Genomic DNA, 71,579 nt, shown 5'->3' with positions numbered 1-71,579 from the left:
TTCTCCGAGTGGGGAGACAGGCCACAGATAAATAAGTGATTGCACGTCACCAAAGTGCTGGGAAGGAAAAGCCTGCCTGATGAGCTGGTGTCCCAGAAGCCTCACGGAACAGCTTTCTAGCCATGTTTTTTCATACCACCCCCCCCCCCCCGGAGGTTCTTTTTCACCTGTATGCACCTGTCTCCATGTGTGCCAGGACTGAGCAAGGTGCCTGACATACAGCAGGTGGTCAGGAAGTGATCGGATGACAGTGGCAATGTCAGGTGGCCATGGGAAGACCATTGCAGGAGCAGGAACAGCCACTGCAGGGGCCTGGGGAAGGGCCACTGGAATTCTTCGGTCACCCCCAACCCTCACCATAACCCCCGCTTCTGAGACATGCACCCCTCCCCCACCCCGTGGTCCCTTTCATCCAGGTCTTCATCCTCCATCTCCGATTTCTCACTCCTCTTGGGTGAGTGTCTGAACCTCCCTGTGCCTCAGTTTTCTCAGCCTCAAGCCGGAGAAATTGATGTCACCTATCATCGTTGTGAGAGCAGAGAGAAACACACATGCTTCTCAGGATGGTGCCAGGCACGTGGCACTTGGTTCTCAGAGGCTACGATTGTTGTTGACATCAATCTGTCCCCCAGTCAGCTTCCAGGGCATCTCTGTGGAAAGCAAACTGATTAAATGCAATGTGGTATCCTGGAATGGATCCGGGAAAAGAAAAAGGACACTTGTGGAAACACTGGTGACATCCACAATCAGTCTGGAGTTTACAATGATAATGTTCCAATGTTGCCACCGTAGTTGTGTAAAATGATAACATGGGGAAAACTGGGTAAGAAGTAGAAGAAACCCTCTAGACCACTTGTGTAACTGCTCTGTAAGTCTAAAATGGTTGCAAGATTGAGAGTTTATTTTAAAATAATACATTTTATTTTTTGTTTTAAACATTTTATTTATTTTTAAGGCTTCCTGACTGTTGGAATAGTCAGATTGAAAGCAGGAGAAGATGAGATGGTTGGATGGCATCACCAACTCGATAGCCATGAGTCTGAGCAAGTTCCAGGAGTTGGCGATGGATAGGGAAGCCTGGCGTGCTGCAGTCCATGGAGTTGCAAAGAGTCAGACATGACTGAGGGAGTGAACTGACTGAACTGACTATTGGAATGGTTTTGTTTATTTCTTTATTTTGTTTTTTATTGAACTATAGTAGACTTGCAATGTTGTATTACTTTCAGATGTACAGAAAAGGGATTCAGTTATATATATATATATATATATATATGTATACATATATATATGTGTATGTATACATAAATATATTCTTTTTCAGATTCTTTTCCCTCATAGGTTATTACTGAGCATAGTTCCCTGTGTTATAGAGTAGGTCTTTATTAGTTATCTATTTTATGTATAGTAATCAATAACCTCATATATGCAGATGACACCACCCTTATGGCAGAAACTGAAGAATAACTAAAGAGTCTCGATGAAAGTGAGAGGAGAGTGAAAAAGTTGGCTCAAAGCTCAAAGTGAAAAAGTTGGCTTAAATCTCAAAGATCATGGCATCCAGTCCCATCACTTTAGGGCAAATAGAGAAACAGTGGAAACAGTGGCAGACTTTATTTTGAGGGGCTCCAAAATCGCTGCAGATGGTGATTGCAGCCATGAAATTAAAAGACGCTTACTCCTTGGAAGGAAAGTTATGACCAACCTAGATAGCATATTGAAAAGCAGAGACGTTACTTTGCCAACAAAGGTCCATCTAGTCAAGGCTATGGTTTTTCCAGTGGTCATTTATGGATGTGAGAGTTGGATTGTGAAGAAAGCTGAGCACCGAAGCACTGATGCTTTTGAACTGTGGTGTTGGAGAAGACTCTTGAGAGTCCCTTGGACTGCAAGGAGATCCAACAGGTCCATCCTAAAAGAAATCAGTCCTGAGTATTCATTGGAAGGACTGACGTTGAAGCTGGAACTCCAATACTTTGGCCACCTGATGTGAAGAGCTGACTCATTGGAAAAGACCCTGATACTGGGAAAGATTGAAGGCGAGAGGAGAAGGGGATGACAGAGGATAAAATGGTTGGATGGCATCACCGACTCAATGGGCATGAGTTTGAGTAAACTCCTGGAGTTGGTGATGGACAGGGAGGCCTGGCATACTGAAGTCCATGGGGTTGCAAAGAGGCAGACACAACTGAACAACTGAACTGAACTGAACGTCTATATGTTGGGGCTTCCCTGGTGACTCAGTGGTAAAGAATGTGCTTGTCAGTGCAGGAGATTCGGGTTCAATCCTTGAGTCGGGAAGATCCCCTGTGGAAGGAAATAACAACCCACTCCAGTATTTTTGCCTGGGAAATCCGATGGACAGAGGAACCGGGCAGGCTACAGTCCATGGGGTCAGCAAAAATTGGACACAATTTAGCAACTAAACAACAATAATGTGTATATGTTAATCCCAAACTCCTAATTTATCCCTCCCCCCTTGCCCCTTTGGTAACCATACATTTGTTTTCTATGTCTGTGGATCTATTTCTGAAAAACAATACATTCAATGTGTATAACTCAATCACTTTGCTGTACACCTAAAACATTGTAAATCAACTATCCTTCAACTTAAAAATAAGTAAACACAATACATTTTAAAAAACAAAAATTTAAAAATTTAACAATGCAAACTAACAGAACACACACACAAAGAACCACTGCGTTTGATGATGTTACTCATCTGGATAGAATGTCCTCTGGGACAACCAAGGGCATCCAACCACGACAGCTAGACTGCATAGCACAAGAGAAGACCCATCACCCCTGGGCCATCCTGGTACACTTCTCAGGGCCTTGGTCTCTTCATCTGTAACGTGGGGATAAATGATCCTCTTGACATGGGAGGATTAAACCAGATAACATAAACAAAGCCCTTGGTGCAGTATCTGGCCCACAGTTATCCACTTGATATGATGGAATTAGAGGTCCAAGGGAGATTAAGATTGAAGATGCTATATTGCCGGCTTTGTAGATGAAGGAAGGGGCATGAAGCCAAGGTCTCTGGCCAAGCTCCAGGAGCTAGAAAAGGCAAGGAGCCTGCAGACCATGGAATGCAGATGGATTTTAGCCTCGTAAGAGCCAATTTCGGACTTTCAACCTCCAGAACTTTTGTGGGTCATTTTACAGCACCATAGGAAATGAAAACATATGCTAATCTACTGCCTGACACAGAGCAGGAGCTAAATAAATGTGAGAAAATATTATAAGTTTCAAAATTTTTACTTACTTATTTTTGGCTGTGCTGTGTGATGTTGGATCTTAGCTTCCCGACCAGGAATTGAAACCATGTTCCTTGCTTTGGAAGCGTAGCATCTTAACCACTGGATCTCCAGAGAGGTCCCCTGAGAAAGTATTATTCCTCCTTGCCTTTCCTCCAGATCAGCCCCAGCAGGCATGTACCCTTGGGCCTTTGCATTTGCTTTCCCTCCACTTGGAGGACTCTTCCTTCTCTTTTCTGTCTGGCGAGATCTTTCTTACTGTTTTTCCAAGATTATTCTCTAATACTATATGAGCTTTTAAGTTTTCTTCCAGCACCCAGAGTAAAATTCATTGTGTCTTGGTAGCTTTCTTTTTAAAATATTTATTTATTTGTTTGTCTGTGCCAGGTCTTATTTGGCAGCATGCAAGCTCTTAGTTGCTGCATATAGAATCCTAGTTCCCTGATCAGAGATTGAACCAGGGCTCTCTGCATTGGGAGTGCAGAGTCTTAGCCATTAGACCATTGGGGAAGTCTCTCTTAGTAGCTTTCTTCTCATCTATTTTAGTGTTTATCACAGATTGTAACAATTTTGGTGGTTTTTTGTTGTTTTTTTTAAACTCCCCTTAGCAGATGTAAAGTCCTTTGGAGCCAGGGTTAAATCCACCCACTGTGGGATGCTGAAGCAGCAGGTCCTTAGGAAATGCCACTTGGATGAGTGAATGAATGAGAGAGAGAATGAATGAGAGTGACCGCAGGGAGGATGGATGGGACTTGGACAACCAGGAGCATTTCTGAAGCAAGAAAAGGGGTGAGACACCAGTTCCACAAAGCCACCCATTTTTTCTTTTTTTTTATTTTAATTTTTAAAAAATTTATTTTAATTGAAGGCTAATTACTTTACAATATTGTAGTGGTTTTTGCCATACATTGACAGGAATCAGCCACGGGTGTACATGTGTTCCCCATCCTGACCCTCCCTCCACCTCCCTCCCCATCCCGCCCCTCAGGGTCATCCCAGCGCACCAGCCCTGAGCACCCTGTCTTATGCGTCGAACCTGGACTGGCGATCTATTTCACGTATGATAATATACATGTTTCAATGCTATTCTCTCAAATCATCCCACCCTCACCTTCTCCCACAGAGTCCAAAAGTCCGTTCTTTACATCTATGTCTCTTTTGCTGTCTCACATATAGGGTCATCGTTACCATCTTTCTAAATTCCATATATATATATATATATATATATATATATATATATATATATGCGTTAATATACTGTATTGATTCTTTTCTTTCTGACTTACTTTGCTCTGTATAATAGGCTCCAGTTTCATCTATCTCATTAGAACTGATTCAAATGCATTCTTTTTAATAGCTGAGTAGTATTCCATTGTGTATATGTACCACAGCTTTCTTATCCATTCAGTGTGGTTCAGCCCCCTGCCTGCATCCTGGTTATCACAGAATTTGAATGCCAGAGAGTAACAATAACTGATTGCACTGCAGAGAATGCCAATTTAGAAGGATGAGAATCCAATAAAAATATTTGAAATAGACTTTTAAATTTAAAATAGATCTGGAGTTACAAAAAAGTTGCAAGGAGGAGGGTGGTGATCCTCTGCGAACACTGTTACACACTGAACTTGAAGAGTGATATACCCCAACTCCACAGGGAGAGGGTGATGGGAGCTCCGTGTTTAGAATTGTCTTCCTCGTGTGCTTCTTCCCTTGTCTGGTGTGAATCTGCGTCCTTTGCCTGTAATAAACCATGACCATGAGTATAGCGATTCCATGAGTTCTGTGAGTCCTCTTTTTGAACTGTCACACTGGAGGGTGGTTTTAGGAGCGCCACTTCTTATCTGAGTTCCCTGATCAGAGATTGAACCAGGGCCCTCTGCATTGGGAGAGCAGAGTCTTAGCTGTTGATGTTGGAAATTAGGGTGCCCTCAGGGGCTGGGGGCACCTAAACTCCCTGCCCGGCTCTAGCCACTCTCCTCCTGTTGCCCCACAAGAGCCCAGGCAACCCCAATGCCCTTGAGGGAGACCGACGATGTGAATTGTTGATGTCCGAAGCACCAAACTTTGGAGTGACTAGCTAGTGGTGATAGGTGATGGCAATACCAGGCCTCAAAGAATTCCCCTAAATAGGTTGAAAGATCATAAAACACACAAGGAAACAGGACGCCCTGAGTCAGCAGGAACTGTAATTCGAAATGGCACACACTTCAGCAACAGGAGGCTAGAAACAGAAGTGTGTCTTCAGTGTTTAAAGAAGTCAAAGAGGGTGTGGGCATTAGGAATCCATTTCCCTTGGTCTCTAAATCAACCCTCTGCTGTCTGCTCTGAGGTGCGGGGGCTAAGGCTCCCTCTATTCTTTCTCCTCAGGTACTTTCCTCAGTTGAGGCAACTGAGGGAGACCCCAGGACTAAGAAGGGGGTCTTGCTCCTCCCGTCTGCTCTCAGTGTCATCTGAGCAGCCACCCTTCACCTTGGCAGCAACCTGCAGCTTTTGAGGGGGTTAGCCCAGAGGCACTGGGCACTGGCCAGTCTGTACCCCTTCCTCAGAAATCTGCTCCCATCTGGGACATCTGTGGCGGTCCAATGGCTGAGACTCTGAACTCCCAGGCAGGGGCAGCCTGGGTTTGATCCCTGGTCAGGCAACTAGATCCCACACGCAGCATTTAAGATTTCATGTGCTACAACTAAGACCCAGCATGGCCAAATAAGTAAGTATTAAAAAAGAGGAAGAAGAATTCTGCTCCTACCTGAATGAAGTCCCTCTTCTGAGCTTCTGGGTCCTAATGACCCAATATCTTGCCTGTGTCTCTTGGCTCTCCTGCTCCCCTACCCACAAGACACCTTGGTGTCTTCATCTTGCTTTTACAGTTCCCCATTACCCCACTAACCATTTGTTCAAGCTAAGTTATCTTTGTCAAAATAACTGGTGTAACTTCTGCTTTCCTGGCTGGACCTGGACTGGTAGAAGACTTAGTACCAAGAGTGGTCCCAGGAGATGGACCCTCAGACAGGATGCAGAGTCTGACTAGTCCACATCCTCATGCCTGACTGAGGTGTCCACAGGGCGTGGAATAGAGGCAGGGGTGTGCTGGGCTCAGACTAGCTTGCAGGAGCCAATGGTGCACTCCTCTTTTAATTCTGTGTTCAGCAATGACCTCCAGGTTGCTTAAAATTAGTCATGGAGTGAGTGAGTGCACCACAGAAATCTGCAAAAACTATAGCTCAGAGTTACTTTTACCCCAGAGAGTCAGTTTAGCATTGAGCACGGGTTACAAGTAATCTGCAAGTATATGCAGTGGCAGCCCTACTACTTGCCTTCACATCATGAGGGTGACTAGCACCCACAACCACAAGGGCCCGGGAGAGTCCTGCGGCTGCTGCCCTGATGTCGCCGTGATGATCCCGGGACTGTGGGTAGTAGCTATGTCTGAGTTCCCTAGAGCTATTATGGAAAGAAAATGACAAGCTCTCTAAACATTCAGTTAAGTCCCAGTGGGAAAGCCAGAGGGATTCCATGGAGCCCTAAAATAATCCTTTATTTCTTGCAACTATAGGTTTTTGACCTTGCTGAAAACCATACCCCAAATTGGTTCTTCCCAGGTGGCACAAGTGTTAAAGAACTGCCTGCCAATGCAGGAGATATAAGACACTCATGTTTGATCCATGGGTTGGGAAGATCCTCTGGAGGAAAGCATGGCAACCCACTCCAGTATTCTTGCCTGGAGTATCCCATGGACAGAGGAGCCTGGCAGGCTACAGTCCACGGGGTCACAAAGAGTTGGACACAACTGAAGTGACTTAGCATGCACACTTACCCAAAACTTAATTGGTTAGGTTGCAGAATTACAACATAAAGAGAATCCATTGATTTTCCAGAATCTCAAGATGTCCATTCAGATGTTTATTGGGCTGAGAGACGACCAGAAGCACAGATGTACACTGACCCGTTGGTAGTGGGCAGCTAGGAACGGATACAGCAGAAATGAATTTCATGAGAAGGAGGTGTGGGAAGGGGTTATGGGGATGCCTCCTGGGATGGGCACAATCTGAAGGTGTTCACAGTGTCCCTTGTGAATGCCCACCAAGGGCATCAGTGACTCAGTAATAATCCAGTGGACAGGGTGACTCATTCTGGGCCCCTCAGCCATTGCTTACATGCTGAGTTTATTTTAAAGTGCCCGTGGAGGCAGGTGTAGAAGCTCTGCATGGGCCCAAGAACATGGACTTGCCGCCATCAAGATGACCTGGCCATTGCCGCTGCCTAAAGTGACAATAGTGAAGACCAACACCAAAACCCCTCAATGGGGTGGGGCGTGGCTGGAACCGATGTTAAAGACCTGCCTGTGTGATCCTTAGTTGTGTAAAGGAACTGAGCAACCAGGGAAGCCCAAATAGAACGTAGAGGCTTAAAAAAAAACTGAAATGAAAAACTCCTGGAATAGGTTTATCTGCAGGCTCAGGAACAATTATGGACTGAAAGATCTGAAGACATACCCACAATATGGGATACAGAGATGAGAGACAAAGCCCTGACAGAGAGGCAAGGAGACAGGGAGAATGGTGCGAGAAGGTCTAATGAATGGGTTTTATTTGCAACTCACTACAGAAGAGTTGACTCATTGGAAAAGACTCTGATGCTGGGAGGGATTGGGGGCAGGAGAGGAAGGGGACAACAGAGGATGAGATGGCTAGATGGCATCACTGACTCGATGGACGTGAGTCTAGTGAACTCCGGGAGTTGGTGGTCGACAGGGAGGCCTGGCGTGCTGCGATTCATGGGGTCACAAAGAGTCGGACCCGACTGAGCGACTGAACTGAACTGACAGTTTTATGTATTGGTATGTTGTTAATAAACACAATGAAACAAAATTTTCATGAAAATATATAATGCAGTCTGATATTTTATGTTCATTTTCTCTCTCAGTGCTGGTAACAACCTACTGAATTGATTTTATAAGTCACCTTTGGGAAACAACCTACAGCTTGAAAAATCTAGATTGAATAAACTACTAGTCAGATATCTAGGAGAAAAGAGTGAGAGGATGGAGCTAAGGTAACATGTAAAAGAGATAACTATTCGGACTTCTCTGATGATCCAGTGGCTAAGACTCCATGGGAGCAGGGGACCTGGGTTTGATCCCTGGTCAGGGAACTAGATTCCACATGTGTGCTGTAACTAAGCCCCAATGCAGCCAAATAAATAAATTTTCTTTTTTAATAAAGAGAGGGTGTTATTTATTGGATATGGAGTTGCAATATGAAAGAGTTCTGGAGATGGGTAGTGGTCATGGTTGCACAACAGTGTAAGTGTATTCAATATTATTGCACTGTACACTTAAAATGATTAAGATGGTAAATCATATGTGTATTTTACAATAATTTTTAAAAATTTTAAAATGCTGAGAATTTTCCAGAATGATGAAAAATTCCAGTCAACAAATTCAGAAACTCTTGAGTATTCAAACAGGATAAATGCTACAGACTGAGCATTTGTATCCTCCCCAAAATTCATACGCAAAATGCGATTCCTGAAAGACAGTGTTAGGACATGGGGTCTTTGAGGGTGATAAGGTCACGTGCGGGGAAACCTTACGAATAGTGTTAGTGCCCTTATAAAAATGACTCCAGAAAGCAAGAAAACAGCTGACTATGAACCAGAAAGTGGGCTCTCGCCTGGCACAGAATGTGCTGGTGCTTCAGTCTTGAAATTTCAGACCACCTAACCTCCCTCTTGAGAAATCTGTACGCAGGTCAGGAAGCAACAGCTAGAACTGGACATGGAGCAACAGACTGGTTCCAAATAGGAAAAGGAGTACGTCAAGGCTGTATATTGTCACCCTGCTTATTTAACTTCTATGCAGAGTACATCATGAGAAACTCTGGACTGGAAGAAACGCAAGCTGGAATCAAGTTTGCCAGGAGAAATATCAATAACCTCAGATATGCAGATGACACCACCCTTATGGCAGAAAGTGAAGAAGAGCTAAAAAGCCTCTTGATGAAAGTGAAAGAGGAGAGTGAAAAAGTTGGCTTAAAGCTCAACATTCAGAAAACAAAGATCATGGCATCTGGTCCCATCACTTCATGGGAAATAGATGGGGAAACAGTAGAAACAGTGTCAGACTTTATTTTTGGGGGCTCCAAAATCACTGCAGATGGTGACTGCAGCCATGAAATTAAAAGACGTTTACTCCTTGGAAGAAAAGTTATGACCAACCTAGATAGTATATTCAAAAGCAGAGACATTACTTTGCCAACTAAGGTCTGTCTAACCAAGGCTATGGTTTTTCCTGTGGTCATGTATGGATGTGAGAGTTGGACTGTGAAGAAGGCTGAGCGCCGAAGAATTGATGCTTTTGAACTGTGGTGTTGGAGAAGACTCTTGCGAGTCCCTTGGACTGCAAGGAGATCCAACCAGTCCATTCTGAAGGAGATCAACCCTGGGATTTCTTTGGAAGGAATGATGCTAAAGCTGAAACTCCAGTCCTTTGGCCACCTCATGTGAAGAGTTGACTTATTGGAAAAGACTCTGATGCTGGGAGGAATTGGGGGCAGGAGGAGAAGGGGACGACCCAGGATGAGATGGCTGGATGGCATCACGGACTCGATGGACATGAGTCTGAGTGAACTCCGAGAGATGGTGATGGACACGGAGGCCTGGCGTGCTGCGATTCATGGGGTCACAAAGAGTCGGACACGACTGAGCGACTGAACTGAACTGAACTGACCTGTGAGAAACAAATGTTGTTATCTAAGCCATCCAGTCTATATGGTATTTTGCTAAAGCAGCTTGAATGAGCTAAGACAAATAAATTAGAAGATACATTGTGATAAAACTGCAGAACCCCAGGACAATGGGAAGAAACAGGACATTTCTTAAGGAATGATGAGGAGATTGTCATTTGAAACCTCAGCAGTAACAATGGGAGCTGGAAGTCAGTGGTAGCTTCCAACAGCTCTCAGAGAAAACCATTGTCCCTCTAGTAAACCAGCCAAAATATCTTGTAAAAACAGGAGAAAAATAAAATCAATTTTAGAAGAACAAAATCCAACAGCATTTGCTCCAACAAACTTCCTGAAACAGAATTTAAAGATTCAGGCATGAGGAAAGTGATCCTGATTGTAAATTCTGAGATGCAGGAAGAAAAGATGAGCAAAGAAATTGGTAACTGTGTGGTTGAGTCCAAATCAATATTGACTGTATAAAATAACTTAGTAATGGCTCACAGGGTGAAAAAGGAAAAGATTAAACTTAAAATATAGTATAATTAAGGCATATAATTTAGAGGATGGGCTATTAAAGTACACTTAAGTCCTTTTATTTTCAGGGAGCCAAGTAAAGAGTAATCATTGAAACAGCATAGAGTATATAAGAGGAGGAAAAGTGGAATGAGAAAAAAATTAGCTCTAAAAATGCAAAAAGGAAAGGAAAAAGAAAAAAACAAATGTGACCAACGGAAGGCACAAAATAAGATGGTAGAAATATATCCATATATAATCATAAATATAATAAGTATAAATGGACCAAATGCTGTAGTTAAAAGACAAAGATTATATTTTAAAAAAACCCTTTTTAAAAAAATTACAAAAAATTTCAAATTGGAAAGTGCAAAGAACAGTACAAAGAATACCTCTATGTCTGTCATGTAGAGTCAATGTTAGCTATTTGCTATTTTCATTTATATATGAAAAGGAAAATATTTAACACATATTTCAGGTAGTACACACTACATAATGAAGTAAAGTTTAAATGTCAATAATGAGATAATGAGGTAGAGTGTTCACTTTAAAACCAAACAGATATAGGTTCTCAGTAATTTTTAAAAGTGTATTTGTTTGAGTGGGTGGTTATTTATTCAAAGGCTGTCTCATCTATGGCCCCTAGTAAGAAGCAGGAACCAGGTCATTTTTTCTGATCACTGTATTTCTAAATATTTGTTGCATTTAGCAGTACAGGATTCAGCACAGTGCTTGTTACATAGTAAACATTTAAAGTAGAGTAGCTTTTATTTATTATAATCGATGCTGTTGTTATGTGAAGCGTTCAGCAGAGTGGCACAAAATAAGCAAGCAATAATTGGTAGCTTACTAAATTTATATTTATTGCTTACCACAAGTCACCGTGTCTAACACACATCATTCACTCACAAACATCATGTTTATAATAAGAATAAATCATACTTTCATTATTATTCAAAATCTCTAAGTGCCTGGCACATTAGCAAGGAGAAGTGGAAGTTCATTTTTATTAATTATTGACTAAAGCACTTAACACAAAATCTGCCTCCCATGCGCCCTGCCTAAATAAATAATCTTCAGGATGATGGTCCTCAATTCTGGGTGTCCCGGACCCGCCCCTCCCCCGGACTTGCGCGACGCCCCGCCCCCTGCCTCCCGGCAGCCCCGCCCCCACGGCCACCGCCGCGCCTGCGCACTGCTCGGCAGGGGCTCGCGCGCTCTGCTCCCCGCCGTTCCCGAGCGCGCGCCGGGTTAAGGCGGCCGGCCTGCTGCGTGTGTGCGTGCGTGCGTCGGCGCGTCCGTGCGTGCGTGCGTGTCGTACGCTCGCTGGGCACCGCGGCCTCACCCTCGCCCTCCGCCCCTGCGCCTGCACCGCGTAGGCCGTCACCACCCCCCCCCCCCGCGCGCAACCCATAGGCGACCCCCGCCCGCGCCCCGGCAGGACCCCCCTTTCCAAATTTAAAGGGGGCGCAGCATTCACGCGTCCCGCCCCAGGTGACCTCTCAGGGGTCTCCCCGCCCGAGCTGCCCCGCCGCCGAGGAACATGGCGAAGGTGGAGCAGGTCCTGAGCCTCGAGCCGCAGCACGAGCTCAAATTCCGAGGTAAGCCCGGAGGCCCGCCATCTTCGGCCGCGGGCCGGGCCTGCCGCCCCGCGCTCCCTCCCGCGCTCCGGAGGGCCCGGCGGCGCGGTGGTGACGTCGGCCCCCCGGCCGCAGCCCCCGCCCCGCCCCCGTCCGACGGCGAGTCCGCCTGCGCCCCCTCCCCGGCCCCGAGGGTCGGGTGCGGGAGTCCAGGGCCTGCTCCTCCACAGCCTCCCGCGCCTCGCCCTCCAGACACTCGCACAGTTGCCGCTATGACCCTTCTCTCCGGTCTGCGGCCTTCGCCCAGAGTGTGGGCCCCGGCGACCGCCTGTCCCCGGAAGGCTCAGGTCCTAGGTCAGAGGTCGCCTCCCCGGGAGGCCCGGGCCGACCCGCCACCCCGCCACCCCGCCACCCCGCCCAGGACACCTGCGGCCGCCCCTGTAGCATCACTCCTGGCAGCTTGGCAACTTAGTCCTGCGTACGAGGACCACTTTACACACGAGTACTGTGTCTCCTCCACATTGGGAGGGAAGCTCCATGAGGACAGGACCTGGTCACGTCTCCGCTTTATCCCCCGCACACCTTAGGTCCCTGATAAGCACCTGTTGAGTAAGTGAATGATAGAAACCTCCTCAGAAGTTTCAACGGGACTGGACTCAACTTTCCTTCTTCTGCCTTTCTTGTGCCTGTGGCTCATAGCTGTGCAGCCGTGGGAAGGGGGTGGGGGAAGGGCTGTCAGATCTTCCCCCTCCCCACCCAGAAGAGCCTGGAACTGGAGTCCGAGGAAGCCCAGGGGGCCACCTATATGTTTGTGGCGAGCCCAAGCCCCTTGTAATGTGTGCCTTCATCTTTAGTTATTATTCCCTACTTTCTTCACCAAAACACAGTGCTAGGGGACAAGAAGGTCTTCATCTGATTTGACCATTCCTTCTTTCCAAATGTACTGAGTGACTGTGTGGCAGACATTTGATTGGCACTTGAGAGGGGTGAGTGGACAAGACAGACAAGACCCTTGCTTTCTTAAAGATTAGCTTCTAGTGAAGGTTGGCAAGCCTGTACTCCAGAGTATTTCAGGAGGGCTGGCATGATGCAAGCATGGTTTCCATTGGCCCAGAGTAGCTCCTCAGTAGATGTTTGGGGCATTGCTATGCCTGCTGGCTACACACACCCCACTTTAAGGCAGGAGGTAGTGTGGGTAATTTACCCAGAGTCACCCAGTTGGCAAATGGCACATTGGGACCCAGATTCCAGAGCTCACGCTCTTTTAACAGTTATGCTTTCTTGATCCCTGGGCATTCTTCCACTGTGGTGGCTGTCATTTTGCCTCCCAGGTTAACAATCTCAGGTTGTCACATTTGGAAGTGATTCCAAATGTATAAACAGTGGAAGGTTTTCCAGTTCAAACAAACACAGACCACAAAACCGTGACGTGGATTATAATTCCATGGCAGTACTTTAAGGTCAGGCCTTCTAGAGGAGCCAGGCTGAGAGAGGAATCTGGTAACTCAAGTGAATGTGGAAGGTGATGGTTTCCACTTGAGTTGTCTGAAATTCTCTACCTTGGAAGCCTGGCTTAACTCCTCCCGGAAGTTGGCAGGTCCATTCTGTGAGTCCACAGGCATTTACCCATTGCCTGCTCCCTGTGACAGGTAACAGGAAAAGATGAATCACATCACATAGATGCCCCCATTCTCCCTCAACCCCCCACACCAGAGCTTAGGTCTTGGCAAGATAGCTAACAACAGAATCAGCCAGAACAGTGCTGTGATACAAGGCAATCCAGATTGCTCCAAGATCAACACCCAAAGAAGGTATCATTTGACCTGAGTTCAAAGGTCAGATGGAAGTGGGTGAAAGGGAGAAAGGAGTGGGGAGTGTGTCAGTTGGAGGAAGTTGCAGGTACAGAGGCACAAAGGCTGAGACTATTGGGCTCCTTTGGGATGCCATTAGTATATCTGAATGACTAGGGCACAGAGCCTTTGTTGGGGTCACGAGGCAACAGTCTGTGAGGCTGGCTGGTTGACAGGAGTCATATCTTCCAAGGCCTTTGTGAACAGATACAGCCTGTGTCCAAGTGCAGATTGTGTTGTGTCTCCTCAGCTAGTTCTCCCTGATTGACCCCACCTCTCCCTGCAGCCTTAACCCCACTCTTGTACATACACTCTCCTCAGTTCTTGTTCCAGTTCTTTTGCTTAATGATGTTTGAGCTTAGGCTGACCACTTTGCTCTCCAAAACCTAGGATTACTCTTTTCTCCATGGGAGTGGCGCTCATATCTATCTTGCTTCCTATAGAAAGTTTGGTTGAGATTATGGCTGTTCAGCTGCTTCGTAAATCTGCAGTATTGTACAGAGATTGGTTGTGTTTTACACAACTGGTTTCATCGTTTCAATTTCTTTACCTGAACGGTGTGGCTGAAGAGTGATCTCTCAGCCTAGGGTTGGCCAGAGTAATGATGGCCAAAGTCGCTGGATATGTTGCCTGGGGAAGTGATCCAGGAAAGTCCTGGTATCAGATTGTTGAGGGCTATTGCTTGTGGCTTCAGAAGAGGCATATGCAGTCTTCAGTAAAGCACTTTCATTATTTGTTTGTGGGTTTGTTTTAAACTGAGCACTAAAATCATGAAATGAGGTTCAATACCCTGTTTTGCTGTATAGAGAGCATTCATTTCAGGATGAGAACTGGCTCATTTAACTAGTATCTTCCAGATTACTTGGAATGATGATTTTGACTTCGGACAGTTCACTTAGATGAATTAAACTTCTAAGCTAACTTTACATAAGAAGATATAATTTAAATGTCTGTCATCTAGAGAAGAACTAGTCATCTTTTAAGCGTAGCCTAGGATGGTATAGCAGAGAAGGCGATGGCACCCCACTCCAGTACTCTTGCCTGGAAAATCCCATGGATGGAGGAGCCTGGTAGGCTGCAGTCCATGGGGTCGCTAGGAGTCAGACACAACTGGGAGACTTCATTTTCACTTGTCACTTTCATGGATTGGAGAAGGAAATGGCAACCCACTCCAGTGTTCTTGCCTGGAGAATCCCAGGGACCAGGGAGCCTGGTGGGCTGCCATCTATGGGGTCCCACAGAGTCGGACACGACTGAAGCGACTTAGCAGCAGCGGCGAGATGGTATAGAGTTGTATATTTTTCATCTTGGAAATTTTGTGTGATTATGTTGAAGTTAAGAATGTTACAGAAGAAAAGAGGACACAGCCTTACAGGACCTTGTTCAGTCTTAAAGAAAGTGCTGATCTGCATCGTGGTTAAGTGTCAGAAGGAGAAGGCCTCCTGGCCTCCCAAAAGAAGCACGGTGCCATGATACTTGCCATGGTGGAACAGTAGGATCTCTTTGGATTGGAGTCACCCTTCTGAAAAGAGTTAAAGGCTTTTAAAACCTGTGAAAAGTGTGCTTTGCATTGTTATTCTTTTCTGTTGTTCTTCCTTCAAGGCCAAATCCTAATTTACTTTCTCTCTGAGGTTCCAGTTGTTGCCCAGCTCAATGAGAGTTTTCTGAAAGAGTCAACTTTAAGGGCATTTCATATCTCTTTTCTTTCTCCTCTCCCTCCCCTTCCATTGATTCATCCATAGTTAAGTAGTATGTTGTGTATTTTCTTGGTCATTGCCCAGGACTCTTCCTCTTTCTTCATACTCTAGCGTCCTCCTCCATCTCATGATACTGTCACGTGAGAATGGTCTGTTGACTGTCCTCAGGAGCTGGTTAGTTAAGGTTTAAATCCACTGTGGACCCATTTACCTTTGCTTGATTCTGCGACTGAACCAGTGACCTTCAGGAAACCTCAGGTAGTCCTGTTGGTCAGTATGGATAACAGGTGGGGTAGCACCACTGGATTGTTGTGGTTGATTACCACTTTGCGGAGGAAAGAGGAGCTTGGGTCAGTGGGTTAGGGACCTCTCTTTGTCTGAGGAAAGTGCTTAGAATCTTTAGTTCACCCTCTTTAGTTAACTTGTAGCTGAAGATTGTTTAGGAAGCTAAAAAATAGAAAACGGTGTAGATATAGTCTGTTCTATGCAGTAATTATCTTTCAGATGCTAATTACAGCATTAATTCTTTAGTTTTAGCATAGCCCTGCTTTCCTTAACATTTCATGATCACATAGAGCAGACTGTGTTTTACAGCACAACAAAATGTCAGCAGTGTGCTTAAGATTCTTTATGGTTGTGGTTTAAATCCATCCTGAATAGATTATGTTCATTTATTTAATTATTAACCAGCTTGCTCATCAGAAGCAAGTGGCATTAAACTTACCAACCTTTAGTCAAACTTAAGTCTTCATAGATTGTGTTATTAACTCCTAAACTTTTGTTCCTGGGAGAAAAATGTGAACTAGACATTAACTTATTTTTACTCACTTATTCTTTTCTTTACAGTTAACTCCTTGAGGGAAAAATGGATAGTTCTTGGCTGTGTGCTTATATTTGGAAAATGGTGATAGTTCCTTGTTGTGTGTGCTTGTAATGTGAACACGATTATCTTGATAATTACCTGGTAGGTCTGCATGCAAGTGTAGATTTGTTGAAATAATTAGTCTGAATTGATGCTTATTAAAGAAATGAACTCTTAAACATTATTAACACTTTTATTTATTAAAATTATATAGCATCTTTCCTTCCAGTGCTGAAGGCAAAATATGAGAACTTTGACCCAGCAATATTACCACTAAGTAGCTGAAAATTAGGGGAGGAATCAGGGGAATAAACTATATTGGTTATGCTCACACATGGCCCTTAGGCTTGATTTTTAGAACCTGAAACTTGAATTTTTACATAAGGCATTATTTCCAAGATTGCTTCATAGATCTCCCATTTGTATTTGAAGAATTTGCCGTCTGAAGGATGACCATGATTTGAAACAAATGAGCACAGCTTTCAGCACAAGAAAGAGGAACAAAAAGAGTGCTGACTTCCACTAGTCAAGACAAGGTTGCCATCGAATGTCTTTAGTAAAATAAAAGTCTTCTGCAGTTATTTTGCACTGGGATTGTGTTAGAAACAAAGTTGCATTATGGTTTGCGGGCTTGTGCCCTCATTTTCTGTCGTTTTAGGCCCCTCTCAGGCTGTCATCGGCATAGCAAATCCAGGATTGCTTTGGCCCTTGCCTGCTGGATCGGCTCATTCTTTGAAGTTTTTACCTGACAGACTTAGGCTGTTGGCTTTCCAAAAACATGAGTTGTTTAAAGAGCTTCATTATGCAAGCGAAATTACTGAACTCAACAGTCAATTTAAGATTATTTTTTAAAATGCCAGTGTGTCAAAATAGTATCTCTAGAATATCTGTTTTTTCAAAATGTTAAACTGTTGTTTTAACAAAAGCTGTTGATGTCTAGAAACAATGCCTTAATGTGCTTTTGGATCCCCCCTCTCCCCGCCTCTGGCCCCCTGCCCCTGGCATGGGGGAAAAAAATATCCTTGAGAAAATAGTGCTTTCTTTTAATAATATTTTAGCATTGATGGCACAAAACTCTAAAGGTATAGAAATACTTTCCTAGAGGTTTCCTTTATCCTTTCAGAAGGGTTATTATTACTTTCTGACGAGTAGGTTAGCAGTTCTTTTCATCTGTCAAGTAGTGTCTTAATCAGGCTTCTTCTGGTTGTGTGTGTGTTTGTGCCTGTGCGTTTGTGTGCAGGCCCATGTGGGCACACCTTCACTCAGATAGCTGATGTGCTTGAATTAGTATACAGTTGGCATTTCAATGAGGTCCTTCAGCCCTAACCTGTCTGGGAGGGGGTTGGGGAAATATATGTTTTGGAGGAGAGTGAGGTTGAGGCTGTTGTGTGTTTTGGATTGTGCTTTTTGTGTGTTAGTCGCTCAGTCGTTTCTGACTCTTTGTCCGACCCCATGGACTGTTGCCCACCAGGCTCCTCCTGTCCATGGAGTTCTCCAGACAAGAATACTGCAATGGGTAGCAGTTCCTTTCTCCAAGGGAACTTTCCCACTCAGGGTTTGAACCCAGGTCTCCTGCATTGCAGGCAGATTCTTTGCCATCTGAACCACTTTAAGACAGTATAATGGCCCCCTGGGGCCATTTATCTAGGTTTGAATTGCTTATAACCTTTAGGAACCAAGTTCCTTGGGCTGTCTTTAAAGGATGCTCAGAGAGTGGAGAGGAGCAGAAAACTGGCTGAGCTCGGAACAGAGGGCATATTTGTAAGGGGCTAAGTGCTAGACTGACACCACCACTCCCCCGCAGTTACTTGGGTCTGGAATTTAAAGCAGTGGCCGTAGTGATGCTCCCACCCGTTATGCAATATGAAAGGAAAGGGAAGGGAAGAATGAATGTTTCTAGAAGAGAAACGCTTGATTTCCAGAAGGTGGTCCACAAAGCCTGGGGACAATGGTAAAGGCTTTAGGTTCTTCATCTTGTTGTTTAATCTGTAGCACAGTTCTGTGATACGAGTTACTCAGTGATCAGGAGGCGTGCCCCTGGATGGGGCCACTGGGTAAAAAGTGGTGCAGGGATTTAGCCCAGGTGTGTAGCGGCAAAGCCCATTTCTTTCACATCATCTCTGGAAGGAACTCATGAACAAGGTTTCGTTTTGCGGGGAAGGAAGGCAGAGAATTTTTAACCATTATGGATGTCTTAGTAGCTGTCAGGATAATTTCTTAAGAATATTAGTTAATTAAGAGTTACTATTTGTGGAATTTTTAGAAGGAATTTCTTACTTCTTTTAAAAAGTCTTACAGATGACTCCAAAGCATTCTTTGATTTACCTTGTGAATTTTATTTTTTTCTTTTTTGTAACAGAAACTGTTGGTGTTTAATGATTTTGTATGTTTAGAACACACTAACTTTCAAGTAATCTGCAAATCTGCTCTGGAGTCTTTGGAAGATAGGATGAAACTTGTGTGAGGTAGAGATATCACAGGTTTTTGAAGATCTGTAAAGTGGGAATTTAGAGTTCAAAAGGGTGTTTATTAGGAATAGGAATGTCACTGGAGGGGGATGTGGCAACCCACTCTGGTATTCTTGCTTGGGAAATCCCATGGACAAAGAAGCTTGGCAGGCTGCAGTCCACGGAGTTGCGAAAGAGTCGGACACGACTTAGTGACTAACAACATGAAAGATTTATGTTTTACTATACTATAATACTATATATGATATTATGCACATAATAAAAAGAGATAAGAATGTCTGAAATATGACCTTCATTGGTGCTACCGTAAAGCTTACAGGTGGGGCTAAGATGACTAGCGATTTCTCAAACGCTGCAAGAGACTGACTCACAGTGAATATTAGAAGGTGCTCTTCCATTCTGTAGGGGGTATACTTTGGGAATTCTTCCTTCCTTCAATGATGACAGCCACTCATAGGAATCATGAGATGTGCAGGGGTGTGGTGATTGTGTGCATAGTAGACGATTGTCCAGTTGGGAATGTTTGGAGTTTCTTCTTTTTCCACAGCCCAGGCTTTGAGGTGTTCTTCACGGACAGAGGGCCCCCTCTTGTCTGATGGAGTATAACGTGGTTGGGATTCAGGGTTGGTCTGGTTGCCACATCCCAAAAGCTTCCTGTGGGCCAGGCCCTGGGGTGAGGGCTGGAGAGGCGTCCTGGCCCTAAAGTGTCTAGCCTCTTATAAGTAAGTGCTCATTTATTCTTAAAACAGGACTAGGAAGTAGATAGTTACGATTCTCAGGTTTGTAACCTGAATTAGATGTGGATTTGAAGCAAGATCTTTCTGACTGCAGAGCCCCTGTTCTTTATCATTACATTGACTATGTTGCTCCTTTTAAAAAGTTAGTGGGCCTGTGACCCAGGAGGAAGGCCCAGGACTTTATCTTATTTATTATGTTGTTAGGAAGATGAAAGGAGGACTAGAAATGGGACACAGGGAATTGAGAAAGAGCACTGAAAGACAAATGAAGTATAAAAATGAAGGAAATTGTCATTGTAATCTAGTAATGGCTTAATTGTCATTGTAATCTAGTAATGGCTTCCCTGTCACTGCTTCCGTAAAGTGCAGTGTTCTGGAGTGTTAGAGTGACTGATTAAAAAAAATAATTGTACCAATTCTGTTTCCCCTAATAACTTTTCATCCTAACTCAGTGACTTCTGATTGTGTCATTTTTGTATTAATGTTGAAAATTATGTGCTGCTATTATCACTATACTTTCCCTTCTACCATCATTCCTCACATGTCCTGTTGCCTCAGTGCTTGTCATCACAAACAATGCAGGCTGATTGGGTACTGTTTTACCATTTAATTACATCACTCAACATTTATAGTATAATGGGGGAAAGGGATAGAAAGGAAGGGTACCTGGGTCAGTTTTCTGTGCTTCTGCACAGTCTGAGCACTCTCCAACCTTTAGAGTCCTAAATGTTCCAAGCCCCATCACCAGCACTTCAGATCTAGGAAAACAGCCAGGATTATCATGCTCTGCGTTTCAGAGATGAGAGGAACTGGACTGGCACTTGGCGGAATGCAGAACTTGCACCTCCGGCTTTCAGCCCCTGAAGCTTGTGTGCTTTGTATTACAAAGGGCGGCTTGTGTTCCTGCCCTCCCTGTCACTCCCTGCCCAGCTTTGATCCCTTTTCCTGTTGGATGAGGAAGCTTGACCCCAAGACCGCTTGGAGTTCCTTCCAGCTCCAGTCTTGAGAACATGCTATTGAAATTTGTTTTAGTTGAAGAAGAAAGATGGAAAGCCCCCTGAGGGCAGAAACTGGGGTTTGTATTTCTCTTAGTACAGACCAGTGCTTTGCACTAGTGGGCTGTCAGATCTTTAATTAATGAGCCCTCTTGTTCCTGTTGAAAAGCTCACTGTATTCTAGTAACTTTTCCTGAGCATTCTTGGGTACTCTTATCCAGCTCCAGTGTTTTCTGCATCACCTCAAACTGTACAAACCGGGCACCATGTGCGTGTTTATGGCCCCTGCTCCTTGTGCTTCATTTATGGTGGCTTCCGTGCTGTAGACTGCAGGCCCCATAGGTTTTGTTTCTGTAGTTTTCCCCGGTGGTAACTATGGGGTATGTTCTTGTCTTCTGCTATTTAATAGCAACCCCAAAGAAGGGATACAGTCCTGGACTAGGTCATCTTTTCAGTGTTTTGCTTGACCATTTGAAATAGACACATACGTAAAGAATAAAAAGAAGGATTTGCTGAAAAACCAAAGGTTTGTCCTTGTGGAGGCTTATTTGAATTCTCATTCTCTTGGTTGAATTGATTTGTTGGCATATTAATGTATCTTGATGGACTGCTCTGAAAATCCAAATTCATGCTTTTTGACCTTTTAAAAGTCAGACACTGCTTTACTAATTGAACAAAGCAAAGTCCTGAATCACTCCTTGGAGAATCCAGTCATTCAGAACTTCTCATGTAGTTTGGGTGCAGGGAGGAGACAGTTTACTGTGCCTGCCTGGTTAACCTCCCATCTTGCCCAGAGAATGACAGAAATGAAAAAGATGGGAGAGGTCATCTGGAGCAGTCCAGAGAAAACTCAGTCAGTTTACCTGGGTCTCTTTATTTTATTCCTTAAAAAAAAAATTTTTTTTTTAATGAGTTATACTTTCAGTGCCCTTCATAATAAGATTTTTTTATTTTTTATTTTCTTTTACATGCCTAACTCTAGGCATACATGCCCAACTTTGGCAATTAGTCCTCTTCAGTAAACATCTGAATATTTCCCTGTCCACTTTCAGACAGGAGTTAACTGCGTTCTCAGGTTCGCGGGGGGGCTTGCTCTCCTCATTCCTTCCTTCCAGATGGAGTGTATATGCCAGCAAGCTTCACTCCTGAGCCATGACCTGGGAACTTCACTGCCTTGTTACTTCATCCGTTATTTTATATTATTTACCTCACATGTACAGTACTCTCTGGAGCATTTGGCATCTGTGACGGCGTGGGACCCAATGCTCTCCCCTTCACCTCCTCCCGCACCAGCACCACCTTTTGGCTGTCTCCCCCTCCTTTGGCCGTTTAGGCCTGCTCCTTAAGGAGCCCTGAGGATGGTGCTGAGGGGCACAGGTTTCCCTTCCCGGCTCTTGTTCCTCTTCTCTCCTTCTCTCAGCCCCCGCCCAGTCTCCCTGTCTCCTCTGCCAGTTCCCTTGGGTTCTTCTAGCATTTAGAATGATCCTAGGACTGACCCAAGCTCAGATGTGGGCTGCAGGCACTTTACTTGCCGCACGCCCCAAAATGTCTTCTTCCCCACTCCCTTTCCCTTTTTCCTTTGGACCGCGTTTTCTGACACACACCTTCTGGAATGGTGCCCACATGCACACAGTTAAGCAGCTCACACTCTGAAAGCCCGGTGTTCAGGTCTGCCCTTTCTTTCTTGTCCCCTCCGTGACTGCCTCCTTTTCCCGTGGATGACTGTAATTGTTTCTTACCTGGTCTTCCTGTCCCAGTCCTTATGCTTGTCTCTGTACTGATGGCACTTTGAGATGGGCCAATCTCAGCTTCTCTCTTGTTTTCTTAAAAATCTTAAATTTTTGTATGCCCATTGCCAAAAGAATAAAATTTGCATTCTCTAATGACACCTGGGAAGTCGTTTGTGCCCTTGATCTCCCCGGCGTCAACTGCCTCGTGCTTGCATTTTGGCCTTTGGTTCCCCCAGTCCCAGAGCTGCGTTCACCTCTCCTCCTGTCCCACTGCTCCCTCCTCCGCGTCTTTGTGGTCGTTTTCCTGACACTGTCCACACGCACCATGCCTGTGCCCCTGCACTTGGCACAGTCAGCTGTGTTTGGTTACTTGCTTTCCTTCCCCACTAACCAGCAATGCCTTTGCCCTTTTGGATGGTTTTCTTTACCCCTGATCCCAGTGCTCAGCACGATGCACGGTGCTTGGCACGTTCCAGGGAGTCGGTGTCTAGGTCTGAGAGTGTCGAGAAAGGTAAAGAGGGAAAACAAAAGACAGCTTTCTGTGGAAAGGAATGGTGGAACCCATCAACAAGGCCTGCTGTGTGCAGCTGGCATTCAGTATTAAGATATTCTACCTAGGGTTGGTCACTTCTTTCTCTTCTACAGATGTATGTTTCCACCATCCTCCCCTCCTGTTTCAGAGACTCAGCACCACCTCTCATGTAGTGTGCTTTGCTCCATTCCTTTTCCATCCCTGTGGTGTCTTGCTCCATTAGTCAGCCTCCTCCTGGTGCCTCAGATTTCTGTTCTACTTGATGCTTTCCCAGGGCCTACAAACATGCTTAAGTTTCCCCTTCCTGAAAAGAAACGACCTTCCTCCAGATCTTCCCCCGCTTAAGCAGATGCCCAGTCTTACGTCACAGCTAATTTTTGGAAGCAGTGAATCTCAGTGAGTGGTTTACATCTAGTTTCCTTTCAGTTCTCGTACCTTACATTCCACTGAAGCCCTTTGCAATTCACCCATTTTCTCTTTGCGACTTTCCCCTTTGACTTTTCTGGTGAACTCCCTAGCCCTTGATCATGGTTACTGGATGCTGACATTTCCCAAGCTTCTGTTCTCCATCTTCTCCATTTAAGCATTCTTTGTGTGTTATCGCATTCACAGTCCTTTCAACTCTCACTGCTACACAGAAAACTTCCAAATCTATATCTCCAAGCATATCTTGGTCTCGAGGCTTTCTGCCTGCTGGACATTCCTGCCTGTTGGTTGTCATGAAAGTACATCAGGACTCGCTGTATTCCACGCTGCGTTCCTGACTTACACTCTCAAATGTGCCTTCCCTGTCTTGGGAGTGGCCCCTGAACCCACGTAGGTAAGCCAGGAACCCTAAACCAGTCTTTCACTGCCCCCTCTTCCCATCCCACTCCCATCTCATCAGTCACTGTCATCAGCAGTGTCTCCTGTACCCCTTTGCTTCCGCTTCTCCTCACTGCCGTATCCTGAGTGTAGGATTATTGCCCCATGTGCCCCTCTGGCTCTAATATACTCTCTCCTTCCCCGCCCCTTCAGGCCACCCTGCGTACACTTGTCAGAGTTATTTTTCTAAACTTGAAAACGTTTGTTGGGTCCCTCAACCCTACAGGTTAGTGTTGAGAATTCTTAGGCCAGCGTCACAGGCTTTCAAACTGGGCCATGCTTTTTTTATTTTTAAAACAGTCTTAGCTTTTATTCTCCATTTTAAACACCTGAAATGTTCAAACACTCAGACACACACAGACTTGTGTGAGTACGTCTCATCTTACTTACATCTGGGTTCCCCCAGAGGCTGGCAGAGGCAGTGGATACTGTTTAGAGCCCATGAAGAGAAGAGGGAAGCCCATTTTCCTTCATCACACCTGCATTCCTAGAGACACTTTTGATTTTCTTCCTTTCATTTTCTCCTGTAGAGCCCATTGCCAGACTTGTATAGGTATGAAGTTTTACAGCTTATTTTGAAACTATAAGGTGTTAAAAGCACAGCAGATGGGATTGCCCCTCGCCCCATTTCTCCTTTCACTCCCTTCGCTCAGACCCCTTCTGCTGTAGCCATGTGGCCTCCTTTCTCAAGGCCCCCATGTGCTTTGATCACACCACACTGTACTCACACCAACACTTTTCCTTCAACTCAGAAAGTGTGTTCCTTCATCTTTCCAAACTCTGGGATTTCCCCTTGGTGTTCAGCTCCCCGCCCTCCACACCCTCCTGTGTTTACACAACACTTTATGTGTTAACTTCCACATGGTCTTCTGTGCAGTGAGAGGTCGAGTACAACACAGCAGTTGAGAGTGTGCATTCTGGGGCCAGACTGCCTGGATGTGACTGCTGGATCTGCCACCTGAAAATCTAGGATAAAATGTTTAATGTCTCCATGCCTCGAATTCTTCACTTCTGGGTATGTTAGAAGGATTAAGTGAGTTGGTGCATATGAAGTGCTTAGAATAGACCTGTTAAGTGTTAACTGACGTCACTATTGTTTGATTTTTTTCTTTTTTCAAGATATATCATTCCGGAGCCTCAGTCCCAGAGATTCCTGTTCGTTAGTTCTGGTTGGGTCCTGGGACGGCTGTCCAAGTGTATTGGCTCGGCCTCTTCAGGGTTCTGGGCAGGAGAGCAGTGTTGCCGCTGAGCTTGAGGGTCTAGCACAGTACCTGGCCTGTGCAGTCCTCAGCTACTTTATTGAATGCCTGCACTGTGCTGAATATTGTTCTGGATGCTTGAGAGACTGAGATGAAAGAACTGACAAGACCTTTGCCTTATGGAACTCATCTTCTCTTAGTGGAGATGGGCACTAAATAAGAAAATGGGAAATATGTAGAATATACTTTGAGATAATGGTAGGTGCTAAATGAAGTTGAGAGGATGGTGGATGAAGTTTAAAGGGGTTTGGAAGTGGGTTCTGTTATAAAGAGGGCAATTGGAGAAGGCCAAGTTTCTGAGAAGGCAATACAGTATTGGAACCAAGACCTGTGTAAAATGAGTCTGCAAGCTGTGCACACATTTGGGGGGAAGAACGTTCAAGAGAGAAGAAAGGACAAGTGCAAGGCCCTAGGGTGGCGATAAGCTTGATATGTTCAAGGAGCAGCAGAGACACTATGCCTGCAGAGGAGCTCAGAGGGGAAGGAGACACCTTCCCGGTAGACAGGCTGGCCATGGGAGGGACTTTGGATTTTGTTCTGAGCTGGAAAACCATGGAGGATTCTGAGCAGGAGTCTTTTTAAAAGACCATGGCTGGTGTGGGGAAAGTAGGTTATTTAGATGTGTGGTTGGTGGTGTGTGGAAGCCATGAGGCTGCTACACTTATCCATTATCCATCCGCCCATCCACCCTCCACACATTTACCTGATAATCTGTCCACACATGCATCATCCATAAGGTATCCCTAACCCAGACTGTGGCTTGGACCAGCATGGTGGCAGTGCAGAGAATGGGATGAGAAGTGCTCAGATTCCAAATCTCTTTTGAAGGTAGAGCTGGCTGAAGGATTAAATGTGGAATGGGAGGGGAAGTAAGGTAACTGCTTTTGGCCCAGGCTTTTTGGTGAATGGTGGTTTCTTTTTCCTGAGATGGGAAGCAGTGTGTTTGGGTGAAGGGAATGGGGCTCTGCTGTTTGGCCATGATAAACTTAAGATGCTTATTACAGCCACAAGTGGACACCAGAGGAGAGGGTCAGGATATAAATTTGGTCATCATCAGCTTATTGTTAGACCACAGTATAGGAAGGAATAATTTTTCCAACTGAGAGATTAGGTAAGCCTTTTCAAAAGAGAACGCATTTGAGCAAAACTTTGAAGAATGAATATGATTTCCAAAGGCAGAGGAGGAAAATAGAAGATATTTTTCATCTAAGTCTCACAGCCTTTTTCCCTGGCCTCTTGTTGAATTTGTTTAAGAAGCTGCTGACCTGGTTGATAATCTCTTTTCACTGGTATAGCCACTTAGATTCTCTGTTGAAAAGGAAACCAAAGCAGATTACATACTAACTGATAAACCGAATTCTGCTGTTTCTCATTGTTCACAAATTGAAAATTCACGTTGGACCATAGAGGTGCAGAATGCTAAGTGTGTGTTTGCTTCTCTCCTCTGTGTGTCTGCTGTGAATTGGGATGTGTTGATTTTGGTGTGGCGGCTGTTTGTATGCTGTCTCTCATCTCCATTAAAGGTTGAGCATTTTGGGGAAATTTGTACTTCTGCTGATACTGACTCTCAGCACTTGACTTGAGCTGTTAATTTATAACTCAGTCAAGTTAACAGCCACAACCATGACCGGGAGAAATTGGGACCCCTTGCTCTCTAATCACGCATGTCTCTCTCATTTGGGCATAATTCTGTCTTGATTTCTTCCTGCTTTGTGTGAAAAAAATGTCATGTTTTGCCCCTCATATTTAAGTAGAGTTTTAATTCGGTAGAGTATTGCTTACCTTTTTGTTTATTTTCCTGATCTCTCTAAATCACAAATTTTGATCTTCTAAATAGAGAAAAATTACTAGATGTTTTGTTAGTGGGACAAAAGATTCTGCATTGAAAAAAAATTGAGTCTAAGATCTTTTTAGAACTGATGTAAAATTCACACTAGACAGGTGTGCCATCCCCTTAAAATAATCTTCACTGGTGTACCATAATCTGTCTTAGTGCTGTGTATTGATGGAATGTACAAAACTTCAGCTCTTATATAAACATTCTGCCATTTTTCTGTTTAAAAAAGAGGTGTTGCATTAACGAAAGTAGTCATAGAATTTATCTCTAGGTGTGTAAAGGCTTCTAGTCTTACTTCTAGTTGTATAAAGGCTTATTATAGTCTTCAAGGTTTTCACAATAGATTTTGTAAGAATTTGGGGTTTGGGTTTTTGTCTTGAATTGAGACCACTGCTACTCTAAACATGTTTTAAATAATTTGATTTTTATAAAAATAAGAATGGCTATTGATGTGTATGTCTGTGTGTGTGTGAGTGTATAGGTTTTCAAGAAACTCCACCATTCAGGATTCTAGTATTTTTATATATACAGAGTATTCTAGGCAAGAAGAAAATTCTCTCAGAACATTGTCTGAATCTTACATAAACTATAGCTCTTTTCATGTGGAAAAACAATTACAGAAAAATACAGATCATGTAATAAACATCTAAATACAAAATAACTAAATGTTAATAATTTTTAGACTTGTTTTGAACTTTTTCTGTAATGAATAAACTTCACCAAGAATTTGAAGACATGTCTGCCCTCCGCCTCTGCCCATTCATGCTCCTCTCTTTTTTACTTTTCAGAGGAATTTAGTGTGAAATATTTCGTTGTTTTTTTTTCTTGTTTTACCTAATGTGGTATTATGCTGTTTGTATCACTTAACATGTTTTTAAGACCATCTGTTGTTAAAATACAGATCTACTTCATTCTTTTCAGTTGTTGTGTAGAGTTCCTTCTTAAGAATTTGACGCATTTGTTCTTAATAAGAGTTCTTTATATGTTCTGAATAATTGCTTGTCTGTTAACGTAAGCGCCAGATATCCTTCCACTTGTTAGGCGGTTGTCCCTTGCTGTCCAGCTTTTTATTTTTCGCAGGGAGCTTTCCTGAGTTTGTTCTTGAGCTTCCATAGTACTTTGATCCCCTGAGTTCTTCCACTACAGTAGGGCGCCTTATGGTGTAGTTTCCCACCCATGGAGTTGATGGGAGACTGAATTTTATTTCCTCTTGCTCCAGAGGAGCTAGGAAACTAGTGAGTTGAATAAGCGGCCTTAGAGGCGGTATAGTCTTTTTCAGTCAAGCCAGCGTCTAGTGTGCCTTTGATGGCATCACTAGTGAATATTCTTGGGTTTTGATTTCTCTTGCTATAATAATGGGTGTGATGCTTCTCAATAGCTGGCTGTCTCCCAGGAATATTAGGTGGGTTGGTTGCTCTATTAATTTAGAACACTTTGCATTCTAAGATTTCTTTAGGAAAGTTTTTTGTGTGTGTCAGGTTCTTTTTATTTGTGGTATTTTCAGAATCAGAGATATATAATAAGGCTTTCTGCTGAAATGTTGGAATCCAGTGTCTGCCAGTAAAGGCACATTAATTGCAAAGCTTTATTTTTGTTTGTAAAACATTGAATTAATGTGTGAGCTAAGAATTAAATCAAGAAAATAGATTAAAAAAAAATCTCCCAGTGTTGTTATTCTTGAATTCATGGTTATTTAAGAGTTTACCCTCTTTGAATATCTGTTACTATGAAATCTGTTTTTCATTTTTTAGAGGGACAACTTAAAAAAAAATTATCATAGAATAATAGTGACGAAAGCCTTATTGACACAAGTAAACATTTTTATTCATAGTCCCTTCAACCTGTGTATGGTCTGTGCAAATATATCATGATTTCAGAGCGAAGTTATGGATGAGGCATTCTTTTACAGGAAACGTGTCAGAATCAGAGTTGGGTTGCCTCTGAGGAAGCCTGGTATTCATTCAGACTGCACACGCTTAGTGAGCCCTTTACTATGCGTGTTGTACCCGCAGTTCTAGGCTTTGGACGTCCGGTGCTGAATTGTGTGGAGGTTCACTCCAGGTGGGAGGCGATCAGGAAAGGAACACGTGAGCTGTCCGTTGATTCTGTGCAGAAGATGAAAAGGGGACTCATCATGCAGAGGGAGCAGTAGCTAGCTCAGTGTTGATTCACCCGGAGCCTAGTGGTGCCTCCAGGAGGGAGGGTGCAGGAAGAGTGAAAGCCTTGTATGGCAAAACCAACACACTATTGTAAAGTAAAAATAAATAAATAGAATAATAAAATAAAATAGATGGAAGGGTGGCATGGCCATTCACTCATTTTCCAGGACATTTATTGAGCATCCATGCTACGTCTGGAAACCTGTGATCAGGAGTGAACAAGAAAAGTCTTTCTGTTCAGGCAGTTTACATTCTGAAAGCGGAAGCCTAACATAAACAAGAATAAAGAGAAGGCTGTTGTACTGCAGGTAGGTTGGGAAGGCAGGAAGCATTAGGACACCTTTAATGAAAACAGACTGTCAAAGGATCAGTTTTGAAGACATCTGTAAGATATCCAGCCAGTTTTTACTTTAGAGTGGCCATTTCCCCCATATTAATATATTTTCCCATACACAGAGTCTCTTGTATTGAAACCTCAAGCATAATTGCATTGTCTTAACAAAATCCATCATGAGTCCTAGGCTTCTGGAGACAGATTATTACCTTCCCAGAAGGTAATCTTTTCAGAGTTGAAGTGAAATATGGTAACATGTTTTTTGGAAGGGTTGAAGAAAAGAGAGATGATGTACCTCAATTGTGTTTGCAAGAGTATAAAATAATATAGCTCTTTTTATGCAGTGTGAAAAAAACTGGTATGGAACTAATAACTCTAAGTTTATATCTGGAAAGCTGAGACCTGATAGATAATATATCAGATTGGTATATAACTTCTTGGTAACACACAGTTTGAGTTTCAAAGTATTGTAGCTACATCAGGAGACATATTACATAGGAAGAATATTTATTTGCAACACCAGAATTTTTCATGAACTCCAGAAAAGGAAAAGCAAAATACAGCATCTTTGTTCATTTATCTTTATCCAGTTATATCTACATAATGTCTGTTAAAAATCAGTGGTACTTAATATCTGAGATGTTGAGGGTGCTTCTTTTTGTTTGGCAGGGTGGAAAGCTTTATTTTTTAAGATCAGTTTTAGGTTCACAGCAAACTTGAGCACAGAGTTGTGCCTGGCCCCTGCATGCACAGCCTTCTCTGCTGTCAGCATCCAGCACCAGAGTGGTGCATTTGTTACAGCTGATACACCTGCACTGACATGTCCTTGTCACCCAAAGTCCACGGTCTAAGTCCGGGTTCAGCCTTGCTGTTGTACATCTGTGGGCTCTGACAGGTATGTGATAACACTTATCCACCATTGTAGTATCATACAGAAGAGTTTCACTGCCCTGACAACCCTCTGCACTCAGTCTGTTTATCCCTCCATTCCTTCATAAGCCCTGGAAACTGCTCTCTCCATAGTTTTGCCTTTTCCAGAATGTTATGTAATTGAAGTTATGTAGGGTATAGTCTTTTCAGATTGGCTTCTTTAACTGAGTAATGTGCATTTAAGACTCAACTGCGTCTGAATTTTTGTGGTCTGATAGCTCATCTTAGTGTGAAATGATACTCCATGGTCTGTATGTCCCACAGCTTATTCACCTACTGAAGGACATCTTGGTGCTCTCAGGTTTGGGCAGTATAAATAAAGTTGCTGTCAACACCTGTGTGCATGTTTTTGTGTGCATGTGGGTTTTCTGCTCCCATGGGTGAATACCAAGGAGTGTGATTGCTGGATTGTGTAGTAAGAGAGTATATTGAGTGTGTGTGTGTGTGTGTGTGTATGTGTGTGTGAAATAGACTGTCTTCCAGAGGTTTGAATTTGCAGCAGTGAGGAATGAGAACTGTTGCTCTACATCCTTGCCAGCCTTTGATGCTGTAAGGGTTTTAAATTTTGGCCACTGATAAGTGTGTATTGGTATCTCATGTGTTGTCTTAATTGGCAATTTCCTCATGACATATGTTGAGCATCTTTTCATTTGTATATTTTTTGCTATCTGTAGATCTTATTTTCCTTCTGTATATCTTTCCTGAGGTGTCCAGATCTTTTGCCCATTTTTTAAAAAGTTCGGTGGTTCATTTTCTTATTGTTGAATTTTAAGAGTTCTTTATATATTTTGGGTGACAATTCTTCATTAAATATGTCTTTTGCAGATATTTTCTCCTAGTATTTGGCTTGTTTGTCTTCTCATTCTCCTTAACAGTATCCATTGCAGAACAAATCTTTTTAATTTTAATGAGGTCCAGCTTATTAACTATTTCTTTCATGGATTGTGCCTTCCATGTTGTATCTTTTGGAAAGTCATGTCAAACCCAAGGTATCTAGATTTTCTTATGTTATCTTCTAGGGGGTTTATAGTTGTGTGTGTGTGTGTGTGTGTGTGTATATCTTTATTTTCTAGTTGAGTTGCGAAGTAAAAGTAATACCGCTTAAATTATGTCCTGCGCTTTACATGCAGGGTGATATGATCTGCTAGAGTTACAAAGATAAGTAAGGTCAAGATTGAGTTTTGAGTTCACTTGGCGTTTCCACTGTTACCTTTTAAAAAGTCATTGGGACCTGAATACTTAGGTCATTCTTTCATGAAAATGGTTGTTTCCTCTTTCTGAAAGGAAGAGTTTTGTTATAGTCTTTTCTCTCATGGATCTTGGAGTGAATGGTCACAGAAAGGAAGTACTTAAACCATGCTTTAAACCATGCATATATTGGTAAAATCTTTCAAGATTTAATGGAATACTTTTTCCACAAAATGCTCTTGTGTTTCTTGATTGATAAGTTTATCCTGCCATTTTTTTATGAAATTGCCACTACCTGAAATCTGATGTCATGTTGTTGAGAAGTTTGCTGGCTTGTGACTTTGTTTCCTTGACCTTTAAAACCAGAGCTTTATAATTACGAGACTCCATTTCTGTAAGTAAGACTGAAAGATTCACTGTTTCTGCTTTTACTTTTTATTTTATTTTATTTATTTTTTTAATCTTTAATTCTTACATGCGTTCCCAAACATGAACCCCCCTCCCACCTCCCTCCCCATAACATCTCTCTGGGTCATCCCCATGCACCAGTCCCAAGCGTGCTGTATGCTGTGTCATCTGCTTTTACTTTTAATGCTATGCATATTTCTGCTGACATTCTATTATTTACTTTCTAAGACAGGACAATTCTAGATCTTCTTCGTATCTTAAAATATACACTTTCAAATGACAATAAGCTGAACCTGAGTGAGGAAATGGTTTATACTGTGCTTAGTTTTATCTTAATACATTCTAAAGCATGTTACGGAATTTGAATTCAAGTTAGTTAATGCTATTCATGAGCATCTATCAAACTCACAAGCATTTTCACAGATGAATATGCATAATGTAGGGCATAAAGAACATTATTCAAATGGCTGAAAAGAAAAAAAATTAGAACTTTAAGGAATATTCCTAATTTCTCTCAAACTCATGTTGTTTCATTTTGGGGGACCTCCTATTTCACATTTTAGATGTTCTTAAAATATCTGCATAACTGTTGAAAGACTAGAAGATTAGAAAGAAAACTGATTAAATGAATGTGCTGCAGTTCTAGAGATAACAATCGTTTTTTCATCTCTTCAAAGAAGAAAGTCTAGTTTTTGAATATTTCATTTATAAAATTGACTCTACTATGTAAGCAGTGTTTACGTTCATTGGAGATAAACACCCATGTTGGTATAGTAAAATCCCATTTTTACATAATGCTTTAATGGAAATGGCAGTTTTATGAAAGGAAAGTAGTAAAAATCTGAATGATGCTCACAAGCTCTTACATCATTTTTATTGGGATTTTTGTGTATTCTAATTCATTAATACAGGAGAAAAGGAGAACACTAACATAGTTTATTTCTTGTAATTACTGAAATCAAATAGAATTTGTTTTCAATAAAATTGTTGAATTGTCCGGAGTGTGGATTGAAGACATTTTTACAGAATGTCTTGATTTTTTCACATTAGACTTTGCTGTTTTATCAGTGATGTTGTTCACTTGCATATATTTTTAGTATTGTTTCCTCTAGATTAAAAAAAAAAGCTCTACGTAAGCCCAATAAGTCTCTAATACTTAAAGGTTTAGGACTGAGTGTTGAGGGAGAAATCTGGGATATTTATTCTGCTTATTTATTACAAATAATGTTTGTTTTTTAATAAACTACCTTGTAAGTGAATCATATAGGTTAAAATATTATTTAAATTGCTGTGTAATAGGTTAACCAATGGAGTTTCCAGAAGCAGATTAGTGTCCGCAGTTAAATTTGCTTTATTTTTGTGGACTACCTAGAAGAAAAGGTCATTGCAAAGGGTAAATGCACTTAAACTTATCCGTGACTCCGATTAATGAGGCAGCAGGAGGAGGAAGGGACAGGAGAAACTGAGTTGGAAATGAGTATTCTTAATTTCATCACAGTGAAATCTCGCCAAATCCCTGTTTTCTGCTTAGTACACTTCAAACCACCTTAGAAAATGCTGTTTTTTGGCGGGGTGGGGTAGTGGATGTGGATTTGTGGGCGCTTATGAATTCTTGGCATTCTTACCTGAAGATGCTTCCATGTTCTTGAAGCAGAATTTTGTTGAACAGATTTCACCTTGTATCTAGAAAGCTTTAAGGCCTGGTGGATTATGAATCAGATTCAGATCATCAGTGAGAGTACTGTTCCCCCATAGGCTTTGTATTTGAAAGCTCACCTTTTTTCAGATGTCTACATTTTTAAAATCTGTTTTCTTCTCCTTTCCCCCCAAGTAATGTGGCGCCTGTAGAGCTGGAGCTATGGTTATGTGGAGTTCTTGTAGTGGGCCCTTTTTATGTGAGGGACAGAGAATGCATGTACATGGTGATCATGCCCGTGTAGGTCTGAGCTATGTTTGTGTGCTTGTTTAATCGCTTTCTTTGACTCCAGGAAACCAGAGTTGTGTTTGTTTGTTTTTTAACCATTGCTGAAGTGATACCATTTCAAGCAAAGAGACTTACTGGGAGAAAACTTCCTCCATCTTCGTTCTGAGCCAGGCTGCGTGTGTTGGGGATTAGAAAGGGGTGGGGCCCTGAATAGTCGGGCATAAAGGTGCTGCCTTCAGCACCAAGTGTCCTGTTTCTCCCTCCCAACAACTTGATACAAGGATGAAGCGTGGTCAGCATCTGGCTTTCCCTCACTGTAGCTGCAAATCCCCTGGAGCCACAGGGTGCCCACCCTCAGTAAGGGGGTGACGTAGCTTGTAGGGAGAGGCTTTGTGTGGTGGAGTCAGTAGGTGAGACAGAACACCCCATGTCTAGCCACAATTGGACCTGGAGAATGCCCTGCTCTTGTGGCTTCCAGTTTGGCTGCCAGAGGGTCAAAGGCAGGGCTTATGGGAAAGGTAAGCAAATGGAGAAATTGTTATTAGGCATTTCACTTTTTTTTTTTAACTTGCCACATGGCTTGTAGGGTCTTAGTTCCCCAACCAGGGATTGAACTATCACCCTCGGCAGTGAAAGTCTGGAGTCTTAACCACTGAACCACTGGGAAATTCCCTAGCCATTTCATTCTTGAAGGTGTCATTGCTCAAAGAATGAAAGTAGCTTTTGGTATAAATAACTACAAAACTATAGATAATCCAGTAGTATGGTAGTTCCTGCTACAATATGATATATGCAGTCCTAAAAATCGCCATCCTATACAAAATAGCACAAAAGACTGAGACTTAAGAGGAAGGAACAAGGTTAGGTGCGTAACACTCAAAAGCTTTGTTGGTCAGAGACATAAAAATGGGAACCTAATATAAGCAGAAGCGCAGTTTAGCACACATTAAATGGCTCAGAAATAGATAAATACTGCAATAAATATGATACTTTACCATGAAAAACTGACATTTGCCTGTGGAAGTGGTCGTTGGAAGAGGTACAGTTTGCGAGGGCCACAGGGTGAGCCCGCTTAGCTGGTGGTGATGGAGATGTGTGAAGCTGTGTTTTCTGTATCTGTGTGCCATTCAGTTCAGCTGGATGTTGTTTTCTGTGATCACTTAGCGTTACTTGCAGACAAAATCACACATAAGCAAATGTGAAATTCATTTTATGCTCAGATTGTCCCTCTAATATGCACATCAATCACATTGAAACAGATTCACATTTTCAAAATAAGCTTTCTAGCAGAACTGGCTGTAGTTTATTTTATTTTGGAATTGAGTCTCTTTTCCTTTCTTTCTTTTCACCGTTATTGATTTCTTAATTTATATTTGTTAAGCCCATATCAGATTGATTTTTCATACCCAGAGTACCTCCAGAGGCGAGAAAGCAGCCTGAGATTTTAATTTTGCTGGTGGTAATCCATGAGGTGGTTTCCTCCTTGGTGAAGGACTCTCAGTCAGTCAATCTCCATCTCTTACCCCCTGCCCCCATCCCTTTACTAGATCCCAGGCACTGTGTCGGAGATGTGAAAACTGGTACGGTATCATTCTTGTCCTCAGAAGCTCAGAGTCTCATTGAAAAATGTTCGAGGCACAGATGTAAATATCTTTGTTGAGGATCTTCTTATGGAGCAGATGAACCAAATGTATGTATTTCCTAGTTTGTGAGCACAGGGCCACATATACCTCCCCACCCTATCTCTGAATTCCCTGTGAACATAAAGATAGGAGTAAAGAGCTTGCCTGGAAGATGCACAAAGACACCGTTGCTGTACACAATGAAAAGATGTAAATTTGAAAAGGGGTTGAAAAGGACCTAAGAGACATTATAGTTCAACCCTCCCACCTGACTCCTTTGTAAACCTTACGGGTCAGGTTTCAGGGAAGTTTCAGAGTACTGTGAGTAGTATGATTTCATTTTTGTTACCCCCCCTCCCCCTGACACACACACACACACACTCACACACTCCTGTATGTATGTACAGTTTGTGTAAGCATAGATGATGCGGATGGATCTCCCACAGTGTTAATATTAGTTACCTCAAGGGACAGGGGAAAGCTTATTAACTTCCTCTTTATACATCTTTTATTGTTTGGCTTGTTTTAAGAAGCATGTTTTACTTTTTTAATTAAAAAAATCTAATAAAGTAGAAAATGAATAAATAATAATAAAAAATACCCTTAGGGCACTGAGCTTTGTTTCAATCTTCCAATACCCTGGGTAGTTAAAAGTGAACGCGCTATTTTAGGTGTGGGCTGCCCTGCAGGACTCTGACCTTGCTGTAGCATCACTGTATTGTGTGTTGGGGGGTTATGTTTACAGACCACTAACACCTCGAAGTCTTTCTTGAATCTGCTGCCTTTGATCATCATTTTGGACCCAAGTCTAGTCCTTTACCTTCTCTGTGTTAGATTTCATTTGGTTACTGTGGGAATCAGTGTTCAGCATAGGTTAAGAGCTGGCCTTGGACTCAGGCTGCCTGGTTGCAGACCCTCGCTACCACTAACTACCATGAAAATTTTAGGCAAGTGGTATGTTCTCCCAAGCCTCAGTGTTCTTGTCTGGCAGTAAAGTTGTGAGGTATCAGGGAGACCCTGTCTGCTGGAATGCTCACTAGCCCAGGTGCCTGGTGGTATGGCGAGACCGTGGTGGATTTTAGCTGTCACTGTTAGTGTGTTGGCCTCAGCCCATCTCTCCTGTGTGTCATGATGAAATGATCATGAGTCAACCACGTTCCACATCCGTCCTGACCCCATACCATAAATCAGTCTTTCCTCCGCATGGTCCTCATGGGATCCCCAACCAGTCCCTGTCTCATTCTGCAGGTCCTTTCACCGATGTTGTCACCACCAACCTGAAGCTTGGCAACCCGACAGATCGAAATGTGTGTTTTAAAGTGAAGACCACAGCACCACGTAGGTACTGCGTGAGGCCCAACAGTGGGATCATTGATGCAGGGGCCTCGATTAACGTATCTGGTAAGTTCTTGAGAATGAAGGCCTAAAGGGTGGGCTGAAAAGGCTCCCTAGACTCAGTGGGATCTCTTCAAGCTTGTGTTTACAGTATAGCAAAGGAAGATGGTAGGCATCTCCCCCCAGCTCCCTACCCTCTGATTAAAAAGCTCGGTGGGTCCCACTCACCTATTGTTTTTCCATAATTAATGCCTCTTTAGTTTAATGCTTACAGCCTTTGTGCCTCAATAGTTAGAGCAAAATTAAAGTGGTAACATCAGACTTTACTTGAGAATGAGTTGGGTTTTCACTCCCTTGAAATTAAATCTGCCCTTTGGCAATAAATTAAAAAAAGGCTAAACAAACTTAATTTTACTTTGTGGGAGAAAGCTAAATGGAGTTATTTTCTTATTTAAGCTAAATGATTTCTGACATTAAGCTCATGTCATTTCCAATGATTGGTAACTGCACTTTACTGATTGTGAAAAGCTAAGGGAGATGAAGGCTGAGGAAATTGGAATGTATTCAAGGGTGCAAGTTTTGTGCATGTCTGATGGGTTTTTCCCCCCTTCTGTCTGAGAGTGCATTTATTTTCCAGAGTCCAACTTTTGAAAAGATGCTGGTAGAGTGCCCAAACTGAGAATTGGATTTCAGAATTAAGGAGATGTAAGCGATGGGTTTGAGTTTAAATGTATTTTAGAAATGAAATAAACTTTGAGCTCATTAGGACTTCTGGATTCAGCAGTGCCTTTTGTATTTGTGGAGGAGGTGTGGGGGAGTGTGTGTTAATCCTTCAAGTATCAGGAGACTGTCACCAGGGCCTCTGAGGCATCATTAGAAGCTACTCCTCATTTGAAATGGGTATCTGGCTGACTTTTTTCCTGACGAATTTTGATTGTGATACATTTGGCTATTCATTTGACACCTGAAAGAAAATGACTCACCTCTTTGGAAAGATACAAGGTGTTTCATTATCTCATGATTTCTGCAGACTCTTGTTCCCTGCATCCTCTGGGTTCTCTCATTAGGGTGCACCCACACTGGCTGTCCCCCTGTGTATTTCTCTCTGAGGCTGCAAGACCTGATTCGGACTCTCGAATCAGGTTATTATCCAGGAGGAATCAGGAGGGTGGGAGCCAACATTTGTTGAGGATCTCTGTGCTGGGTCTGCACCCGTATTATCTCATGTAATTTCTGTTATCTGCCCAGCGTGGAATGTATTGTTGTTACCCTGTTGTACCAGAATGACTCCGGTGGCCATAGGCTCACGAAGCTGGCCGGTGACAAAACCAAGATGTAGATCCTGCTTGTCTGGCTCTGGTCCCCAAACCTTCTGCACTGTAGCTCACTGGTCAGGGAGGGGGACCCAGGATATTGGCATTTCAGCATTCCTTGGATTCATGTGGTTTGTGTTTTTCTGTTGAAATCAAGGGCAATTGATGTTTTTTATTCCCTTTTTAAAGTTGACTTCTTTTTTACCTCTTGATTTCGTTGCCCATGACATATTTAAGCACGGTTGTCAGTAGATGAGACTTACCCACTTTTCACAATAACTTTGGGGCAGCAGCGTCGTTTTCTGAATATAAAATAGTCTCAACAGGCAGATGTACAGTGTAGGTGTGCCTTCTGATATTAAATATGAATGGATGAGCAGAAGTGTATGTCTTTCAGAAAGACTCACTCCTCCCCCATCAGAGGAGTGGTTTTTAAAGTAATAACTAACCCTGGGCATTTGTTTTGATTTATGATTGTCTGCTAAGGAAGACCAAGATTTTGTGGTTGTGGCCTTCCTTTTGCAGATAAGAAGGAAAGGTTCAGGGGGTGGGGGGGTTGGGTAATCAGAGGCACGTGATGATGATGGCAGAGCTGGTAGTGGAAGCCAGGTGTCTGTCCTGATCCAGTGGCTCTTTGGTGACACCAACTGCCTCAGCAAGGAGGTCACACCAGTCAATCTTAAAGGAAATTGACCCTGAATATTCGCTAGAAGGACTGATGCTGCAACTCCAATACTTTGGCCACCTGATGTGAAGAGCTGACTCATTGGAAAAGACCCTGATGCTGGGAAAGATTGAGGGCAGGAGGAGAAGGGGACGACAGAGGACGAGATGGTCGGATGGCATCAGTGGACATGAATTTGAGCAAATTCCAGGAGATGGTGAAGGACAGGGAAGCCTGGCGTGCTGCAGTTCATGGGGTTGCAGAGTCAGGTATGACTTAGTGACTGAACAACAACAACTGCCTCAGCAGTGTCAGGGGATGGCCCCGCTTACAAATAAATATAGAACAAAATACCTTGGCTCTCAGAGTATCATGTACTTGGGGGGAAAAGCAGTTGAATAACAAAATGTCCTGTGTTTGCAGGCCTTCCTTCTAATGAGACAAGATGATGCTTACACGTGAGAAAGGGCTCCTTTGTTTTTATTTGGTGTGCATTGGCCTCAGTGCTTGAGGTGCACCTGGGTGAAGCCTGATTTCGTTGCCTTTCCGGGACAGCTTCACCTGTCAGCAAAGGAGGCCAGCCTCTGCTTGCTGGGGTTTTCTGTGCTGAGGTGCCACTGTATTGTTTATTAGACAGCTTTGTATTGGGGCAGAAAGCATTGTACTTTTTCAAGGGTTCTCTTACAATACAGCCAGGTGATGCCATCTAGGTGAAAACGTGGAGTTCGGGGTTCCTTCAGCTGAGAGCCTCTCCTCAGGAAGAGGAGGAGGATGCCAGCGGGGGGCAGTGCAGAGGGTTCAGGCCAGCTTCCCTTCTGTGGGCACGCATGGCTGAGCTGGATTGCACCCACTCTACTCAGAGATGAGTAGACCTGGGTGCAGAAACCTCGGAGGAAACCCAAGCTCTGCTGTTGAGCCTGCTGGCCGGTCTTTGGCCAAAACTAACCTCTGAAGATTCTAGTTTTCTCATTTGCAAGATGGAGGGAATAGTATTCATGTCACAAAGTGTTTTACTAGTGCTGCAGAATTTTAACTGTTAGTGTGGTACAAGAGTGGGGTTGCATTTTCTTTGACTAACTTCGACAAAGACTGGCTGGTTTCTGTTGAAGGTGGGTTGTACATATATCTGAATTGCATTTTTAGAAATAACATCAGTTTGATGTATTTAACTAATTTAAGGAATTTTTCTAATTCTAATTCAAAAATTTTTTCTTTTTCTTCTTTATGCGATAAGTCACTAGTAGATTTTCAAATATGAAAAGGAGGTCATCAGGTCAACCAAAAATAGCTAGCAGTGTTGCCCTGTCTACACAGACTGTCGCAACATACTGTACAGGGAAGTTGTTCTTTCCCCATTTCTGAAAACCCTAATAGCTATTAGGAAAGGTTATAAATCATTCTTAGAGAAGGGGAGCAAGCAGGGAGAGAAAGAGGAGGAGGAGGATGGTATCTGGAGCTGGCCAGAGAGACTGCGGTTTTGAAGGCTTGCAGGTTGGGTTTTTATGGGGGACTGAGACGTTCTAGCTGTCTGATGTCTTCCAAGATGTACCCTGTGAACCTTTTCTCCACTGTCAGCTTAGTTTGATACTCGGGACCTCGCATTCTGCGTCAAAAATCTCGGCTCTGACCTGTTTTATTTTCTTCAGAAAGTGGCACTTTCTGTCTCGTACTGGGGTCCTTAAATGGAACAAATCCCCGTGTTATAAACTCAGATGGTGAAGTTACAATTGGAAACCGGTATGAACTGAGCTTTAAGTGCCATAGCTGGAAACTTATGGACTTCCCAGCGGGCTGTTGTGGGTGGGGTCTAGTCACCCAAGTCTTTGAGTGAGTCCTTCTCTTTGCCCTTTAGATAAGGATAGGTCCTCCTTTCATCTCTTTCTGATTGCCCCGTCAGGGTCTTGTCTGCTGGATGAGGCATTGCAGTGGGTGGGAGGGTGCTGGGTGCTTTGTGTTTGCATTAATTGGCCCACAATGCCATGGTTTTGGCCCCTTGCTCTTTGATACACACCATCTACTAGAGATGGTTTTGAATTATTCAAATCTGAACCTCAGCAAAATAGGCACACTTAAATGGAGATTGGAGAAGAGGAGATTGGATTTTTTCCCCCAGAGATTTTAAATGCAAGGAAAATAGAACTTTTTGAATTAATGAATTGTTTGAAGCGGTGGGGGGTCTCTCCATTTGTTCTAGCTTTACAAAATTAAATCTGTTTTCTGAACTGTCTGGTGGGGAAATATTTTTAAGGTAGATAATTTCTGAAAATGTCTTTGTGGTAAGCTGTTAGTGGTTGTAGGTTTTTTTTTTTTTAATACTGCTGTTTAATAACGAGGGAGTTTTCCATTAATATTCCAAACCATGTTTGCCAGCAGATACAGCAGGTGAAGTGGTAAAATTATGGGCCCATCAAAAATACTTACGCTTCCTGTAATATGATATTAAGTTTAATATTTTTATAACCTTCACTGAATTCTAATTTCACTAAAGTAGCAAGCGCGCTTCCATTTGCAGTTCAATTATGCACATTGGTTGCCTATGTACCAAGCAAATTAGAAATGCAAAATATCTGTTTGGCGGGTTGGGCCTTGGAAAGAGTTGTTAAAGATACCAGTATGTAGGTACAGATACACTTTACTAAGTGTACCCTGGGAATCAAAAGTGGATTAAAGACAGACACAAATCTTCTGGTGTCTGAATCTGTATTTTAAATTCAAAGAATTCAGGAACAATGTTCATTCCTGACATATAGCCCCTTTCAGCACTCACTTCAATCACATTTAAAGCACAGAGTTCTTCCAGTAAAATCCTGAGGACAGAGAATGAATATTAGCAGCTCTTCTTGGATGGAATCACTGGTCAATTAATGTAATTGGGTAGGATCGCAATTGATAATTAATCCTCCTAAGATTTTGCTGACTCAGTTTAGTGGAGCAGCCCGCTTGCCCTGGACCAGCCAACCTTGGGCAGCAGCTTTTATGTGATTAGCACCAGAGTCTAAGCCCACTGCCCTTAGAGAAGGAAGTCAGGCATCCGTCTGTTAAGTGCTGATAGCGGGAGCTGTATTTGGGGGCTTCGGGCATCTTAACAGCATCATTCTTCGTGTGATCGTCTGTTTTGGAAGTCTCTGATAAGCGAAACCTTGTTATAGATGGTTTTCATGAATCAGGCTTACTACTCTCAGATAAGAACAACTCAGAGTCATACTTACAAGATGTCTTTAATCTTTTTCCCCAGTTGAGATTCTGGTTTTTTTAAAAAGAGGGGGGTAGATTACCAATAAAAATTTAGCTTAATTGTGCTTTTAATGGTTTCTTTAAAAGATTACTATAATTTTTAAGTTTCTTAAGAAGAATCCCATGTTTCACTTTTTATGAGTTTAACACAGTTTACTTAGTCTTTCCATTTTAAAAGATCATGGTCAAGAGGGTTTATCCAAGTACATTCAGTCCACCTCACTTAGACGAAAGTAATGTCAGCTGTTACAGTGTGGCCAAGGAGCAGAAACCAAGCACAACTTGGGAGCAGCCAAAAGTCATGTTCCTTCATTGATGGCAGCTCCCTGCACACTGATACACGTGGGCTTCTAACCTTAACTCTCCTGTTTATACTCTTACTTTAGACTCTCTATTAACCTGTTGCGATGTCCAGCCCATCACAAGCCAGAATGAAAGGGAAGAGCTGTGAGAGGTGGCCACAGTGAAGGCCTGGACAGGAACACTCCAGAGGACAAGTATGGGAGAGATAACAGGGGTCTGAAATTAACCCCAGCCTCAGGACAAACCTTTCTCCCTGCACAGTGGCCCTGGTGTGTGGTTCATATTAAGACAGATGTAATGTGAGTTGATAATCAGAACATGAGAGGACTCAGTAAAGGCTATGTGGGATTCTACAACAAAGCATTAATGGAGATAGGAAAGTGTGTTGGAATTTTGAAAATAGATGTGCATTTTAAAAGATATTTATGAAGGAGAGTGAGTGAGCCATGTTCTTAGGCGTGTATATGATGCACCTCATTTCTAGCAGTATTGGGGTACATTTGTGCTGTGAACACTGCACAAATAATCAGACTCTGAGGAGTTTGTTATCTAAGATGATCTATGCTGAACTGGAAGATCCTTTAGAGAATGCAAGGACAATTCCACGTCAACTAATTTATAAGTAGATAAGATTAATTACCCACTAGACTCATAGTTCCATCCATGGGTCCCTGAATAGGCAGAAGTCCAGGAAATTAGTCTTGTTTTCAACATTTTGAGTATCCTGAAGGAAACAATAAATTTATTCCTGATGAGGGCACCTAGTCTAACTAAAATGTCTGAGTCCTTTGCTTTAGGCTAGAATTCTGTCACTTCATTGTGGTAGCACTGGTTATTCTAAGCTGTTGGCAGAGTTCTGGTTTGTTTCTGATCAGTTTCCCAAGAAGTGGAACAGTGACTTCATTATGATGTTGTAAATGCAGTTTGGTAGAGGACAGTTTGACAGAGGCATAAAGTGAAGAGATGTGAGAGGACAGTGGTGATAAGAAGTTTAGAAACCACTGTCTTAAACCACGAGATGAAGAGTGGAGTGTGGGAAAGGTGAGCCTGTGGGAGAGCTCTGTGTGGGTGGTGTCCGCTGACAGAGTAAATCCCCAGGAAGGACGAGAGGGTGAGACGGCCTTCAAGGGGTGCTTTCAGCCCACCTTCTCCAGGCGTGGTTCCTGGACCAGCAACAGCTGGGAACAGGTCACCCCACCCCAGACCTGTGCAATCAGAAACTGGAGGTGGGACCCTGCCAGCTGTGTTTTAATGCACATTCCAGGTACGTCTGCTGCAAGCTGAAGTTGGAGACCCCCTAGTGACAGAGTCAGACCAGTAGAAGGTTCAGAGTCAGAGAAAGCCTGAGAAGTGTGGCGTACTGGGATGGGAGTAGGGCCCGTGGACTGTGGGGGGAGCCAGCCACCCAAGGCCAACGTGGTGGGAGGAGCCGTGGAGAGCACCGGGGGTGTGGGCGTGGCCGGTGCCCTGTGCACGCCTGTTGGGCCAGCAGCGCGACCAGTTGTTGGATCACATCAGGACACTCTGAAAGCGAGACTATGGGCGTGGACTGATGACCTCTTACTTGGGAAGGGGGTTTTTTCGTTTGAGGACTATCGAGCTGGAGAGCCGGGTGCTTGGGGGGGATGGAATACGTGGGTTATGGGGGCTCTGCAGAGAACTTGTCTGAGAGAAACTGGGAGGAGGTAGGAGGTCTGGGAGGAGAAACTTGGATGTTGGAGGAGGCCTGCACTGAGATGGTCCTGTGAACAGGAGAGAGGCACGTCAAAGATAAAATTCTGAGATGAAAAAATAATAATAAAGCAGTTGCCAAGGTGCCTGTTAAGCTTTTGTTCATTTGCTCCGTTGCCATTATAATGGAGATGAAAGTGATCTGTGACTTGCCCGGGTTCTCAAAAGCTTTTATGCAGCATTTAATCAAGTCACTTCTCCGAGGTGTGTGCGCTTGTGTGTGTTAAGTAGTGTGTATTCTGCATATCTTCTGAAGAAAGTCTGATCTTATTGATCCAGTGTTTTATGAAAGGCCCTTTTCTATCAGGATCCCACTTTTACAACTGCATTCAGCTGACAATGTGTCACAAAGCATTAATGCTGGTGAGTGGTGACCTGGTCTCCAGGCCGTCTCCTGGTAACGGGCTTCTTTTTAATGTAGTATCAGCGATACATTTTAAAGAGTAGGATAGATGGTTCATTTAAGAGGGTTTTATCATCAGTGTCTCTGGAATTCAAGTGAAATAAGTTAATGGGAAGCTCTTTTATAGCCTGTCATGGAAAAAAGTACATAATTTCTGTCACAATTTGCATGTATGGAGCTGAGAGAACAAACGATTAATAACATTTATTCTGTCATGTTCTCGTAAAGTTCCAGCTAATAGGGTATAGCAAATTGAACTTGACATGAGATGATAGCGGCTGAGAAATACAGCCTTTTGGGCATGAGTTGGGGGCAATACGATGCAGATGCTGAAGCCCAGGAGCCTTCATGAAGTTTCAGGAAGTCTGGGTGCCACTTGCCCTCCTCACTCTTGCTCACTGATTGGGGAGCCCACAGAAAAGGAGGGCTGGTAGGTGGCAAATGCCTTGTTTTCCACCTGCTGGTCTAGGCGGAGGGAGCGTCGCTGCAGAGAGGGAGGGGCCAAGCACCAGTCTCACACCCTGTGCTTCCTGAAGGTCACCAGTGGTCACCGTTTTCACTCAGTTGGAAGCTCTCTCCTCCCCAGCCTTAAGGGTGCACTGGGCATCTGTGCTTCTATGTTTTGAGTCCCTGCCTTTTACAGAGGGTATTTGACCACCCCCCACCCCCCAACCCCCCACTGTCTCCAGTGCTCCTGTGAGGTAGATTAGTTGCCACCAGTACCCACTTCTTTGTGTGCTTGCGTTCTCGTGAGCTTGGAGGTCTCCGTGTAAGTTCTTGTCTTCTTGAGGTCCTTCTAACTCTGCACATGGCGACTTGGCAGGCAGTGCAGTCTAGGCCTGGAGTTGGGCTGATGACATCTGTGAGTTCTGAGGGTGGCAGGGGTATCAAGATGGCAGCACCTGCAGAGGGGAGCAGGCTATGGCAAGGTGGTTTGGTTAGCCGAGCACGGGGTGCCCCAGTCTCCTCCTCTCAGGGACAGGTGTGTGCACATGGGGCTTGAAACTTGGTTTGTGTGAACTGCTTTTTCTTTTAAATGGCACATTCTCCCAAGAGGGGACTGTAGGAAGCCACCAATGCCTTCACTTGAATTAGCAACCAGATAATTTTCCTCCTAGAGGGGCCTGAGAGGCACCCTGATGTAGAATAATGGTACTCAGACCTTTTGGTCTCAGGGCCTCTTTTGTATATGCTTAGAAATTAAAGACCAAAAAAGCTTTTTTTTTTTTTTTTTTTGGTGTGTGGGTTGTATCAATATTTGTCGTATTGCAAATTAAACTGAGAAATTTTTAAAGTATTAATTCTTTCATAACTTTAATAAATACAATTCACACATTTTTAGTGAAAGATGACTTTTCAAAAAATGGCATTATTTGATACGTTTTGCAAGTTTCCTTAATTTATGGCTTAATAGAAGACAGGCTGGATTCTCTGTTGCTTTTGCATTTCTCTCTGTTACAGTGTGTTGTTTCGGTGAATGTATATGAAGTAAAACCACCTTTACCACTGATATGTATTGTAATTGTAGGTATTCTTCTTTGATACTATGCCAGAACTTGCCGAGCAACACTTTTCTTCAAGTTCGTCAGTACAGTGTAGACTTTGAGACCATATTAGTAAACCATTTGAACTTTGTTTCACCAAGATGCATTGCACTTTCCCTTGCACTTGATGGCTTTGGTAGTATTATGCCAGCTGAGTTACACAGACCTTCCAGCTGTTGACAGATTTCATTATCCAGTATCAAAAACGTACATTTGTTACTCTCCTTACTGATCTCACTGGGGAGACTGAAGCACTTGGTGGCTGAGAGAGGTTTCCCAAGATTCTAAGTTTTTTTGAAAGCCTGGCTTTTATCACCAACAGCAGCTACAAATTGTTTTCCTTACAGTGACCGGTTCACTTCATTAATTTTTAGGAAAATATCTGCCATATACCCAGGTGTGAATGACCATAGTTTTTCTGTCAGTGGTTCCATGAGAAAGTGTCCAGTTTAGCTGATAACCCAGAACGGTTATGCAGGTGCTTTTCCCAGGGCAGCAGAGATGCCTGATGTGTGTTTTCATAGAGCAGAGTGCCAAGATGCACTGTCCATATTAGCTGGGATTTAGTGAAGTGAGTGATGTTTATTGCTTCATCAAGAATATTCTTAAGTGAGATGGCCTTTTAAACACACTGCATGTGAGTGGCAGTGCCTGCCATCCGGTGTCCACGCTTAGGCACCAGCAGGTTCACCCACTGTTGCTTTTGTGCCCACTGTTACTGGGGGTAGCAGTGCAGTGGAAAAGACATGTAATGTCTTGGTATCATCAGGACCAGCTTTGACTTTATGGCCCACCTGACATGAGGGTGGGAGTGTCTCGGGGTCTGCGAGTAATGCTTTGAGAACCTGTGCTGTGGAAGTCAGAACCAGTGTGGAGTTCTGGTCCATCAGTTAATATTGGCCGTGGGGCCCAAGAAGACTGCTTAGCCCTTCTAAGCCCTGTCTTCTCATCTAAAAAAGGAAGACATGACCATCTTTCTGGTTGTTGTGAAGACTGATGGGAGAACTAAGGAAAATATGCCTTCGTTGGTGCCTGGTCCATACTAGGTGCCAGTAAGAATTATTTTCTTTTGCTCTGGGGACATTGTGAAGGCACTGGGGACAGGAGCATGGTACAAGATGGAGAGATGAAAAGGAAGGGTCAGTTTACTGTAGGACGGGCCTGCAACTCACAGGCCCTTCTTTCTGGCTTGCACCTCTGGAGGAAAGGGGAAAAGAGTGGGAGGAAACAGCTCTTTATGTGGGGTTGTCTTAGGGTCTCTGGATGCGGCCGTTCTTTGTGTGTGACCCAGTGTCGTTGAAGCTAAAGAGCCAACTTCTCTGAGAATTAGCAGTGTCTTCTGATGGCTCTCATCTCCTGGGCATCTTTACAGATAATCCTGGCTCAGCCTTAGAGGCCTCCATGGTGGAGGACTGGAACCCATTCACAGCCGGGAAAGCAGAGCCTCAGGATGAGACAGTGTTTCTGCTAGACCTGTGCTCTACTGAAATCTAAATGCAGTCTAAGACTAAGTTCTTTCCCATTCTAAAAAATACTAGAGCGTGATTTTGTCATAGCTAGGTGAGATCTGAAATTCTCAAAACCTAATTCACTTTAATTTTTTTAAATAAACATTAATCTGATAGTAGTTGGAAGACTGTGACCCAACTCCAGTAAAGCTGACATTCCCTGTCCAGGCAGGATCACAGTGCATGTGAAGATAGTGGCTTCTTTATCACATACATCTTCCTTGCTGCAATCTTAGAGGTGGAAAAAATGCAATGGAAATTCAGCTTTCAGAATAAAAGTCTGTGATGTTGACCTGCTAGTCTGGCCATTTGTCCCTGGGGTTCAATGTCAAACCCCAGTGTGTAGCGATGCTCCAGGAGAGCTCCTACTTGCTCAGTGAGGCCAGCAGCAGACTTGTCTCCATCCCAGGTCCCAGGCCACCAGCAAGGACTGCTTTTCCAGGATAGAGCCTTGCCTTTACACCTGCAAGAATAAAATTTCAAGTGGAGTAGCCCTGTGCCTGTTTTAAATGACCTTTTGTTCTCTCTGCTGATGGTTTCACTTTGAATATCAGATCCTCAGATTGAACGTATTATTTTATTGATAGACTTTCTCTGTCCCTAAGAGAGAAAGGACCCGTGCACCTCCAAGACAGAGAGGGATGTTTGTGTTCCTCCTCCTCATCACGTGTAAGATCCGTGATGGGGGTTCTGGGGATGTGACCCCACCTGTCTCAGAGTATCCAGTGTGGCAGAAGGGGTGCTGAACTGCATGTTTTGCTGCTTCCCAGAGTGGTGACCTTGAGCAGGTCCTTCACTTTGTCTGGTCCCGGATTCCTTTATAAACCAGGCTTAGGGCAGGGCCGGTTGTCTGCTGCAGGGGTGGATGACTGTGAGGCTTTAAGAACCCAGGTAGTTCTCAGTGAGCTCAAAGGCAGGAAAGCACTGGTGAGTGGCCAGTACAGGAGGTGCTGGTGGGGATGGACAGAGATTCAGCCCTCTTGTGGCCCTGAATATTGACCCTGTAGTCAGGCCACTCCGTCATGGTATTGGGCAAGTTAGCTAACCTTTTTGTGCTTCAGTTTTTCCATCTGCAAGTAAACGTCAGAATACCTTCCGCAACACTCCCTGCCTCTGAAGGATTAACTAAAGTGATGGTAAAGCTAAAGGGCAGAGTCCAGCTTCTGGCCCCAGGGGGACGCTCAGTCCCGGGGAGCTCGTCGCTCATCAGGGCTACAGCAGGCTTTCCCTGCGTGTGAACAAGTTAGGTTTCAGGGAGCTCAACGAGATGTGTGGTTTCTCAGAGCCTTGTAGGAAACCTCGTGTTGTAAAGCAGCTGTCATTTAGCAGGGTAGGGTGGTAGGTCCTAGGGAGGCTGGCCAGAATAGGACAGCCCCTCCTTCTGTGGATGTGCTCGGTCCGGGGAGCCTGCAAGGGAGAGTCCTCTAGGTTCTTGGGAGAAAGGTTGTGGAAGCTGATGGGGTCTTCTCCATGCTGTGAGGGTGTGGGTTGTGAAAATTCTCTAACATCCTTAGCAAAATTGTATTTGAAGTGTGACCATGACGATCTTGACACGGAGAATAGCACAGAGAGAAGCCTGAACCACTCCTAAGATGTCGTGGACCGTCCTTAGTTCTTGAGGAGATCGTTGGTGGGTGCTTCCCTGAGCAGAACAGGCACAGGTGTCTGTATCTGGTTGACCTGGATGGAAGGCCTGTGGCAGGTGTTTGGTCAGGTGTGCCGTGGTGGCAGATCAGGGGCTGTGCGTCTGAAGACCTGGGTCCTAAGCCCCGGTCCTGGCTCTGCCACTGTCTGCTGTTTGACCTCGGGCAGGTCCCTTCACGTCCCTGACCTCAGGTCTGACACCCGCAGGGTGGGGAAGAGGCTGCTCATCTCAAAGTGCTCACTTCAGGGGCTTCATGAGGCTCAGAAAAGAGCATCCTGGTGAACTGCTTTACCACCAAAGTGCAAGTATTAACGTAACAAATGGTTGCCGGTAACCAAGCTCTGACCCTCCTAATGAAATATTTTCTTTCTCAGTGATGTTACAGCCTTTCGATTATGATCCCAATGAGAAAAGTAAACACAAGTTTATGGTTCAGTCTATGTTTGCTCCAACTGACACTTCTGATATGGAAGCAGTAGTAAGTACTGAATGCTTTTTTTTTCCCCCAAGTAATTAAAAAAAAAAAATGAATAGGTGCAGAATTGTGGGTGCATGCATTTCAAACTATGCCAAAATTGTTTTTAAAGGGGAATGGTGCTTTTCAGGAGGTTGGTACTTTGACTGCCTTTATGGGTTTCTAGAACTTTGATTTTAACATTTTATGTAACTTTCAGAACACTCTTCTGACTTTCCTACCTGGTTTCCTTCAGCAGTTCCTTGTTCTGGTGGGTTGTGTCTTGAATGGTCTGAGGGTTCTCTACCTTCACCCCCTTCCCTCCCCCTACAGAAAAGGGCAATTTTTATTCTAGAAAACGCTTTCTGCCTCTTCTTCCCGATCCCCCAGAATCTAGAGGGATGGGGGAGAGTTGAATATTAAGTATCCTTCAACCCTTTAGGCTTTTTTCCCCCTGCTTGGTTCTAGTAAGTGCCATTCTTTGTGTTTTTGTTGTTGTATCCCTGCCCCCCCCCCCCCAAATTCCTTCGATTTTTCTACACCCTCCCCTTAAATACATATTCAACTGCATCTTTTAATTTTGGTAACAATAAGCTGACTTCATTTTCATAAAATAAGCAATTGATACGTTATGGTTGGGCCTCCGTTTCTCTGGGTTCTGCTCTGTGGGTGTGAAGTGCGAGCAGCAGCAGCATCTTATATGAAGGACTTGAGCGTCCACGGACTTTGGTCGCCATGGGGACAGAGCACCACAGCCAGTCCCCTGTATTGATTTTTCTAGAAGATGATGATAATGGCAGTTCTACCCCCAGCCTTTTACACTTGTGAATAAATCAGCAGACATCCTGGTGCTGTGAGCGAGAGTCACAGGATACTGATAGACCCCTAATATCCACAGCCCAGGAAGGACAGACTGTCTAGTCCTCACAGTTTGGAAAAGAAGGGCAGGACTGCCTCAACATACTCACCACTTTCCAGATCATCAGCTGAAACTTAGAGACTGGAGTCGTCCGAGGAATGCCTACAAATTCGAGTTAGCTAGGATTCACACTAGGTTTTTTTTTTTCTCTTTCGAAGTTTTATTTGAACAGCCTACCTTCAGGCCCCTGTGTGACCACACAGCCATTTCTTTCAGTCTTAGAAAAGCATAGCCGACCACCTTCATGCTTATGTAACATGTGGGCAGGAGGTGAGCGGTAAAGGAGACATTTGAGGTTTCGCAGAGAAGTGAAACAGACAAGAAGTTTCACAGACAAGTGAGGTTTCACAGAGACCAGCAATCTTAGGCTTTGTGTCCACATTCCTTCTCATAGAAATCATTACTGATACAGTCACTACCTTCACTTCCTGGAACATGGTGTGTCGCTTCATGTTACTCTGTGTGAGCAAAAGAATGTATGGCAGATGCACAGCGTGGACTCCGGAATGTGTCCTGTTTGGCTTTGCTGCATGGCTTGGTGCAAGAGCATGGCCTTGGGTGTCTTGGGTGTGAAGCTGACTCTGCCTTTTACTAACATTGTGGCCTTGGGCAGTTTTCATTAACTCTCTTGAGGGTTTGGTCATGTGTAAAATGGGGGAAAAAACCTAGTTCCCAGGGCTGTTGTGGGATTAAATGTGCTATGTGTAGAGCACGAGGCAGAGTGTCTGGCAGCTGTCTTATCTGAGTGCTGCTGTAGGCCAGGCCTCAGGGTACAATAAAAGTGAATTTTACTTTCTTTCATGATAATGTTCATAACAATTAAAAAATGAAATGTACTTTGTTAGAAATCTGAGATACATACAAACAAGCAAGAATAAAACTATGTGACCTGTAGTCACATAGTTTTTTATACTAGACCCAACCACTGTTAGTGAGAGAGCCTGGTGGTTTTTCTTTACTTTAAAATATTATTCTTCATATTTTTGATGTACTGAAAGTTGAAAAAACAGTAGTGCCTACTCGTCTAACCTTTACTAAGATTCACCTTTTAACAGTTTGCCACGTTTGCTTCTTTTCTGTCCTAAACTTTGTTTTTTACTGAGTTCCCTGACTCTTCATGAAACTTCACCATCCCTGAATGCATTGTAACAAGGGCAGGTTCTTTCATAGACTCAGCTCTGTTAAGTAGCCTGTCACTCATGGCTAAGAGGCTTAACGTTAATTCAGTAATGTGCTTAAAAGAGAAACTCATATTGGCATTTCCCAGTTCAAGAAATGGCCTTTTGTTGTTCTTCTACTGGTGCACACTCATCCTGTTTACAGTCCAGACCAGGTGCCTCGGAGAATGTCCCACATTCTGGATTTATCAAATTATCCCCTCATGACTAAATTCAGGTTCGGTATTTTTGGGTTTTTTTGCAAGGCAGTGTCCTGTGGGCATCATGTCCCTCCTTTGGTGACATCAGGTCTGATTACTTGGTTAGGGTGGTGACTGCCACCTCTGTCCAGTGCAGAGCACATCTGCCCCGCGGTTAAGGGGTAACCTCTGACACTCAGAGCAGTCAGATCCTCGAAGATCACTGAACTTCCTGCCTGCCTGCAGTCTTTCACTCGGTGACTTTTAGCATGCTGAGATGACCCTTGCCTGAAGTTCTCACGATACGCGCACAGGCACATGTATCTGTGCACACACGTGTGTGTGTGCACAGAGGAACAGACTTAAAATACTGCTTGCAGTTTCTCCATTTATTTTCTGTGAATTTTCCCCATGTAATTAAACTGTCTTCAGTATCCCTTGAATGGCATGCTGTTCCATGACTGTGCCCACCATGGCTTACTTTGGCGTTCCTGTTTTGCTTGACACAGATTATTTCCCTTTTTTGACTTTTGGTACCTGTTGCTCTCTCTGCCTCTTGCTTGGTTCTGGGGCCAGGGTGGGGGGATTCGTTCCTTTTGCTGTATCACCTTCTTGCTGTGCTGGTTTATTCTATAATTCTCAGAACATCTGGGATTCCTGTTCTCCTCTGCCAAAACGAGGAGCAGTAAGCCAGGAGTGCCTCCTCCCAGAACATGGATTTAGTCAGGAACGTGTTCCTCCCAGCAGGCTGAGGGAGTGGGGTTCAGCCCAGACAGTAGGGGTCACAGAGAGTGGCCTTCCCATTCCCATGCCCTGCTGGTAGTTGGCAGTGTTCTAAAATCACCTCCAAGTAGTATGGGCTTCCGCTTAGAAAGACATGCCCTGCTAAGTAAGTTGTATTTTCTTAAGGAGAGCCCAGATGTCCTTAGGCCATCCGGATGCAGGCTAGAAGACTCCTCTGGGTCCAGTGGTGGTCTTCTCTGTCCTGTGTGCTTTTCACAGCCTGGTGACAGGAGCTCTGGTGGACACAGAGGAGTCAGGCAGCACGACTGGGGCTGGTGAAGAATAATCAATATTCAGGGGAGCTGGTGTATTTAATCTTGTCACGTTAAAAATATTGAAATCTCAGCAGACTTAAGTTCTTTATTTGATGTACATCAGGGCTTTCTCATTAAGCGTATTTTTCTGAAATTGTCAGTTATAGGAAGAAAATCATTCTTCTAGCAGCTTTATAATATCCTGATTATTGAATTTAAATTGTTTTAGTGGAAGGAGGCAAAACCGGAAGACCTTATGGATTCAAAACTTAGATGTGTGTTTGAATTGCCAGCAGAAAATGATAAACCAGTAAGTATGTTTATAGTTAACAATAATTGAATGTTGCAAGCTGATACTTATTTGCATACCATCTCCTGCAAAACCAAGATTTAAGTTGGCAAATTATTTTCCTTCTTCTGATGTATGAAGAGAAAAATTCGCTGAAGTCAACAAATAAGTGGGCCTTTGTGAAATCTGCCTTTGAAAGATTCACAGAAAGAACTCATTGAAATTTTTTTTGCCTTTGAAAAGCACAACCTGTTGACTGTTGAAATGTCATAAATTCCGAAGAGCTTCTTTGACTTGGGCAAAGTTCTAGGTTGCTATTATATTTAACAGTGGGAAAGACGGTGAGCGCTCAGCTCCTCTTGTACAGTGCTGTCTGCAGGCTTCCCTGTCTGCATTTCTCCTGAGCACCAACTCTCCACCTCTTGAACCCCAGATTCTCTTCAGTCAAAATGTGCTTTTAGATGAGGATTTCTCACCCTTAGCCCTGCTGACTTTCGGGCCAGGAGTCCTTCGCTGTGGGGCTGTCCTGTGCCTTGCAGGGTGCGTTGTGGCATCCTTGACCTCACCCCAGTAGCATCCCTGGTCGTGATGACCTGAAGCGTCTCTGGATGTTGCCCGGTATGCCCTTCCCGAGGCAGAGTCAGTTCCCGTTGAGAATCACCCTCTTTGCTGCCTGAGCACTGAGGGTAAGGAGTGACTCCCTCCCAGCTGCTGGCTCACTTTTCTCTGTGTGAAACCAAAGCATGAGCCCGGTTGGCATGAACCTCCCTTCACCCTAGTCAAAAAACTTAAACTGTGTTAACACAGTTTAAAACCCATGCAGAGTATTAAACCACCCTGGCTGTTAATAGCTGGTGGTGGGAATAGAAATGTTCAAACTCTCAACGTTATCCATAACAATCTCCAGGAATGCTGATGCTTTGTGTCAAAACTACTTAGCATTTTTTTTCTGCTCACTAATGGACCACCGTCACTATCCCATTTCTTCGAATGATTGGTGGTCTTCGTTCCTTTTTTCCCTTCCCTCTTCCCACAGCATGTTCTGTCAGTTGTGGATAGTTGAGGACTGTATTCTGGCCCCAGCTGTGCTCTTGGAGGTTAGCTCTGTGTGTTGAGGTCTTGCTTGCCAGGGCCTCACTCCTCTCCCCTGGGAGACTAAGGGTAGAGCTCGCTGTTCTCCATTTGCCGCATGGACCCCCAAGGGCTTCCGTGCTTCCCCGGCCCCCACATACTCACTCATCCCCAGTAGGTCTTCAGAGGGGATCACAGCGCAGTCGTGGCTGGGGAAGTGAGGAACACATTGCCTCCCCAGGATGAAATAGCATAGACACTGAATTTGTTGCACCTTCATCCCATCGCTGCAGTTGTCTTAAGTTCAGGAGACAAATCACCCTCTGGGTTACGTCCCCTCTGGCCTTCTGCCCCTGCCCAGCCAGTTTGGGGGATGTTCGCGTCTTCATAGTGACTTGTGGCTGATGATTCCTGAGCTTGTGCAGCTATGCTCTGCTGATTTTTCATGGCAGGAATTTGATAGTGCAGTGTGCACAGCCCCTTTTCTCTTTCTTTGAAGTATTAGTCTCAGCCGGACTTCATTATTTGCCCTCATCCATAATTTCTGGAGCCCAGTTTTAGATTATGAACATACTAGGTGATAAAGTGATCTGTTTTAAAAGAATGTGACATTGTACGGTTTGGATGAAACGCTACCCTGGGTGGTGTCTGCTGAGACCTACTTTACTTTGCATGAAGAAGTCCTTTAATACGTGGTTGGTGACACTTGGGCTTTCATTTATTTCTGAACAGCATGATGTAGAAATAAATAAAATTATACCCACAACTACATCAAAGACAGAAACACCAACGGTGTCTAAAGCTCTGAGTTCCTCCTTGGATGACACTGAAGTTAAGAAGGTGATGGAAGAGTGTAAGAGGCTGCAGAGTGAAGTCCAGAGGCTGCGGGAGGAGAACAAGCAGTTCAAGGTAATGGCATTTTGTTTCCTGATCGTCTTCAGGGAATGGGGGCTTTGCTACTATGGTCTTGGGTGAGGAGGTTGATGCAATTTGTGGAGTTGTCTTGTATTTGCACGTTTTTCCTCCAGGCTGAAGTTTCCTAAGGTTCTCAAAACAATCCTTGGACACATGCCTACGTGCATCCCAAAGTAAGAACCAGTGTCCCTTGAGCAGTATTTTTTCAACTATTTAAACTCCTGTCCCCTCATAAAATGACAACAGACAAATAAAAAATCCATTAGTGTAAATTGAAATTAAAAAAACAACAATGGTTATCTTGAGTTCACATTTTCAAGCCCCTTTTCCATCCCCATTGGATGAGAATCTTTTTGAAGAGAGTAAAGACTGATGTGTATTCTGTTTTAAGGCAATCATCATTCTGATTTTTGAATATCCTAAATAGGTCTAGCAGTGGGGTCTCATCCTCTATCAGTATGGTCCAGAGACTCTGGAGCTGGGATGCTGTCACATCCATGGGGGAGATTACAGGGAACCAGGGGCTCCAGCTTGTGGCCCTGGACCTGGCGAGTGGCCTGGCGCTGGGGGGTGAGGTTGCACTGGTGCTGGAGCGAGGCAGGTGTGCTCCTCTTGGCTTTGGAGGCCTGCGGTAGTGTGGAAATGACCAGCCAAACTTGGACTCACTGTGTAACTTTGTCCATCACAGCGGCTTCTGGCCTCTGTTTGCAAGACCCTGTTAAGGCCCTTCCAGTGTTGAAAGTATGCCTTTCATACACAGGGTTAAAGAGAGTGTTTCTGAACATCTGATTGTAGGATCTTTTGTTGCAGCTTAAGTCTTGAGGCTGATCTGTTCTTTTCATCTTGATCATGTCCCCAGCCACCATAGACTGTCACTCCCTGACTGCGTAGCACCAGGTACACACCATAAATTCACTGCAGGTGACTCTTCCTTCTCTTACTCTGATGAGGTAGGAGACACGGGGGGCCAACGGGGTTTAGAAAGTGGCATCCTTGTCTTTCTCTGCAGTAATCATGCTTTGCCTCATTCAGTGACTGCTGTTGGTATGGAGTAAATTATGAGGCTGACACTCTACTTTTGGCTAAAAGTCTAAGATACGCCTAAAGCTTCTTCTTGAATGTATTTCTCTTCTTTGCCATTTAAAGTGATAAATAGGTGGAAATAGCTTCTATATAAACCCAATAAAATAAATGCTGTACTTTGCTGTGCCCATTTTTTTTTTTTTGAATTTAATCGAATAGCACCAGTCATTTATCAGCATGCAGCAATATTGGCCATGCCCCTCAAGCAAAGTGTCTTTAAAATATTATCAGACCAGTCTTGACATTAGAAGATTCTTTATCTTGCCAAACAAGGATTTCTTGTTTTGTGTTGTTTCATACTTTCATTTGGCCACACATTTGCTAAGACCCTCCTGTGTGCCCAGCACTGTGGGATACAGACGTGGGTGGTCCCTGCCCTTAAAATAAGCCCCAGGGTAGCCGGGGAGACACAAATACTGAACCAGTCCCACAGAGGTGGCCATGAGTGTTGTGAGGGGTGGGCTTAAGGTGCTGGCTGCCTCTTGTCATCAGATCTGTCAGACACTTGATTAGTGTGAACGAACTGAAGGAGAAGAGAAGAAAGTGCAGCTGTTGTAGAGGGTGTCAGGGGTGGATTGAGGGTAATTAGAACAGGAAGGCCTTGATGCATGCCCTATTGGGGCTTGTGAAGAAAGGAAAAGTGTCGATTCTCACAGGTCTGTGTAGGTGGGGAAAATGTCCAAGTTATCTTCATGTGTATGAAAAAGATTGTTTCTTCTTTGGTAGAAATTCCATGCATTAAGTAGAAAATATTTGAGACGTGTATATCCAGTTCAGTTATACTTTGATATTACAGACATCCCATTTTCAGTCCAGCAGTCTCCGTGTAACTCACCAAGTATCAACCATGGACAGAGCTCTACATTTAAAAGCATCCAGGTCCCCTACTCGGTCATTTCTTGGGATTCTTTTCTGTGAAGAACTTTTTTCTATAAATCTCAGAGAAACGCATTAGTGCCCTGCTCAAACAAAGGGACCAGCAGCACTCTGGTGGATGCTTGGAAGAAGAGGGGCCTCAAGCCAGTCTCTTCTGTAGGCTGTTTCTCCATTTGCAAAATGAGGAGGTGGGGACCATTTCGTGTGATGGAGTCAGGGCGTAACTCCCTGCCCACCCCCCCACCCCCCACCCCCCACCCCCCGCCAAACCGCGGCTAAGCTGTACAGCTGCCTTCCACTTCTGGTGCTTTGGACTGTCTTTGAAACATGTGTTTGCTCCCCTAGGAGGAAGATGGACTTCGGATGAGGAAGACAGTGCAGAGCAACAGCCCTGCTCCCGCGTCAGCCGCGGCTGGGAAGGAGGAGGGCCTGAGCACCCGGCTGCTGGCGCTCGTCGTCCTCTTCTTTATCGTTGGCGTGATCATAGGGAAGATCGCCTTGTAGAGGCAGCATGCGAGACGGGGATTGGATTGATGGGGCCGCCATAGTGTGGGATTTAAATTTATCATAACCATGTGTAAAGAGAAATTAATGTATGATGACATCTCACAGGTCTTGCCTTTAAATTACCCCTTCCCGCTTGTGTGCATCTGCGTGCACACACGCACACACACACACAAATAGAACATAATATAACAATCTTTTAGAAAGTTTAAAACGCATAGTAAATGATTGGGGCAAAGAGTGAACCTTATTAATGACAAGGGAAACCATGATTAAATGGTAATGGCATGTTGTAAATGTCATTTTAAGCGTCTGTAGCCTTGGTCCACGTTGCTGGATTTCCTCTCTGCAAACATGACACTCTTCCCTGTCTGTTGGTGCTGGCCTCTGGGAAGCTGGAGCCTACCCTGTCGATGTCCTTCCCCGCGCCACTCACTCACTGCAGGCAGCCTCTCCACGATCACCCTGGCTGCCAGTTGCTGGGGACTGATGAACAGGGCCTGAAGGCACCAAGAACGGCGCTGTGCTCATCAGCAGTGGGGAGTGTGTGTTGCTGATTGACCCAACGCTCTGGAAGTCAAAGTCATTGAATGCTGTTCTCTTCAAGGGACCAAGCTAGATAACTATTGGTTCATGTAGTGAGATTGAATTATTATTCAGAGATGTTTAATGCATATTTAACTTATATAATGTATTTCATCTCATGTCTTCTGTCACAAGATTATAATTAATTCTGTGGCCTAAAACCCACCTGTGCTACCTAACACCATGGAGTGAAGCTGGCATTGCTGCCGAGGGTTCAGGGCTGTGTGCGTGTGCACACACACACACACGGAGGGGTGCTCATGGGAACGTTGGAGAACAACTGCCAGGAAATGTTTTCTGTGTAGATAAGTAATAGGCACCATGGGGAGAGGACTCAGTAGTGGCAGTCAGCTCGAGGCCACTGTCTAGGGGAAAGAGTAGCCAGTTCCTGTGCTGTCTTTCTCTGCTCCTCACCACCACCCACACTTCAGCACCCATGCCCCAGTGTAGTCCTGGCTTTCCCAGGCAGCCCTGACTTGGAATCAGGGCGAGAGAGGCAGGCAGCAGAGGGGCCGGGGAGAGGGAGCCAGCTAGGCAGGGCCGGGGCGTGGGGGTGGTGCGGGAGGGGCTTTGAGAGGAACTTTGGATGAGCCGTCAAGTAGTGATGGAGAGCTTGACTGTGAATTAATTTTATGCCGTAAAAGACCAATCCAGTTCTGTTTGACTATGTAGCATCTTAAAAAGAAAAAAAAAAAATAAAGCCCCCAAATTAAGAAATCTTTTGTCATTTTGTCACTTTTGCTAAGTGGGTGGGGGTACTTACTATTTTTATCATTATTATTTTGTCATTGAAAGCTTGATTTAAAAATGACCCCTATTTAAAAATAAAAATGACCCAATGTATGAGAAATACATATGTTTACATGCTGAGCACTCTCGGTAAACATTGAAGAGACCTAGTTCCCAATCACAGACCCATCGCGTGAAGCTGTGGAAGCCCGGCCAGCAGTTATGAGTTAGTCTCCAGTGTCTATTCCGTGTGGATCCAGGTACTTAAGAAAAGGGGTGAGAAGACTGAGCAGGGAAGTGTGTGCGTTCTGCCAGTTTCTGTTAAGTGTAGCAGTTGCAGCAGGTTAATCTTCATGTGATAAACCTGCTGCAGCTCCTGGCCTCGAAAGGGCAGTGATGAGGAGGGCCTCACATCATGCCTGGGACTTCCCAGGTGTCTCAGTGGTAAAGAACCTGCCTGCCAGTGCAGGAGGATGGGTTTGATCCTTGGGTCAGGGAGATCCCCTGGAGGAGGAAATGGCTCCCCACTCCAGTTTCTTGCCTGGAGAATCCCATGGACATAGGAGCCTGGCTGGCTACAGTCCATGGGGTCTCGGATATGACTGAGCACGCACAAATAGTGCCTGTGGATGTAGCGCAGTCCCATTTCCTTAGAGCAGGAGTCCGAAGACTTTTCCTTCAAGGAGGTTGCCGTGTGTGCCAATAAAACTTTATTCACAAGAACAGCTGCTGGGATCTGGCCCGTGAGACAATTTTGCTGGTGCCTGTATCAAGTGTCTTACGTTCTCAAAAAGAGTGCCCTGGGGCGCCTGTGTTTCAGGTGTTTGAAAATTGCTTAGTATTTTGTGCACATCTAGAAAAAAGAAATCCGTGTCTCAGAGGATGTGGGCTATTTGTGTGTAGCTAAAAATCAAAATTTAAAATCCAAGGTTGTCTTTTCAAACTATTCATCTCATTAAACCTCTTGCCGTTTTAGGGGTTAGGACTTGGTGAACACCTGTTAGTTTGTTGAACTTTCTGATTGAGTGGAAGAAGGGAACCCCCGCCAGGGAGAGAAGGGTAGTGATGCGAAGGTGGGTGACCCCCCACCTCATGTCACTGACCCTGGTCAGGGAAGAGCATGTCAGGAGAGGAAAACGTGTGTGGAGCAGCTGCTGCTTTGGTTCATGATTTTAAGAGCCAGGGACACTCAAGATCTTGAACCTGGAAGAGTGTGCACATTTGGGGTTTCTTTTCTGGAAATTGAGAGTGAGGCAGGTAGATGGTGGTCCTGCCCGTAGACTATTCTGTCCTGAGCTGGTGAGTCAAGTCACTGGAATAAACTGGGTTGGAACAGGCTAGGTTGAAGCTGGTTAGAGTGTCGGCTGGGAAGGGAGGCTAGGCAGGCACGGTCAGGCGGCTCCGGTGCCTGCAGCCCTAGTCACTGCTCATAGCACCTGTGAGGGCAAGTGCCCTCCCTGGTTTAGAAATAGCCACCCCTGAGCTCACAGATACAAAAGAGACTGCAAGCAGCAACAGAGTCCTATAAATTTTTATTGACTGATAATTGATAATTTAGGCTCCCTTGGCACCATACAGAACACCTCTTAAAGACCAGCAGGCTGTGTTATTTGTAGGCATGAGGACCTGGCTTTCTTTTTTTTTTTCTCCTCCTCATTTGCATGTTTTCCTTCTCTCTGGTCTTCTAAACTGCTGGCAGCAGCGGTAATAAATACTGATAAAATCAAAATTGATTTTTACCAGTGGACAGTTTATGTCTAGAGAGACAGCTTATACCTACATGACACAGAAGGGGGAAAAAAATGAAGAACCTCCAGTGATCCGTGAAAACCTAAACGCTTTCAAACAAATCCCAGGAAAAGAATTGCTATTGGAAAGTATCGCTACTGGACTTGCAGGCTGTGTTGAGTCAGATATAACTGAATGCAGTGATAGCTCACAGCTAAATAACCTTTCAAATTAATTTGCAAACAAGCTGTGTGTGTGTGTAGCATATATACCATATGTAAGTAGCTTAACATTTTTCAAATGGTGTCTTTTTTTTGCACACAAAAGTATATTTGCAAACTCAGAATCCACGCCAATATAGAATGCCGTTTATCATTTTCAGTTCCTTCTCTAAAGAACTGGCTCATTTACAAGTTTTTGTTTACAGTTTGTGAAATCGTTGATAAAAAGAAAAAAATACCGAGAGAGGTGGATGTGGACTTGAAAGTCACCTTGAACACTTGAGTAACATCAGCATTGGCAGGTGGAGAGGCCCCTGCACCCCCTGTTGGTGATGGCAGTTCACTGACGCATGTCTCACTGGGGCCCTGGGGCAGGAGCGGCTTGTCTCCTGGCCCCTTCCTGTTGAGGCTGTGGGGCTGGAGCAGGAGGAGCCCTAAGGAATACATTAACTCACCAGAGTTCCCTCTCAGGAGACCTTGCGCAGTGAACCTTGGGTGGCAGTCGCCAGTGCTGAGATGTGAGCAGGAATGGGGTTGTGTTCAGGAGGTCCGCCACGCTGCTTAAGACGGATAACTCCAGCTGGGCGAGCAGGTCCCACAAGACCAGAAAAGGCACTCGGGACCCCCTGTACCCCATGAGAAGTGGGGTCCCTCAGAGTTCCCAGCCTGGTTGGATTTGGAGAAAACTTTTTTAAAAGCCTTCTTCCAGAGCTTCTCTGATAGTAACCTTGCAAGGGAAGTCGCTGTTGTTAGGATGCCCTCCCCACCCTGTGCAGAGCATTTCCTCTATGCTCATTCATTGACTCAATCCTCATGACAACTGTGATATATTGGGGAGCAAGGGTTCTGTTTTGCACAAGAGGAAATGAAGCCTCCAGGAGGTTAAACGAGTTTGAAGCCTCCAGGAGTTTGGAACGAATTTAGTCTGGGAAGCCGCCTGCGAGGGCCTAAATCTCTTAAGACGCTGTTTCAGCTTCAGAAACCCCTCAGAGGGGCAGTAAGAAAGGCCTCGGTGAGTTAGCGGGGGCCCATCTCCACAATGCGGGCCCTTTATGCACCTTGTCTGTGTTTGCCTTCATCCCTTCTGCGGTTGGTTTTACATACAAAGTAGACAGAGTCAGGAATCTCATTCAGATGCTGCTTTATTTTTCTTTTGGAAACTAAACACACTTCAGACAGTGAAGAAACGTGCATTTTCCATTTTCTCATTGCCTGAAGATCTCTGCGTGACGCTCCTGGGGAATGAATTTGGGGGCTTGAGAGAGAAAATAACTAGTCTGTCTCACAAGGTGATGATGAGGCTTTCCGTGGAGGCTTTACATAACTTGTAAGTGAAATGTGAAGCAAAAAACCAGCATTATAAACTGGCATCACAGAAGGGGCCTGCTGGGGATTACAGCAGCACAGCCACTGGTCCCAGACCCTTCCAGGAAATCACTGAAGGGGGGCCCGCCACAGCAGACCCCACTAAAGCACGTCAGCTGACAGGCAGGCTGAGGAGGCTGTGGAATTGCATCCCCAGCAAGATAAATTCACTAACTCACTTCCTCCTGCGTCTGAATCTTCGTCAGCCACATACCTGGTACACATGAGACTCGGCCTCCAGGAACGCCAGGGTGCACAAGGTCCCCCACCCCCGAGTCGGCAGACCCGACCTCCCTCTGTTCACTGTAACCCCACCGTGAAAAGTAGATTTCACTTTTATCATCATTAGAGAGGTATTTTGAAAAACTTAGAAGACAGGAACACACATAAACAGTTGTGTATAGTAGTTAAAAGTGAAGCTGGTAGAGGTGGGTGAGCAGTTGTCTCAATGACTATAATGATTTTAGATATTCTTAATGGAAATAACTCATTAGAAAACGTCTGCACCCAATCAGTAGGGAGGAAAGAAAGAACTCGCAACAGAAATAAAGCTATTATCATCTAACTTGCCATAAATACTTGCAATTATAATACCTGGGAATGTTGCCATGATATGGATTGCTTTGATTAAAAGATGTCAGTTGAATAAAACAGTATGGTGGGGTAATATGAATAGTCTGCTGCTGCTGAATAAATACTGATGTTTATTTTTAGACCAGAAAACATCGATCCTCTGACAATGCCCTGTTACAGTTACTCTATTATACCACAGGGTGGATGTGTTTAATCCTCGGGCTCAGGGATGTGGGGGCAGGACAGGTGCTGGCTTCCTGTCCTGCCCACCTCTGCATCCTGAGCCAAGGGAGCTTGGCCCTGGCTTCCGCAGGTGCGGCTCTAGCCCCAGAGGGTTTTGTTTCACTGACGCCCAACAAGTCTGGCCAGAACAGAAAAGGTTACATTATTTGTTCATTGCCCTTCAGCAACTGCCGACTAAGGGAGACAAATCAGATATCTTAACACGATTTCATTAAGGCTTAGTGCTAACAAGAATGCATAGTTTTTGTGATTTCAGATAATAAATTAGCGTGCGTGTTTCCCACATTGACTCGACATTTTTCCACGTAATACAGAAAGGTCTGGTTCTTTCTATGAACTGGGCGCCTGCATTGCCATCTTTCCTTTGTATTTTAGAAGTAAACTGAATTCATCTGTGAGCCTCTAGTGCAGCATTCATTTAAAAATATCTTTTTTTCCATTGATAATTTTCTTTGGATTCAAAGGTCAGAGTTTATTGTCTGTCCTACTGACACTGTGCACGAGAACTGCTGCTTGCTTTTCACCACCCCCTCATTCAGCAAACATCGGTCAGTTTACCTTCTCAGTGTCAGAGCCTGAATGAGATGCTGAGAAACTACTCAACAGGAATGATTGTCTTTTTGTGTTTTTCATTCGTAAGCAGCCTCAGTGAACTGACTCACTCTTCTACGTACAGAGAAAAACGCAAAATGCATTTGGTTCTTATTTCTCTTACTAGCGTTTCCTTTTTTAAAAAACACAATTTATAAGCTGCTGCCATTTGGAACTTCTTAGAAGAAACTCAAAATGATCTATTTTTATTTAAATGTTCCCTTCACCTCCTCTCTTTGAGAAAAGTAGTAGTTTCAGTAACACATGCTGTTCTTTCCATAGTTTATATCTCATTCCCTGTCTTGAAAAAAAAGATCTCTGCAGTTTGTGATGAGGGTTTTTATTCTGACTTCAATATATGTTAACATTTTGGGCATTGAATATTCTAAGACATGTCTTAGAATGCTTTCATTTTCATCGTTTTTTTTCTTTTAATGTATTTTAAGTTGTATGACCTGTTTTGACGTGGAGTGCATTTAAAAAGTTGATGTAGGAGAGGACTCTTTACCATGGTACGTGTTGGTTATCTGATATGTAATAAATTCATGGTTTCATGGCTGATTTTCCACCTTCCAGAGGGAAGTGGGGGCGGGGGCTTCTGCAGTGTCCAGATCAGAGGAGCCATTCACAGCATGTTCTCACATGTTCCATGTTAGCCTGATGAAACCTGCCCTGCCGAGGCATGAACTTTCCATACTAGCCGTCTCCGTGTTATGTTCAATAAATTCTGTGCTCTGAATGTATTTGAAGGATGCTTCAGTGTAAAATTATTTGGAATGGATGGCCTAAGAGCATTTAGCCGTGCTTTAGACCAGATACTAGAGCCCATCACTAGCTCTCTTACTGTTCCTTGGGAACACAAAATTGGTTTAAATGAACAATCAGATATTTTGTGCCCGAAATCAGCCTTACTGAACGACTTAGGTCAACCTGCTTATTCTACTGATGAGGAAACTTTTGCCCAGAGAGCTTCAGCATGGGGACCAGGCCTGCATCCCTGTGTTTTCCTGTCAGGGGAGGTGTTTGTTGTTGACTTACTGATTACTCACTGGTGTAAACTTCCTCCAAGCCCACACACTGGGGTGGTGTTGGTCTTTTAAGCCGTGGCAGATAGTCTCCATCTTCCAGTGTTTTCATGTTAAAACATTAATGAAAACATTTTGACCTCTTTGGAGGAAGTTACACATGCCAACGGGAAGGCTTCATGCAAGAGCGAAGGGTAGACAGCTCCTCTTCAGTGTCCTCCAGTCCCAAACCCACTTCCCTTCTCCCCAGGCTCCCCACACTCCATTTCCTGTTCAGCTCTCCCCAGAGATGCCCTCTGTGTGCTGCTGTGTGTGCAGAGCCCTTGTGTTTTCTTACACACAAGCAGCAGCACACACTCCCCTCCCTGTCCTGAGCGCTACTTTATAGTGCATCTTAGAGATCATTTCGTGGCCACACACATCTGAATGGCTCCGTGGGTCTCCCCTGGGTGATTTTTCTCAACCAGCCTTCTGAGAGGTGCACCTAAGTCATTTCTAGTTTCGCTGCTGCAAACACAGCTGCAGCAAATGCTCCTGTAAGTGAGCTGAAATATCAGGAGAGAGTTCCTGAAAGAGACTTGGGAAAGGGCATTGTGTGCGTGCATAGTCACTTAGTTGTATCCGACTCTGTGACCCCATGGACTGTAGCCTGCCAGGCTCCTTTGTCCATGGGATTCTCCAGGGAAGAATACTGGAGTAGGTTGCCATTTCCTCCTCCAGGATATCTTCCTGACCCAGGGATAGAACCCGCATCTCCAGCATCTCATGCATTGGCAGGCAGATTCTTTTACCTCTGTGCCACTTGGGAAGCCCCACAGGAAAAGATGCCTGCGTGTAAAATTTGACCCCGTGACTCCACATCTTACAGAGGACGTGGGGGCATGTGGCCCCAGAACTGCCTCCTTTCCTCCTGTTTCTTCACCAGCATCTTGCCTCGCTCATCTTTTTGATCTTTGCTCATCGGAAGCATGCACTTGGCTTCCCAGTTTTAATCTGGGATTTCTGTGTGTGAGGTTGAGCAGCTTTTCATGGGGTAAAGGATCAGCAGTGACATTGAAAGGCATACCACACAAGGGGCTGATGACAGAATGACAAAAATGAAGATGCTAAGGACACATTTATGAATGTGCAAATAGGAATCTATGTGATTTCACTAACAGGAAAATCACATGCTGAAAAGAGTACAGAAGTGGACTAGGTGGGAGAGGAAATCACGCTGTGTGGCCAGCAAACTGAGCTCAGACTGTTGACCCAAATCAGCAGCCTCACTACTGCACTGGGGTCTGAACATCACACATCACATTCCTGGGGTCATTTGACTGTGGCTCTAACAGGATGTGTTTCAGCCTCCTAGTCCATGGCAAAGCTTTCTCATATAAAAGGTACTGAAAATGGTAGTAATCTGTACAGGGTTAAAATCCCAGCTGTGAAATGGAAGCTTTTTTTTTTTTTTTTTAAGCTTTTCATTTTGTATTGGAGTGTAGCCAATTAACAATGTGGTGATAGCTTCAGGTGCACAGGAAAGTGACTCAGGCATACATATACGGCTATGCATTCTCCCCTAAACTCTGCTCCCATCCAGCCTGTCACAACACGGAGCAGAGTTCCCTGCGCTGTACCGTAGGCCCTTGTTGGTTATCCATTTTAAATATAGCAGTGTGTACACGTGCATCCCAAATTCCCTAACTATCCCTTCCCCCCTGGCAACTATCAGTTCCTTCTCTAAGTCTGTGAGTCTCTTTCTGTTTTGTAAATAAGTTCATTTGTATCATTTCTTTTGAGATTCCACATATAAGGGACGTCATATTTCTCCTCTGAGTTACTTCACTTCAGTATGACAATCTCTGCTGCTGCTGCTGCTAAGTCGCTTCAGTCATGTCCAACTCTGTGCAACCCCAGAGACGGCAGCCCATCAGGCTCCTCCTTCCATGGGATTTTCCAAGCAAGAGTACTGGAGTGGGGTGCCATTGCCTTCTCTGATGACAATCTCTAGGTGAGGCCTTTTTAAACAAGAAAAGGTGCTGTACTGAAGAAGTAACCACACCAATTTGCCGTTATCTTTCGTCAGTGCATTAGAAGACAAATCTACTCCTTAAGAACCTGCCGGGTCCTAAATGGGAGTGACGCACTGCATCAGACACAGAATGCCCTCGGAAATCATACTCAGAGTCTTGACTTCCTTTTTTTTTTTCAAGTTGAACTTCTGTTTTCTGAGCAATATTTGACCACTAAGGTCACTTCAAAGAAGCAAAGAAATAGCAAAACTTTGGAGAAACACAAAACGAGTGTTATGGACTTCTGGAAAAAAGTACTATTATGCTACTTCAACAATGTTAGGAAAATGTGTATAGGGGCAGGACTCTTTACAATCAAGCCAAGGCCCGCTGTCGTATTTTAAGCCTCTCCTTGCAGTCACATTGCCAATTCTAAACGTGACTCCAAACTCCGTTAGGAATGAATGATAAAGTCATCAAAAGATAGCCATCCAGTCCCCGTGTCCCTGTCAAGTGTGTGTTAAGTTGTTTCAGTCGTGTCTGACTCTTTGTAACCCTCTGGACTGTAGCCCACCAGGCTCCTCTGTCCACAGGCTTCTCTAGGTAAAAACACTGGAGTCAGTTGTCACACCCTCCTCCAGGGGATCTTCCTGACCCAGGGATCAAACTGCGTCTCTTACATCTCCTGCATTGGCAGGCGGGTTCTTTACTGCTAGTGCCATCTGGGAAGTCTATGCCCCATCATACCCTCAGTATTTCCCCTAAGTCTCAGCCATTGAGGGCAAGCGAGATTTACAGACATTGGCTGAGACTGCCGGCTCTAAGGCACCTTCCCAAGCCCACCACCCCTGCCCCCAGTTCTCTGTCCCTTTATTGGATTAAAAGCAATTTGAAGGGACATTCTAGGTTCTGTCATTGGATTTGGCCTTGTGGTATTTTTAATTTTGTTTTTTAACCCAAGCATTTCATTTAATAGTATTAACAGCCAAATAGTTCTAACAGGCTCATAATGAAAACCAGCAGACCCTCATCACTCCTGGCTTCCATTGCCTAGAGGCAGCTGTTTTTCGCACTAATTTCTTCTGGTAATTAACCTCTATATTTCTGAATAGTGTGCATGTGCTGCTTTTTTCTCGATTTTTCATGTCTAGGTACTATTTCTTGATTTCCTTCTAAGGAAGATAAGGGTTTAGCTCCAATAACCTTTCTCCCCACCCCTGTCTGCAGCACAGTCTCCTCTCCTGTCCCTCTTTGCATGTCATGTCATCGTTTCTGGCTATGCAAGTATCCTTATGCATGGTGGTGGTTGTTCAATCGCTACGTTGTGTCCTACTCTTTGTGACCCCATGGACTGCAGCACACCAAGCTTCCCTGCCCTTCACTATCTCCCGGAGTGTGCTCAAACTCATGTCCATTGTGTTAACGATGCCATCTAACCATCATATCCTCTGTTGCCCCCTTCTCCTCTTGCCCTCAATCTTTCCCAGCATCATGGTCTTTTTTAATGAGTCAGCTCTTCTCATCAGGTGGCCAAAGTATTGGAGCTTCAGCTTCAGCATCAGTCCTTCCAGTGGATGTTCAGGGTTGATTTCCTTTAGGATTGACTAGTTTTATCTCCTTGTTATCCAGGGGATTCTCAAGAGTCTCCTCCAGTAACACAATTCGAAAGCATCGATTCTTTGGTGCTCAGCCTTCCTTATGGTTCAACTCTCACATCTGTACATGACTACTGGTAAAACTATGGCTTTGATTAGATGGACCTTTGTTGGCAAAGTGATGTCTCTGCTTTTTAATATGCTTTCTAGGTTTGTCATAGCTTTCCTTCCAAGGAAAATATTCTTCACAGCTCTGCCTTGTATGTTCCATGAGTGTATGTATCCAGGACCTTCCCCTCCCTCCCCCAGAATAACTGCATCTTAGCGTTTTGTTTCTTAGTTTTCTATGTATCTGGAATTCAGCCTCTAACTCTGACAGAAGTATAACTCTCTTTAGTACTTTCACATATTGGGTAGCCTGTGATTTTTATGTGTGAGTGTGTGTGTGTGTGTGTGTGTTTTCTTAGAAAGCTCCCTCCTGGGACCTCTGCATCCCTTGCTATTTTCTGGACTGATATCTCTAGGCCTGCCTGCCCAGCTCTCATCCGAAGAGGCCCCTTTCTTCCCTTTCATCTTGGGAGCTTCCTTTGTTCTCTCCTGGGTTGGGTTTCTTGTTTTCTGGCTGTCTTGCCTTCTCCTTGTTTTACTACCTGCTGAAGAATGTGGCAGCATGTATCCTTTAGCAGATTTCTAATGGAGAAGTAAGGGTGAGATCATTTTTCTGAGAATTTCACGTTCCTGGAAGTGTTCCATTCTGCCCTCCTTGGTTGATAGTTGTAGTGGGTATAGTAATCAAGGTTGGAAATCATTTAGAGGATTTTGAAGCATTGTTCACTGATTGCTAGTTTCCAGTGTTGCCCATAAGAAGTCAGAGGCCGTTTTAATGTGTGATCCTTTTTCTATTTCTGGGGAAAATTTTCAATCTCCAACTTTCTTTTGATTTTTTTTTTCTGTTAATGTATTTATCATTTTCAAGACTTCTTTCTTTTCCAGTTATTCTTGTTTATGGCCAGCTGCTGTTGCTAGATGTATATGCTGCTTTCTTTTCGTTGAGGATATTATAGTTCTTTTGTTGTTGTTCTAGAAGCTTCTGTTTTGTTGTTCTATAAGAGAGACTAAAAAATGGTGGTGGTCTTTAAAAGGTTAACATTCTTTTCACTGAAGAAAGTATAGTTTTTGTTGTGGGCCTATCCCCTGCATTATCTCTACCATTTTAGAGGTTTTCTCAAATGCCTGGTGATCCTTGACCATCCTTAGCTATTTATTTGTGGTTGTTTAGTTGCGAAGTCATGTCTGACTCTTTTGTGACCCCATGGACTTAGCCCACCAGACCCCTCTGTACATGGGATTTCCCAGGCAAGAATACCAAAGTGAGTTGTCATTTTCTTCTTCAGTGGATCTTCCCTACCAAGGGATCAAACCCGTGTCTCCTGAATTGGCAGGTGGATTTTTTACCACTGAGCCACCAGAGAAGCAGGTATTTTTAGTGAAGCACTAAAAAGCTGATGGGGAGGTGCATGGGTGAAGGTGGGATTTGTTGAACAGTGGGTTTCAATGAAAGCTAATTCGTTAGGGACCTAACAGATACCTCGTTGAGGAATTTCTAGCTGTCAGTACCTGTAATTGGTTTAGCTGGGGCTCATTTCTCCAAAGAGGGATCTTACCTGGCAGCATAAGTCTGGCCATCATCCCTTAACAAGGAAGAGAACGTACAGCTTCACTGTTTCACTTGTAGAATTGTCATTACTTCATTTTTACCTTATACCTTGTCCTTGCCCTTAATAGTTTCCACGTCCAAAGATACTCTAATTAAACTGCTGGTTGTTAGAGGGGTTAGGGACAGGACCTGGGGGGCAAAACTCCTTTTATAGACTTGCAAATGGTCCTCCTATTTCCAGCCCTACTGCTGTCCTGCTTCTGAGTTGCCTTGGCCCACCAATTCCTTAGCCTTCAGGGCACAGTGGACACACCTCTGAGCTCCACCTCTCAGCCAACCCGCCAGCTCTTTTCTTTGACTTTCTTGTAGCCTACTACAGAAAGGGGCCCATCTGTGTTCCAGATCCCAGAATTTTCCTCTTGTTGGCTGTTGTCTCTTTTCTTTTTTCATCTGTGTGATTTTGTGCCTTTTTATTCTTTTCCTGACATTTACTGGGATTTCAGAAGAAAGTAGAGGGAAAAGCATGTGTTCTATCTGGCCACTTTAGCCAGAAGCTTGGCAGACCTTCCTGGTGGATGCTAAGTCAATATTTATAGGTCTTATTAAACAGACATGGCTGATTTTAACAGAAGCAATAAACCACCTAAGTTTTTTGTTAATTTATTTTCTCCTGAGGTATTAAAAAAAATACCAGATGTAGGAGGAAGAATAGTACATTAGTAATTAATAGCCTTTAGTGAATAAATGTGACATCACTGAGAAAAGACCCAACCTCACCAAGTTTCCTAATTTAAAGCCATTCCTCTTAGACTATGTTGTTGATTCCTCTTGAATCACTTGACAGTTATGGTCTTTCCTGTTGAAGATGGGTGGCTCCAGGAATTATTATCAGGTTTCAGCTCATCTTGCTTGTGGGGGAACCGGAGCAGCAAGAACATGGAGTCTTAGGTGCGTTTGTGAGGCTGAGGGTGTCCTCAGTCTCCGTGACCTCTGTTAAGTATGAGAAACCCGAGATGGATTCTCAGGGGATCCTGTGTTGGGTGCTGTGACCCCCTCTCCTGGGACAGCAGTTGTACCTAATATCCTTCCTAGAGAGAGTCTGGCTAGTAGAAAATAGGTATCTTCAAGTTCACAGAGTTCTGCTTTGTCCATCTTATTAAAAAAGCAAAATTCCAAGCTGGTTTAAAGAACGTGGTTATCATCTTGATGCTTGAATGCAAAGCACTCCCAGGCAGTTCTCAGAGCATTTCTTCATTTAACCAGTGTTTACTGAGCCCCCGCTCTGTGCCAGGCTCTGTTTCACACCCAGGGGGACAGTGGGGAACCAGATAGACAAGGGTCAGCTTGTCAGGGAACTCATACTCTACAGGAGAGAGTAGTAGTGTCAGTCACTCAGCCATGTCCAACTCTTTGCGACCCTGTGGACTGCCAGGCTCCTCTGTCCATGGAATTCTCCAGACAAGAAGACTGGAGTGGGTTGCCATTCCCTTCTCCAGGGGATCTTCCCAACCCAGGGATTGAACCTGGGTCTCCTGCATTGCAGGCGGATTCTTTACCATCTGAGCCACCAGGGAAGCCCCTAGAGGAGAGAGGCTGACCAGAAAGAAGGAAACCAAC

At 44.1% G+C, this 71,579-nt stretch overlaps 1 protein-coding gene across 1 annotated transcript; it reads left to right on the top strand.

Annotated features, from left to right (window-relative positions):
* Window positions 1-11,673: 11,673 nt before the first annotated feature.
* VAPB (VAMP associated protein B and C) lies at window positions 11,674-58,958 on the top strand. Its single transcript, XM_069548221.1, has 6 exons — window positions 11,674-12,096; window positions 36,720-36,872; window positions 49,526-49,629; window positions 53,148-53,228; window positions 55,011-55,187; window positions 57,498-58,958. Exons 1-6 carry the CDS (start codon window positions 12,039-12,041, stop codon window positions 57,654-57,656), a joined length of 732 nt encoding a protein of 243 aa, XP_069404322.1. The 5' UTR covers window positions 11,674-12,038; the 3' UTR covers window positions 57,657-58,958.
* Window positions 58,959-71,579: the final 12,621 nt, after the last annotated feature.

Source organism: Ovis canadensis, chromosome 13 (assembly GCF_042477335.2).
Source record: "Ovis canadensis isolate MfBH-ARS-UI-01 breed Bighorn chromosome 13, ARS-UI_OviCan_v2, whole genome shotgun sequence".
NCBI classification, from domain to species: Eukaryota; Metazoa; Chordata; class Mammalia; order Artiodactyla; family Bovidae; genus Ovis; species Ovis canadensis.
The sequence above is the reverse complement of the archived record's forward strand: the minus strand, read 5'-3'. Positions and strand labels throughout refer to the sequence as shown.

Bases quoted from the DNA above. Each gene is read 5' to 3' on its own strand.
- VAPB (XM_069548221.1), top strand. From the start codon at position 12,039: ATGGCGAAGGTGGAGCAGGTCCTGAGCCTCGAGCCGCAGCACGAGCTC. The intron at 36,873-49,525 runs GTAAGTTCTTGA...TTTCTTTCTCAG, and splicing joins GGCCTCGATTAACGTATCTG to TGATGTTACAGCCTTTCGAT. The intron at 49,630-53,147 runs GTAAGTACTGAA...AAATTGTTTTAG, and splicing joins CTTCTGATATGGAAGCAGTA to TGGAAGGAGGCAAAACCGGA.